Source organism: Nicotiana attenuata, chromosome 1 (genome assembly GCF_001879085.1).
Source record: "Nicotiana attenuata strain UT chromosome 1, NIATTr2, whole genome shotgun sequence".
Classification (NCBI taxonomy): domain Eukaryota; kingdom Viridiplantae; phylum Streptophyta; class Magnoliopsida; order Solanales; family Solanaceae; genus Nicotiana; species Nicotiana attenuata.
Genome location: NC_031989.1, coordinates 11,364,966 through 11,437,054, shown reverse-complemented (window position 1 = coordinate 11,437,054; position 72,089 = coordinate 11,364,966). Strand labels below are relative to the sequence as shown.

General features: G+C 39.2%; 2 protein-coding genes across 3 annotated transcripts; one reads left to right on the top strand and one right to left on the bottom strand.

The window, feature by feature from the left end:
- LOC109239489 (beta-amylase 2, chloroplastic-like) lies at positions 1,744 to 6,624 on the bottom strand. 2 transcript variants are annotated; one of them, XM_019406093.1, is made up of 9 exons: positions 6,179 to 6,624; positions 5,739 to 5,816; positions 5,285 to 5,488; positions 4,951 to 5,145; positions 4,442 to 4,606; positions 3,341 to 3,601; positions 3,022 to 3,231; positions 2,208 to 2,430; positions 1,744 to 2,068 (listed from the first exon to the last, which is right to left on the bottom strand). In XM_019406093.1, the coding sequence occupies exons 1-9, from the start codon at positions 6,416 to 6,418 to the stop codon at positions 2,043 to 2,045; spliced, it is 1,602 nt and encodes a 533-aa protein (XP_019261638.1). In that variant the 5' UTR covers positions 6,419 to 6,624; the 3' UTR covers positions 1,744 to 2,042. The 2 variants fall into 2 exon arrangements, with proteins under 2 accessions (XP_019261638.1, XP_019261698.1); XM_019406153.1 differs by having other exon boundaries at positions 5,774 to 5,816; positions 6,179 to 6,307.
- LOC109239404 (beta-amylase 2, chloroplastic-like) lies at positions 59,530 to 64,755 on the top strand. Its single transcript, XM_019406002.1, has 9 exons — positions 59,530 to 60,035; positions 60,365 to 60,442; positions 60,692 to 60,895; positions 61,034 to 61,228; positions 61,566 to 61,730; positions 62,731 to 62,991; positions 63,101 to 63,319; positions 64,123 to 64,345; positions 64,486 to 64,755. Exons 1-9 carry the CDS (start codon positions 59,796 to 59,798, stop codon positions 64,533 to 64,535), a joined length of 1,635 nt encoding a protein of 544 aa, XP_019261547.1. The 5' UTR covers positions 59,530 to 59,795; the 3' UTR covers positions 64,536 to 64,755.

The following is a 72,089-nucleotide window of genomic DNA, read 5'->3' as shown; positions in this document are numbered from 1 at the left end:
GCGACTCTAAATGATGTTTTCAAGGCCTCGGAGACACTGAAATCAACTAAAAACAAGTGATGACCCTTTGGGTCGTCACAATTTTTTTTTTTTAAACATAATAGCATACCAAATAAGAATTCAAGTCGTAGTAAAAGAGGCACGTCGTAAACAAAGAATCGTTCATATTGCGCCAACCTTTGTGCTTTTCCAGAGCTCATAAATACGAGCTATTATTTCGACACTATTTTTAGGTTCCAATGACACCAATAAGAATGGTGCAAAAATAAAATTATCACTACGAGATTTGAAAAAATGTTTGCCCTTTTTCATGTAGTGTTTCATAAACAATATCTAACGATTATCTATAATTACCTAGAAGGTTTAAATTTTAAGGTTATTTACATATAATTCAAATAACTCACATATTTAACATGGTTAATGTCAAATATCAAAATGGAGTCATACTAAAAGAAAATCACTGGCTAAAGAATTTTTTAAATTTTAGATAGCCGACTAAAATGAGTTTTGAATTAAGGATAATATTTTCACTTACATTGTTATAAAAATAATTATTATTGAAAAATAAAGTTTTAGAAATTGAAAATTTAAAATAGAAATAATTTCAGAATATATCAACACACCAAATAAGAGTTCAAGCAGTAGTAAAAGAGTCAAGTCGTATCCAAAGAGTCCTTCATAGTCTCAACATTTGATTGTTTTGCCACAAATATGAGTTATTATTTTGCTTCCCGACTATTTTTTTCATCCAAATGACGCTGGCGAGAATGGTATTAGAAAAGAAAAAATTAGAATTATAACTAGAAGATTTGAGAAATTTTCAATCATTTTCATGTAGTGTTTCTTAATTAATATCCAATGATTATCTATATTTATCGAGAAGGTTTAAATTTTAAGAATTTTTTACGTATAATCCAAATAACTCAAATATTTAACATGGTTAGTGTCCGCGCATTTGCGGGTACTAATACTGATAATATAGTATAGCTAGGTAAAAATCTCAGGGACGTACCCATGGACTGATTGTGACTCAATTTTACCTTTACAAAAATGCATTTGTGAAGAAATAGGATTTTTGTTTTATGATTGCGGTGAGTATTTAAGGCAAAGAAGCGATAATTTAAAAACAAAGGTAGCACAAGTCATCCGTTAAAATTGTGAAGCAATAGTATTCAGTTTAAATAGAATTAATAATATATTTAACTTATGTTCGATGTGAAGCTAAGACTAAAACATTGATTAATTACAATAAAAGCAAGAATAGAAGTAATGGTGATTTTGGTGATCTCATCGAAAAAGTAGCGGATGATTATTTTTTTTTAATCGTGATAAAAACAAGTAAACTTTTCATTAAAATGTTTTTTCTTTAGAAATTCATGTATTGTTTCTTACCTCTTTCTCCATTTCAAAGTTTTAATTGGGTCAAGTGCACATTAACATAGTATGAGGTCTTTTGATGAAACTAAATCAATTTCGAGTCGAAAGGCCTATGGTCTAAACAAAGAGTGCATATTTCTTGCCTTGGGAGGTGCCTAGAGAAGTCGACTGCAGAAGCTTCAATTCTAACCTTGACTGATTCCATACCCCAATTTTCTTACTGGGAGTAAAGGATGCAGGAGCAGTTAATAATAGGTGTAGTAGCTAGCTATGGATGGCTATTGCTTGATTTGTAACTCATTAATTACTTGATGATTAATATAATGTTTTAATTACCAAAAAAAACAACGAGACAAATGCAGCAAATCAACGAACTGAAAAAGATATTATCCTCCTTTAGACTGAAGGACAAAATTCCTGTAATTCACAGTAAAACAAGAAAGAAAAGGAAGTATCATGTCAAGAACGACCCACTTGAAAACGTCTACCAAATACCATTCTAATACTAATATTATCCAAGACCCGGGCTAAAACTTAAGACTGCATGAATAGCAACTCTAGCATCTCTAGATATAAAGCAAAGTAATTATACAAGACAGCGTCTCCACAAAACAAATCGGTTTAATTTTTAATATCTTCTTCTACCGCATTCCATAGAAATGACTTCAGTTCAGATTGTGACGTTGTACACCTACAAACAAGAATGAGTCATTTGTCAATCATGGATAAAAGCTCACTACTGCATAGACAAGTACATTTCGGTGGATAGTTGCACATTAAAATTTTAGTAAATCCTCAATGCTTCTAATTGATAGGGGGAATGAATCTACCATGCATCTTTTGCACAAATCGTTCAAACTCCATGAAGTTGTGTTTCTCCAGTAGAGCTAGGCTCAGTCTGAGGTAGGTAAATGCAGATAAGTAGTGTATGCCAAATGGATCATTCATAGGCTTGGCATTTTCCAAGATCTTGTTGTAACCTTCTCTACGGTAACATGGCCGTGCATTCTCACCGGCAACAGATATGTTCGCTTCCCATGCAGCATTTAGCACCTGCAATTTTGGGAAATATTATATCCAGTAATGCAGAGAAATGGATATTACACTGCACGATCAATTATATCTTTGATGTAGATGTACATAAGTTTATGAGCTATTTGTGAATAATTTGTACGACAAAACAACGCCCCCCCCCCCCCCCCAAAAAAAAAAAAAAATCCCCCACCTCCTTCCCACCCCCAAAAAAAAAGGAAAAATATTACTTGCTGAAAAATAGAAACAATATCGACAAAACAACATTTACATGTGCAAGGAAGAAAAATGTAAGAGAACTTGATTCTTCGAAATGTTTAAATGGCTCACAGCTAGTTGCTTGACAACATGATTCTCTCCTATAGGCCAAAATCATTAAGCTTTATATATTTCATTTACATCAGACAATAATATATTTGCAACCTCAAGCCTTTAGACAAACAAATGTTACCTTTCAATTTTTCATAGTTAAACATCAACGTATTTTAACACTTTACTTTTCAAGTACGTGTTGCGTACGACAATCTATTACTTGCACATTCACACCAAGATTCCTCGAAAAAATTAAATATCACAACATATCCTCTGCATGTTAGATTCTCACATGTTTACCTGCCAAACTAGTCCTTCCGGGTCAGCTAGGAAGTGCTTTTTCTGATCAACGGTGTGCAATTCAAGACATGTGAAATTCAGAGCTGCCTCATGCTTCTTTAACATTGATGCTATTGGAGAATAGCCATCACGACAGTCAACACTGTAAAAGCCAGCTGTTAATTCAGCTGCACCACTCTCTGTGTTGCGCCACCAATAGATTCCTGGTAGCTGCTCATCAATCAGAGTGCATCAGGAACCGAAATCAATCCAAAAAAAGCAATTTATGATGCCACGAATATATCTAGCTTTTAAAGGAATATGTTTTACACTTTACAACCTTTGCTGCTATAGGAGTGCCTTTAAAACACAAATTTGCCAAGCCAAGTACTTGATCACCATGATCAATTAAAACTTGAGTGTACCATTTCAAGAAAAATCTGCCATAAAAGCGATTATAATCTCCACCATCACGAAAAAACTCAGCCTCTTGTGGTTTAGAATTGTAAGAACCTGCATTCCAAGGTCCTTTACCAGAGGATGAGCATCCGGATGCCTCTGCTGCCTTTTGCAAGCTATTAAACAAGTACTTATCATAGCACTGCAAAGGATGTAAGCACACATGATTAATAAATATGTCACGCTAGATATCAAGGGCCGATAGCTAATCTATTACTATTATAAAAGTAGGAAGACCCAAAGTGAACATGATATCAAGGGCAAGAAAGTTTGCACAACGGGAGAAACCTTGGCTAAGATTCTTTAATTGTTATTGTTGTGCATCTTTAACAAAGAATGTGCTTTGGGAAGATACATAAGCCTATTTTTCATTTTTTTTGATTATTTATTATCCTTTTGAATTTTCGTTATCCAGATTACACTGGATATGTTGTTGTTGTTGAATTATCGTTATAACCAGAGATATGAAAAGCAGGTTGTTTGGAATTACGAGCTTTCAAGGGAAGCAAGAAGCCAAGGAAGCGCACAAGCATTTTGGCAAGCCTATATGGATAATAGTCAAAGTACTAGTGAGGTGTTTCTATTTCTTGTGAGATGTTTTTATTTCTACTCTCCCATATTTCTAAATTAGCAAATATTGAAAACATTGGTGTTTATTCTTTCTTATCGAAATCGACAAGAAGAAAAGCTATCCAAAGGCATGATAAATTGAATAAGTCTTTGACCTTATTGTGATACTTGAGAGTCTTTAAACTGTCACTCATGACTATTATTTTCTCCTTGTTTTTCTTTCTTTTTTGGTTGTGCAGACACTCAGTGGAATAGTCGAGGAGTATGGAGAGGCCAGACACCACCATCATAAAAAAAGAAGTTATAACACATTTAATATTGGAGTGTGACTACAAGTATTCACATTGTTGATCGGGTAAAATATCATTTACGATAGAAAATTGTCAATTACCATTTGAGAGGTTAAACTCACCTGAAATTCACCAATACCAGGATATTTCCACCCAAGTTTTGCAGAATGAGAAGGGTATCGTAATTCTCCACATGGACCAAGTCCAATTTCAATCTCAGAGATGACTCTATTTTCAAAGAACTCGTTGAACTCCACGCGGAAACTTCTCATTAAACCAAAGTAAACCTGTACTAGCAAATTAGTCACTGAAATAATACACCTTAAAAAATCATTTGATTTTGGGATGGGAAAATTCTTCAAGAAGTCATAGACTCATAGTATTACCGATTTAGCGTGAATGGTGTACGAGTATTTGAATAACCAAAAAAAAAAGATTAGCAAGTTTTTGACATAATTAGCACTGCTGTTGTGAGTAATTTAACAATTTTGTTACAAAGGTAAATACCTTAAGCTACTTATTCTCCTTCACTTTGTTATCAAAAGGAATCAATAAAAAAAGAAGTACAAAACAGTATGTCGGCCTACTTAACTATATGACGCACAAACAAAAGAACAAAAAAAAAGATTACCTCAAGAGCAGTTCGTCCTCTTAAAACACGCTCCTTGTCAATTCCCCAGGTGAGACATTCATGGGTTCTTCTAAGATCTCTGTCTGCAAAAAATATGTCAGGATTTCTATAGCCGATTTCCGTAACCCATCGTGGAAGGGGAATATGAACATCATCACTAACGTTTCCTCCGCATTGATGGAATGACATTACCACCTGGATATTTTCATCAAAAGTAAGGACACTGAGAAAGTTAAATCACTTCAATGGAATATTTTAGAAAGGAAGAAGTCAAAGAAAACACCAGATCACGTTAAAGATGCAATTCCATACAACTAAAAACTAAAACCTTTACCCGTAATTTTAAGTTAATATCTCGAACAATTTCGAAAAGCCTCTTGTAACCACTCCATTTATATCTTTGTGGAGCATGTGCCTCCACTATACCCCACCAGCACTCCACGACAACCCCATCCACCTTAGCTGACTTCAAAATCTTTAGTTGGTTAACCAGATTATTAGCGTCCACAATTTCACATTCCATGTTGATGATGCCCATCTGTCATATTAAAGTCAAATTGGTTTACAGTTTCCAAACAATTTGACATGTTAAATGGTAAGATAAGTTTTGATGAGACAACTAGGCAAGTACCAATTTAGTCACACACTAAAAATGATTAACAATATGCTTGGCTCCAGCATTCAAAAAGCCACCAAACAGAGTGAATCATATGATGCTATATCGATGAATAAACTTCAGAGAGGAAACGAATAAGGTCCCACAAGAAAGAAAATCTGATTCAACTCACAGGTAGCATAACGTATATGGGAATGTAGGGGGTACCCGTGAAATCTCGCTCCAGCAACCCTGGAGTAACATCAACAACCTGTGAATAGAGCACAAAAAATTTACAGATAAAAATAGTGAAGATCCTTCTCCTAAAGACAGAAACATGTCTATAAAAGTTAACTGTCATGGCGTAGTTCAAATTTCTTAGACTTGATCTGAACCTAATTCGTAGTTACAGTAATCCCCTCAAGCAGTAAAACCTATCAACACGAAGTGACATATTCCTTTTCTCGACTCAATTTTAATCACTTATTCGGACTCAACAATATCATGAATCCGGCAACAAGAAGAGATAAGCGCGCTTAAAAAATTATACCACGTTGTGCAATGCGATTAATTCAAAATCTAACATGTAAAGCTGCAAAAATAGAGTTATCCATTAAGTAAATATTTGGTTACCTTTGGATGATCATAGGAAGGCCAATTAATTGAGTGGTCATCTCTAGCAGGATCAACGTTATCGTCTCCAACCATAGCCATGGTACAAGTTCGAGGGACAGAGCTTGAATTCACCAAAAGAAACCTTGAGTTTTGCAAGGGGAAATTCGCCGGTTTCCGGATTTGACTAAAACTGACTGTCGGAGAAGCTGAAAGTATGGCCCGTGGCTGTCCAACAAGTGAAGAAAACGCCGCAGCCATTTCAGTTCAATTCTCCTCCTATTCGGAATGGGCGATGAGACTTCTCTTTAAGTGGAAATTGAGGAGTTCCACTTCCGTGGGACACGGGGTTAAGTTAATTAAGGATATCAAAGTGACGGAACATAGAAAATTGCTAGATCTTATCACGTGCGAGAAACCGAATTTATACATGGACCCCTATGGTTGCAACGATGTACTTTGAGCCCCTAATTTTTGTAAGACGGCAGAACAGCGCCACGGTTTCATATAGCTGGGCGGTTTGGTATGTGGGAAAAGGTGTGTCAACAAAGTTTTTAATATTACGAAACTTAGCTCAAAGTAATAAAATAAGAAAATAGACAAGAATGTATGGAGTAATAGAGAAGAGATTCTTATTTCTTCCATGTATTCAAGTGTGTACAATGTGATGCCCAAACCCTCTATTTATAGGTTGATATAGGTAATACAAAGGGATGTCATGAACATAGTATTAACTATTGAGAACATGGGGAAGATCATGGAGGTGTGGGAATTACATCCATAATAGTAGGAAGTAGTGGGAGGTTAATTAATGGAGAAGAGTTGTGGGTGTTACTCCCTTAGGAGTTATGGACATCCACTGTCACGACCCCAAATCCCGGTCGTGATGGCGCCCAACACAAATGATAGGCAAGCCCGACCAATTAACACTCACAATCCAATCACACAACCCTTTACCGATTAACAGTATTAAATTGACAGTTTAACAAGTCTTCCAACCGGATAATTGAATAGAAACAACACGGAAACAGTAGCATATCATACATCTCCCAAAATCTGGAGTCACGAGTCTAGAGCCTCTAGATGTAACAGAGTAGTAAAGCTACAATAAGACAGAAGTCTACGATGCGGAAAGATAAAAGGGATAGGGGAGGAGTCGGGTCCTGCGGACGCCAGGCAGCTACCTCGACAACTCCTGAAAAATCTGGAAGCGGCAAACAGCTCAACTAAGCCTCCGGGATCCCTGTATCTGCACACATGGTGCAGGGAGTAAAGTGAGTACTTCCAACTCAGTGAGTAATAAGCATATATAATGACTGAAGATGAGAAAACACGAAATACCACAATGTAAAGCTACATCCAACGATTTAACACAATTAACGGCAAAAAATGGCAACAAAACAGTGACAGGCAAATATCAATGTATGAATACAATGCAATGCACATGACCGCTGCGGCGCGCAGCCCGATCCATTTGGGTACCCGCGCTCACTGTGGGGGTTCAGACTCTGGAGGGGCTCCTACAGCTCAAGCGCAATATCATCGTATCATTGCTGCGGCGTGCAGCCCGATCCACACTCAGTCCAGAATATGCATGTGAGCTACACGGGCAAAATCAAGTTATAAATTCTCAGTTCCAAACATTAGGAAATATAGTTTAAGTTTTAAAACCTTAGAAATATAGCTAAACATTTCGGAACAGTGTTTAACTCAGGACTGAAATCATATAACATGCAAAGTATCATGGAAGCAGTGATAATAATCCCTAAAGGATTCAATTAATCGGCACACAGCCCAAATATATCAATAAAATCCAAGTAGGATGTTTACCAACCAATATCTAGTCAAGAACACAGTATGAACATCACTCGGGGCGGACTAAGCCATAGTCCCCAATCACAAACGACCCCGCACTCGTCATAGAGTACGTGTCTCGCCTCAATATAGCGTCACAGTATGATATACCGGGGTTTCAAACCCTCAGGTCATCATCTACATCTATTACTCACCTCAAACCGGCCACAAGTTCAGCTTGCTATGCCTTTTCCTCTCGAATCAACCTCCTCGCACGCCGAATCTGATCAAAACCACAAGGAATACGTTACAATAGGCTAATGAAACATAACCCAATCGAAAGAACTCGAAAAATACCAAAAATTACGAAGTTAGCAAAACCCGAGCCCCGGGCCCACTTCTCAAAAAATTACGAAATTCACATCACCGGATTCCTCGTCTCGCCACGAGTCCCTACATATCAAATTTACCAAAATCGGAGTTCAAATGCCCTTTCAAATCCCAAATTTTTATTTCAAAAACCAAGCCCTAGTTCTTCAAATTTTCACCAATTTTCCAAGAATTAAAGGTAGATTCTTACTTAATATGACGTTTCTAGGTCACGAGGCTTACCTCCAATCAACTCCCGTTAAATCCTCTTCAATTTCTACCCAAGAAGCTCTTAAGGTGGTTAACAATGGAGGAAATATTGAATAGACTCGCGGATGAAATAATGATATAAAACCCTTCTGCCAACAGCGACTTTCGCTTCTGCGGTCCCGCTTCTGCTTATGCGGGACCGCTTTTGCGGCCAAAACTCCGCTTATGCGGTTTTCATTAAAGTTTGCAATTTCCGCTTTTGCGTCCCAAAATCCGCTTCTGCGGATCACCCAATACCGCTTCTGCGGTTGACAGTCCGCTCCTGCGGACTCGCTTTTGCGGACCATATTCCGCTTTTGCGGAATCTCCTCACCAGGTCACGAACCGCTTCTGCGCTCCTTCACCCGCTTCTGCGAAACCGCTTCTGCAGTCCATTTCTGCAGAAGCGAAAATACCAGATGATAGAAAAACTGAACCTGCAGCACACTTCAAAACTCTCGTTTAACCACCCAAATTTACCCCGAGGCCCCCGGGACCTCAACCAAAAACACCAACACATCCTAAAAATTTATTCAAACTTGTTCCAATCCTCAAAATACATCAACCAACACTAAAACCATCAATTCACTTCGGATTCAAGCCGAAGTTTCTTAAAAACTTCCGAATTACGCATTCGATCAAAAACCCGACCAAAACACTTCCGAATGACCTGAAACTTTACGCACATATCCAAAATCACCTGACGGAGCTACTGCAATTCTCGGAATTCCATTCCGACCCCCGGATCAAAATCTTACCTATCAACCGGAATTCGCCAAAATACTAACTTCGCCAATTCAAGCCTAATTCTACACCGAACCTTCAAAATCACTTCCGATCACACTGCTAAGTCACAAATCTTCCCCTGAAGTTAACCGGATCACCGGAATTCACATCTGAGCCCTCTAACTAAATAGTCAACTTCCGGTTGACTTTTCCAAAACAAGCTTTCCTTTAAGAGACTGAGTGTCTCATTTCCATCTAAAACCAATCCAATTCGACTCGATCACCTCAAATGCCGATAATGAATCATAGAGGAACACAATATGGGGGAAACGGGGTGGTAACTCCCGTGACGATGGGCCGGGTCGTCACATCCTCCCCAACTTAAACAAACGCTCGTCCTCGAGCGGGTCAATAAGCATACCTGAAGCCTCAAATAGGTGAGGATATCTGCTCCGCATCTCCTGCTCGGTCTCCCAGGTAGCCTCCTCCACGGGCCGACCTCTCCACTGCACCTTCACCGAAGCTATATCCTTTGATCTCAATCTCCTAACCTGACGACCCAAAATAGCCACTGGCTCCACATCATAAGTCAAATCATCATCCAACTGAACCGTGCTGAAGTCTAACACATGAGACGGGTCCCCAACATACTTCCGGAGCATAGAAACATGAAATACCGGATGAACTCCCAACAAGCTGGGTGGCAAAGCAAGCATATAGGCCACCTCCCCAATCCTCCTAAGTATCTCAAAAGGGCCAATGAACCGCGGACTCAACTTCCCTTTCTTTCCAAACCTCATAACGCCCTTCATAGGCGAAACTTTTAACAAGACCTTCTCGCCCACCATATACGATACATCCCGAACCTTCCGATCCGCATAACTCTTTTGACGCGACTGAATTGTACGAAGTCTCTCCTGGATCACTTTCACCTTATCTAAGGCATCCTGGACCAACTCTGTCCCCAATAACCTAGCCTCGCCTGGCTCAAACCAACCAACCGGAGATCTACACCGTCTCCCATATAAGGCCTCGTACGGTGCCATCTGAATGCTGGACTGATAACTGTTGTTGTAGGCAAACTCTGCAAGCGGTAAGAACTCAGCCCAAGAACCTCCCAAATCAATAACACAGGCACGCAACATGTCCTCCAATATATGAATGGTACGCTCGGACTGCCCGTCCGTCTGAGGATGAAATGTTGTGCTCAACTCTACCTGGGTGCCCAACTCTCGCTGAAAAGTCCTCCAAAACTAGGAAGTAAACTGAGTACCCCTATCTGAGATAATGGATATTGGGACCCCATGCAACCGTACAATCTCCCGGATGAAAATCTCTGCTAACCGCTCCAAATAATAGGTAGTGCACACCGGAATGAAGTGCACGGACTTGGTCAGCCGATCCACAATCACCCAAATCGAATCAAACTTCTTCGATGTCCGAGGGAGACCACTCACAAAATCCATAGTAATCCTCTCCCACTTCCACTCGGGAATATCCATGCGCTGAAGTACACCACCGGGCCTCTGATGCTCATATTTCACCTGCTGACAGTTGAGACGCCGAGCTACGTAACTCACAATGTCCTTCTTCATTCTCCTCCACCAGTAATGCTGTCTCAAATCCTGATACATCTTCGCGGCACCTGGATAGCCCTTCATGTCTAGTTTCCAGAAAGGTAAAGAAATCACAATTTGGACATCTGTAGAGAAAGTTAGGGCCAAAACACTAAAACATATCACTGCTGTACACAGAAAGGGCTGTGCGGCCACAATTGATTTTGTCCGGTCCGCACAGGCATCTGAGAGTAGTATATTTAGACGGGATTTTCAGTTATTTTTTTATTTTTCAAAATCCCAAAAACATAAGAGGCGATTTTTCAAACAACCTTTCTTCTCCAAAACATTGGTAAGTGATTTCTAACTCATTTTCTTCACTCCTTAACAACTTTTAACATGATTTCAACTCAAAATCAATTATTTTCATGGGGACAATTGGGTGTTTTGGGTAGAACCTAGGTTTTTCAAAAATTGGGGATTTGGACCTCAATTTGAGGTTCGATTTCAAAACAAATTATATATTTGAGTTCGTGGGGGAATGGGTAATCGGGTTTTGGTTCGAACCTCGGGTTTTGACAATGTGGGCTCGAGGGCGATTTTTGACTTTTTGGGTAAAACTTTAGAAAACTCGTTTTCATGCATTGGGGTTGATTTATTTAGCGTTTATTTATGTAATTAAGTAACTTATGACTAGATACGAGCGAATTGGTGGTGGAATCAAGGGGTAAAGCTATAGTTGAATCGTGAATTGTGTTTGCGACATCGAGATAAGTGTTTGGTCTAACCTTAGCATGAGGGATTAGTAGTTGTATCTTATTTGCTACATGTTAATTGTGGAGTACGACGTATAGGCATGGTGACAAGTATCTATACGTTGGTGTCAAGCATGCCCATGAGTCTTGTATTATAATTGTTATGACTTCGTTGTGGTTTATTGTGCCTCCCATGTTAGTATCGTCATTATTCCCTCGCCGGGATGTTTGCTTGATATTATTGTTTCCTTCTCGGGATATTATTGAGATATTATTGTCCCCTTGCCGGGATATTGTGGAGATATTATTTTTCCCTTATCGGGATATTATTGTTCTCTTGCCGGGATATTGTTAAGATATTATTGTTCCCTTGCTGGGATATTTTTGAGATATCATTGTTCCCTTGCCGTGATGTTTATTCGATATTATTGTTCCCTTGCCGGGATTCCTAATTATTGTTGGCTTGTAAATGGGAGCGGGTGGTACGCCTACCACAAGATATAATAAAATGGGAGTGGGTGGTAGGCCTACCACAAGATAGAGTGAAATGGGAGCGGGTGGTACTCCTACCACAAGATAAATAAAATGGGAGCGGGTAGTATGCCTACCACAAGATACAGTAAAATGGGAGCGGGTGATACGTCTACCGCAAGATATAGTGAAATGGGAGCGGGTGGTACGCCTACCGCAAGATAAATGAAATGGGAGCGGGTGGTACGCCTACCACAAGATAAATAAAATGGGAGCGGGTAGTACGCCTACCACAAGATAAATGAAATGGGCGCGGGTGGTACGCCTACCACAAGATAAATGAAATGGGAGCGGGTGGTACGCCTACCACAAGATACATAAAATGGGAGCGGGTGGCACGCCTGCCACGAGATACAGGAAATGGGATCGGGTTGCACGCCTGCAACAAGATGTGAAAAGAATGTGAAATCTGCCTTTGTTTCCTCATTCTTGTTAGTGGTTGGATTTGATTCCTTTATAGTTCTCTTGATATCCTATTTTTACCTGTTATTCCCTGAAGCATGTTTCCCCTTCCCATTTTTACTTGCTTATTTCTATATTTCTTTTCCGTTGTATATATATTTGAACTGCACAGGTTTATTTGGTAGTTTGGTCCTAGCCTCGCCACTACTTCGTCGAGGTTAGGCTAGGCACTACCAGCATATGGGGTCGGTTGTGCTGATACTACACTCTGCATTGTATGCAGACACCGAAGCAGCTCTTGGACAGTAGTTTGGAGGCTACCTTCAGTCCATACGGAGATCCAAGGTAGACCTGCATGCGTCCGCAGGACCTGGCGTCTCCTCTACTCCTATTTACTGTTTCATTTTCCTTTTGTTCAGAAACAGTGTATTGTTATTTCTTCAGACCTTGTATGTAGTAAATCTTTGTCCGTTTGTGACACTGTGACACTAGGTTTTGGGTAATTAAGGTTTAAACAGTTGTAATTGATACATATTTTAGCTATTTTATTGATATCTTCCACTTAAATTCTAATTTCCGCTGTTCAATTGTTATCGCTTTATATTTGTTAAAAAGGAGTAATTGGATAATGAAGTAAGTAGTCAAAGGATTGGCTTGCCTAGCTCATAATAGTGGGCGCCATCACGACCCCCGAGGGTTGGAAATCCGGGTCGTGACAAGTTGGTATCACAGCTTTAGGTTACATGGGTCTCACAGTTCACAGATAAGCTTAGTAGAGTCTGGGGGATCGGTACGGAGACGTTTGTATTTATCCCCAGAGGCTACAGAGTTAGGAAAAACTTCACATCTATTCTTTCCTGTCGTGCGATTTTGTTCTCTTAATGCTAAATTGAAACCTCTACTCTTGTCCTTTCGCGAATGGCGAGGTCACGTACCCCTTCTTCAGCCGAACAGCAGCATAGATCGATGATAGATCAGCTACATCTTCGAAGGTTTTGTGGAGGTTGGATAGGTTCACCAAGCTCTTCACTACTACTTTTAGTGGTGAATCTACTGAGGATCCCCAGGATTATCTAGACAGCTGCCATGAGGTTCTCAGGAACATGGGGATAGTTGAGACCAATAGGGTCAATTTTGCTACTTTTCGCTTGTCTGGATCCGCCAAGACTTGGTGGAGAGATTACTATTTGGCTAGACCAGCCGGATCGCCAACTTTGACTTGGGAGCAGTTCACACAGCTATTTCTGGAGAAGTTTCTCCCCATTACTCAGAGAGAGGCCTATCGGAGGCAATTTGAGCGCCTCCAGCAGGGTCTATGACTGTTACCCAATATGAGACCAGATTCATCGACCTAGCTCGGCATGCTCTTGTCATACATCCCACCAAGAGAGAGAGGTTGAGGAGGTTTATTAATGGTCTTATTCAGCCGATTCGTCTTCAGATGGCTAGGAAGACTGGGAGTGAGATATCTTTCTAGGAGGCGGCCAATGTGGCCCGGAGGGTTGAGATGGTTCTGTCATAGGGAGGTGATCATGGGTCGGACAAGAGGCCCCGTCATTCAGGCAGATTCAGTGGTACCTTGTCTGGAGGTAGGGATTCATATGGTAGAGGCCATCCTCCTAAGCCTTTTCAGTCGGCACTTTAGGTTTCTCACAGTGCTTCAAGTGGTTGTGGTTCTCAGATGCAGTATTCTGATCAGCAGTCCTACAGTGCACCACCAGCTCCTATCAGTGCACTGTCACTTTGGAGTTTCCAAGGTCGTCAGCCCCAGTAGCCATGGGCTTATTTTACTTGTGGTGACACGAGGCACATTGCCAGGTATTGCCCTCGAGCATCGAGCAGTTCTCCATATTAGGATTCTCGTGCCATGGTTCAGTCACCAGGTGTTCCACACCCCGCCCAGCCAGCTAGAGGTGGGGTAGAGGTGTTAGAGGTGGGGGTAGAGGTGCTAGAGGTGGAGGTAGAGGCATTATAGGTGGATCTCAGGCTAGCTAGTAGCAGGCCGTCCTAGAGATGTAGTTCAGGGTGGTGGGGACCAGCCTCGATGTTATGCTCTCCTAGCCAGGCCCGAGGTTAAGGCTTCTGATGCAGTTATTATAGGTACGGTTCCGGTTTGTGATAGAGATTCTTCAATGTTATTTGATCCCGGGTCTACGTACTCGTATGTGTCATCTTATTTTGCATCATATCTGGTTATGCCTAGTGATTCCTTGAGTGATTCTGTTTATGTGTCTACACCGGTGGGTGATTCTATTGTAGTAGATCGAGTCCATCGTTCATGTATAGTTGTGATTAGAGGTATTGAGACTCGTGTAGATTTGCTTCTTTTGGACATGGTCGATTTTGATGTCATATTAGGGATGGACTGGTTATCACCTTACCACACTATCTTGGACTGTCATGCCAAGACTGTGACCTTAGCCTTACCGGATTTACCTCGTTTAGAGTGGAGAAGGACTTCTGGTCATTCTACCCGTAGTTTTATCTTTTACGTGAAGGCTCGGCGTATGGTCGAGAAGGAGTGTTTGGCCTATTTGATATATGTTCGTGACTCTAGTGCTGAGGTTCCTTCTATTGATTCTGTACCTGTTGTTCGTGAGTTTCCTGAGGTATTCCCTTCAGATCTGCCGGGTATGCCACCCGATAGGGATATTGATTTTTGCATTGATTTGGCTCCGGGTACTCAGCCCATTTCTATCCCGCCGTATCGTATGACCCCGCCTGAGTTGAAAGAGTTGAAGGAGCAGTTACAAGACTTGCTTGAAAAGGGTTTTATTAGACCCAGTGTTTCGCCTTGGGATGCGCCGGTGTTGTTTATTAAGAAGAAGGACGGATCGATGAGAATGTGTATTGATTACTCGTAGTTGAACAAGGTTACAATCAAGAATAAGTATCCATTGTCGAGGATTGATGATTTGTTTGATCAACTTCAGGGTGCAAGGTATTTTCGAAGATTGACTTGAGATCTGGCTACCATCAGTTGAGGATTAGGGCATCCGATGTCCCTAAGATAGCTTTTCGCACTCGGTACGGGCATTATGAGTTCTTGGTGATGTCATTCTGGTTGACAAATGCCCCAGCAGCTTTTATGGATTTGATGAACTGAGTGTTCAGTCCTTACTTGGATTCATTCATGATAGTCTTCATTGATGATATCTTGATTTATTCCCGCAGCCGGGAAGAGCACGAGCAGCATCTTAGAGTGGTTCTTCAGACTTTGAGGGATAGTCAGTTGTATTCTAAGTTTTCGAAGTGTGAGTTCTGGTTGAGTTCAGTTGCATTCCTGGGTCATATTGTATCAGCAGAGGGTATTTAGGATCCGAAGAAGATTGAGGCAGTCAAGAACTGGCCTAGACCAGCATTAGCTACAAAGATTCGGAGTTTCTTGGGATTGGCAGGCTACTATCGTCGGTTTGTGGAGGGGTTTTCATCTATCGCAGCCCCGATGACCCGGTTGACCCATAAGGGTTCCTAGTTTAGATGATCGGATGAGTGTGAGGCGAGCTTTCAGAAGCTCAAGACAGCTCTGACTACAGCATTGGTGCTGGTTTTGCCTACAGGTTTAGGGCCTTATACAGTTTATTGTGATGCATCTCATATTGGACTTGGTGCAGTGTTGATGTCGGATAGCAAGGTCATTGGTTATGCTTCGTGGTAGTTGAAGATTCATGAGAAGAATTATCCGGTTCATGATTTGGAGTTAGCAGCCATTGTTCATACGTTGAAGATTTGGAGGCATTATCTGTATGGCGTGGCATGTAAGGTGTTCACGGATCACAAGAGTCTGCAGTACTTGTTCAAGCAGAAGGAGTTGAATTTGAGGCAGAGAAGGTGGTTGGAGCTGTTGAAGGACTATGATATCACCATCTTATATCATTTGGGAAAGGCCAATGTGGTGGCCGATGCTTTGAGTAGGAAGTCAGCCAGTATGAACAGTCTTGCTTATATTCCGATCGGTGAGAGGCCGCTTGCTTTGGATGTTCAGTCTTTGGCCAATATGTTCGTGAGATTAGATGTTTCTGAGCCCAGTTGGGTGTTAGCTTGCGTAGTCGCTCGTTCTTCTTTATTGGAACGTATCCGAGATCGGCAGTATGATGATCCCCATTTGTGTGTCCTTAGAGACACGATGCAGCGCGGAGGTGCCAAGCAGGTTACCTTAGGTGCTGATGGAGTTTTGAGGTTGCAGGTTCGCATTTGTGTACCTAAAGTGGAAGGGCTTCGAGAGTTGATTTTAGAGGATGCCCATAGTTCCCGGTACTCTATTCATCCGAGCGCCGCTAAGATGTATCAGGATTTGCTGCAGCATTATTGGTGGAGGAGAATGAAGAATGATATCGTTGCGTATGTGGCTCGGTGTTTGAATTATCAGCAGGTTAAGTACGATAATCAGAGGCCTGGTAGATTATTTCAGGGGATTGAGATTCTCGAGTGGATGTGGGAGCGGATCACTATGGATTTCGTTGTTGGACTCCCACAGACTCGGAAGAAGTTCGACGTAGTATGAGTCATTGTTGATAGGCTGACCAAGTCAGCACATTTCATTCATGTGGCAGTATCCTATTCTTCCGAGAGGTTAGCTGAGATCAATATTCGGGAGATTATTCGTCTTCATGGTGTGCTCGTGTCTATCATTTCGGACTGAGGTACGCAGTTCACGTTTCTGGAGAGCAGTTCAGCGCGAGTTGGGCATACAGATTGAGTTGAGCCCAGCATTTCATCCTCAATCGAACGGGCAGTTCGAGCGAACCATTCAGATTTTAGAGGATATGCTCCAAGCTTGTGTCTTTGACTTTGGAGGCTTGTGGGATCACTTTTTGCCTTTAGCAGAGTTTGCCTACAACAACAGCTACCAGTCGAGTATCCAGATGGCTCCTTATGAGGCTTTATATGGTAGGCGGTGTCAGTCTCCGATTGGATGGTTTGAGTCGGGAGAGGCTCGGTTGTTGGGCACAGATCTAGTTCAGGAGGCCTTGGACAAGGTCAGGATCATTCAGGATAGGCTTCGTACAGCTCAGTCCAGGCAAAAGTGTTATGCCGACCTCAAGGTTCGTGATTTGGCATTCATGGTCAGTGAGCGGGTATTGCTTTGAGTGTCGCTTATGAAGGGCATGATGAGATTTAGGAAGAAGGGCAAGCTTATACCTAGGTTCATTTGCCCGTTTGAGATTCTTGATTGGCTTGCGTTGCCGCCGAGCTTATCAGCCGTGCATCGAGTGTTTCATGTGTCCATGCTTCGGAAGTATCACGGCGTTCCATCCCACGTGTTAGATTTCAGCACTGTCCAGTTGGACAAGGAATTGTCATATGAGGAGGAGCCGGTAGCCATTCTAGACTGGCAAGTTCGTCAATTGAGGTCGAAGAATTTCCCTTCTGTTCATGTTCAGTGGAGAGGTCAGCCTGCTGAGGCATCGACCTGGGAGTCAGAGTTCGATATAAAGAGCCGTTATCCCCATCTTTTCCCCGACTCAGGTACTTCCTTCTTATGTCCGTTCGAGGACGAACGATTGTTTTAGAGGTGGAGAATGTGATGACCCAAAAGGTCATCACTTGTGTTGCAAGTAAATTCAGTGTTCCGAGGCCTAAAAACCTCCTTTTTACCTCACCTTGATTTACGTGCATGGTCCAGACCTATATTCGGAAAGCCTTCTATGTGAAAATATGAGAAATAGAAATTTTTAGAGTTAAAATTTGATTATGGTTGACTTTGGTCAACATTTTGAGCAAACAGACCTGGATCCGTGTTTCGACGATCCCGGGAGGTCTGCAGTAAAATATGGGACTTGGGCGTATGCCCGAAAATGAATTCCGAGGTCCCAAGCCTTAGAAATCAATTTTTGAAAGAAATTGTTTTACTGAATTATCTAAGAAATGAAGGAAAGAATTAATGTTTGAAACCATTGTTATCGGGCCCGTATTTTGGTTCTGGAGCCCGGTACAAACTTGTTATGGTATTTGAAAGATAACTGTGAAATTTGGTGAAAACGGAGTTTATTTGACGTGAGTTGGACTTCCTGTTGAAGAGCTATGAACTTTGAGAGCTCTTGATAAAATGTTGAGTTTTGAGGTTTAATTCATGATTTTTCATGTTGTTTTGATGATGTGATCGCACGAGTAGGTCCATATGATATTTTTGAGTTAGTATGCACATTTGGTTTGGAGTCCCGAGGGCTCGGGTGAGTTTCGGGTAGGTTCCGGGGTGTCTTAGCCTTAAAACATGGCTATTGGAGGTTCAGAGAAGTGCAAATCTCTAAACCTGCTAGTGCGGTCCGCACTGGTTTTTGTGTTGTCCGCACTGGTGGTTGTGCGGCCGCAGTCGATTTTGTGCGGTCCGCGCAGGTTCGCTGGTCCGACTTCGGAAGCCTATATTATTTGATTTGCAATAAATTTTGAGATGGTTCAAAAACGAAAAGTGTAGCCCTTCATGTCTAGTTTCCAGAAAGGTAAAGAAATCACAATTTGGACATCTGTAGAGAAAGTTATGGCTAAAACACTAAAATATATCACTGTTGTACACAGGAAGGGCTGTGCGGCCAAAGTTGATTTTATCCGGTCCGCACAAGGCATCTGAGAGTAGTATATGTAGACGGGATTTTCAGTTATTTTTTATTTTTCAAAACCCCAAAAACATAAGAGGCGATTTTTCAAACAACCTTTCTTCTCCAAAACGTTGGTAAGTGATTTCTAACTCATTTTCTTCACTCCTTAACATCTTTTAACATGATTTCAACTCTAAATCAATGATTTTCATGGGGGAAATTGGGTGTTTTGGGTAGAACCTAGTTTTTTCAAAAATTGGGGATTTGGACCTCGATTTGAGGTTTGATTTCAAAACAAATTATACATTTCAGTTCGTGGGTGAATGGGTAATCGGGTTTTGGTTCGAACCTCGGGTTTTGACCATGTGGGCCCGGGGGTGATTTTTGACTTTTTGGGTAAAACTTTAGAAAATTTATTTTCATGCATTGGGGTTGATTCATTTAGCATTTATTGATTTAATTAAGTAACTTGTGACTAGATACGAGTGAATTGGTGGTGCAATCAAGGGGTAAAGCTATAGTTGAATCGTGAATTGTGTTCGCGGTATCGAGGTAAGTGTTTGGTCTAACCTTAGCATGAGGGATTAGGAGTTATGACTTATTTGCTACATGTTAAATGTGGAGTACGACGTATAGGCATAGTGACGAGTATATATACGTTGGTGTCAAGCATGCCTGTGAGTCTTGTATTATAATTGTTATGACTCTGTTGTGGTTTATTGTGCATCCCATGTTAGTATCATCATTGTTCCCTTGTCGGGATGTTTGCTTGATATTATTGTTCCCTTGTCGGGATATTATTGAGATATTATTGTTCCTTGCCGGGATATTATTGAGATATTATTGTTCCCTTGCCGGGATATTGTTGAGATATTATTGTTCACTTGCTGGGATATTGTTGAGATATCATTATTCCCTTGCCGGGATATTTGTTTGATATTATTGTTCCCTTACCAGGATTCCTGATTATTGTTGGCTTGTAAATGGGAGCGGGTTATATGCCTACCACAAGATATGGTGAAATGAGAGCGGGTGGTACGCCTACCACAAGATATAGTGAAATGGGAGTGGGTGGTACGCCTACCATAAGATAAATGAAATGGGAGCGGGTGGTACGCCTACCACAAGATATAGTGAAATGGGAGCGGGTGGTATGCCTACAACAAGATATAGTAAAATGGGAGCGGGTGGTACGCCTACCACAAGATAAATGAAATGGGAACGGGTGGTACGCCTACCACAAGATAAATGAAATGGGAGCGGGTGGTAAGCCTACCACAAGATAAATGAAATAGAAGTGGGTGGTATGCCTACCACAAGATACATGAAACGGGAGCGGGTGGCACACCTGCCACGAGATACAGGAAATGGGATCGGGTTGCACGCCTGCCACGAGATACATGAAATGGGATCGAGTTGCACGCCTGCAACAAGATGTGAAAAGAAAGTGAAATCTGCCTTTGTTTCCTCATTCTTGTTAGTGGTTGGATTTGATTCCTTTATAGTTATCTTGATATCCTGTTTTTACTTGTTATTCCCCGAAGCATGTTTCCCCTTTCCCATCTTTACTTGCTTATTTTTGTATTTCTTTTCCGCTGTATATATATTTGAACTGCACAGGTTTATTTGGTAGTCTGGTCCTAGCCTCGTCACTACTTCGCCGAGATTAGGCTACGCACTTACCAGCACATGGGGTCGGTTGTATTGATACTACGCTCTGCACTGTGTGCAGATCCCGGAGCAGCTCTTGGACCGTAGTTTGTAGGCTACCTTCAGTTCATAAGGAGATCCAAGGTAGACTTGCAGGCGTCCGCAGGCCCTGGCGTCTCCTCTACTCCTATTTCCTATTTCATTTTCCTTTTGTTCAGAAACAATGTATTGTTATTTCTTCAGACCTTGTATGTAATAAATATTAGTCCGTCTGTGACACTGTGACACCAGGTTTTGGGTAATTAAGGTTTAAACAATTTTAATAGATACAGAGTTCAGCTATTTTATTGATATCTCCCACTTAATTCTAATTTCCGTTGTTCAATTGTTATAGCTTTATATTTGTTAAAAAGGAGTAATTGGATAATGAAGTAAGTAGTTAAAGGATTAGCTTTCCTAGCTCACATTAGTAGGCTCCATCACGACTCCCGAGGGTGGAAAATCCGGGTCGTGACAACCGCTCTTAAGAATAGGTAGTACACACAGGAATGAAGTGCACGACCAGGCACTCAGCCCATATTTATACCTCCTTATAGGATGGCTCCAGTAGAACTTAATGAGTTGAGAGAACAATTGAAAGACCTCCTTGACAAAGGCTTCATCAGGTCGAGTGTTTCACCGTGGGGTACCCCGGTCCTGTTTGTCAAGAAGAAAGATGGGTCTCTCAGAATGTGCGTCGACTATCGGCAGTTGAATAAAGTTACCATTAAGAACAAGTACCCACTGCCAAGAATTTATGATTTATTTGATCAACTTCACGGTGCAAAGTACTTTTCAAAAATAGACTTGAGGTCGGGGTACCATCAGTTGAGAATCAGAGAAGAGGATATATCTAAAATAACCTTTAGAACTCGCTATGGGCACTATGAATTTCTAGTGATGTCTTTCGGGTTGACAAATGCTCCAGCTGCATTCATGGACCTCATGAACAGAGTTTTCAAGCCATTCCTGATACCTTTATATAGTGTTTGTAGACGATATTTTGGTGTACTCTAAGAGAAAGGAAGATCATGCAGAACACCTCAGAATAGCCTTGCAGACCTTGAAGGAGAATGAGCTTTATGCCAAGTTTTCAAAATGTGAGTTATGGTTGCAGTCACTGGCATTCTTAGGCCACGTGGTATCTAGTGAAGGAATAAAAGTAGACCCTCAGAAGACAAAAGCAGTCAAGAACTGGACTAGGCCGACAACGCCAACCGAAATCAGGAGTTTCTTGGGGTTAGCTGGCTACTATAGAAGGTTTATAGAGGGGTTTTCTTCACTTGCAGCTCCATTAACTAAGTTGATCGAGAAAGCAGTTAAGTTCCAATGGTCAGACACTTGTGAGCAGAGTTTTCAAGAGTTAAAAAAGAGGTTGACCACTGCACCTATATCAACCTTGCCGACAGGTTCGAGTGGGTTCACAATGTATTGTGATGCCTCCAGAGTTGGTCTCGGTTGTGTTCTTATGCAAAATGGAAAATTTATTGCTTATGCTTCCAGGCAGTTAAAGAATCATGAAAAGAACTATCCCACACATGACTTGGAACTTGCAGCAGTGGTGTTTGCATTAAATATATGGCGACACTACCTTTATGGCAAGCATTCTGAAGTGTTTACAGATCACAAAAGCCTCCAGTACATTTTCAAGCAAAAAGAATTAAATTTGAGACAGAGATGGTGGCTCAAGCTATTGAAAGATTATGACATCAATATCCTTTATCACCCGGGCTAAGCTAATGTGGTAGCAGATGCACTTAGTAGGAAGTCAATGGGTGTTGGTCAGCCGATCCACAATCACCCAAATAGCATTGAACTTCTTCAAAGACCGAGGGAGTCCAACTACAAAGTCCATGGTGATCCGCTCCCACTTCCACTCTGAAATATCTATCTGCTGAAGCAAGCTACCTAGTCTCTGATGCTCATATTTCACCTGCTAACAATTGAGACATCGAGCTACAAATCCCACAATATCCTTCTTCATTCTTCTCTACCAATAGAGCTGTGTCAAATCCTTATACATCTTCGCGGCACTCGGATGGATGGAATACCGTGAGCTATGGGCCTCCTCCAGAATCAAATCCTGAATCCCATCTACATTGGGCACACATATCCGACCCTGCATCCTCAATAACCCATCATCACCAATAGTCACATCTCTGGCATCGTCGTGCTGAACTCTGTCCTTAAGGACAAGCAAATCTGCAATTTTTCCCAAAAAAAAACTTTCAACAGGTAAATGTTTCATTTTTAGATAACATGAGGAAAGTTCATCTCTATGCCTACATGTCAAGATACAGGTAAAATCATGAATGTGATCAAAACCGGTAGCAGAAGAGAATGCATCTCTATGCATGTATCTCAAGTACGTACGTCAAATGCAATGCCTCTCAGTGATAATCCCATGTACTCACACTCTCACAGTAATCAATCTCATTGTCTCGCATTCTCTCCCACCATGCTCAATACTTAGCACACTCAATCACCCAGCACTGTACAATACTTACTGTGGCGTGCAACGCGATCCACATATAAGGCCCGTTGCGGCGTGTAGCCCGATCCACATATATATAGCCATAAGGCTTGTTGCGGCGTGCAACCCGATCCACACATATATAGCCATAAGGCTCGTTAAAGTTTGCAACCCGATCCCCTCCCCCCCCCCACACACACACGTACACACACACACACGCACACACACGCACACACACACACACACACGCACACACACACACACACACGCACACACACACACACACACACACACACACATATATATATATATATATATATATATATATATATATATATATATATATACACACACACACACACNTATATATATATATAACTGCGCTCACTGGGGGTATGCAGACTCTGGATGGGCTCCTTCAGCCCAAGCGCTACCATAATCAATAAAAGCCGTTGCAGCGTGCAGCCCGATCCCATAAATGTCACTCATAATCAGGCCCTCGGCCTCACTCAGTCATCAATCTCTCTAGTCTCTCTCTCACGGGCTCACAATGTCATGAAACTAGCCTGAAAATGATGATATGATGTATCAATAAATAACAACAGAGACTGAGAGATGATATGTAATGAATGAATATGACTGAGTACGAAATTTCAATAAAATCAATAAGTCAACAGCAAGAAACGACCACTATGGGTCCCAACAGTACCAGCATATAGCCAAAACACAATCTCTAGCATTATTGATAGCTCAATTACTTTAGTACGAAGAGATTTCATGGTTACAGATAAGATCAGGTAACTACACCGTACTACGAAAATAATAGAGTCACAATTTACACGGTACGCCCACACGCCCGTCACCTAGCATGTGTGTCACCTTAATACCAAACACATAGCACGTAATTCGGGATTTCATACCCTCAACACCAAGTTTAGAAGTGCTACTTACCTCGAACAAGCCTATTCCAATACCGAGCAAGTCAAGCGATGCTCCAAAAATACCATCTAGTGTGTACCGGCCTCTGAACGGTTCAAAACTAGCCAAAAGCAACTCAAATACATCAAATAATGCCAAAGAAAACAAACCCATCGATAAATGTTGAATCTTTAATTAAAAGCCAAAAATCATCCAAAAAGTCCAACCCGGGCCCGCACCTCAGAACCCAACAAAACTTACAAAATCTGACAACCCATTAAATTATGAGTCCAAGCATACTAGTTCCACTTAAATCCGACTCTGAATCGTTGTTCAAAACTCAAAAATTCACTTTATGAAACTTTAGGCTATAACCCCCAATTTTTCTCTTTTGGAACCCTCAATCAAATGCGGAAAACAAAGATAGATTCATGATATAAAATCAAAAATGAGTAGAGAACACTTACCCCAGTCCACACGGTAAAAATTTCTTCAAGAATTGCCTCAATCCGAGCTCCATAGCTCAAAAAATGTAAAAATGATCGAAACCCTCGAAATAGAGTACTTTATACTTCTGCCCAGACATCCTCTTACACAAACCGGTGAAAAACTTGTGTTAGCGAAGCACAAACCCACACTGCCTCACCTTACCCTACACGTTCGCGGTCAAATCCTCGCGAACGCAATGAAGAACGCTGCCAGCCCTCTGCTTCACACAACGCGAACGCATAGCAATGGACGCGAACGCGAAGAATACAACTTCAACCCATCGCGAATACGACCAAGGAAGTGCGAATGCGAAGAACAAACCGTTGCACTTACTAAAATACCAATCGCGAACACGTTTCTCCATCGGCGATCGCGAAGCACAACTGAAACACCAGAAAACTAGCCCCTCGGGACCCCATAAAAGGGTCCGAAGCTAATCCGAAGCATGCCTAAGCCCCTCGGGACCCCGTCCGAACATGCCAACATGTCCCTAACACAACGCGGACCTACTCGAGGCCTCAAATCACACATAACAACAACAAAACGACAAATCGCACCCCAAATCAAACTTGATGAACTTTGAACTTTTCAACTTCCATAACTCGTGCCGAAACATAGCAAACCAATCCGGAATGAACCCAAATTTTGTACACAAGTCCCAAATGGCATAACAAAGCTATTCAAATTCCCGAAACCACAATCCGAATCAGATATCAAAAAGTCCACTCCTGATCAAACTTTTCAAAAATCCAACTTTCGTCATTTCAAGCCAAATTCAACTACGGACCTCAAAATCATAATCCGGACACGCTCCTAAGTCCAAAATCACCCAATGGAGGTAACGAAAACCATCAAAACTCCAATCCGAGATCAAATACTAAAAAGTCAAACTTGGTCAACTCTTCCAATTTAAAGCTTCCTAATTGAGAATCATTCTGCCAAATCAATTCTGAATAACCTGAAAACCAAGATGGACATTCACATAAGTCATATTTCATCATACGAAGCTTCTCATGCCCATAAACTATCTAGGGGAGTGCAATATCTGAAAACGACCGGCCGGGTTGTTGCAAAAATACGCTCCCATAAATAGCCCTTGATATTGCTGAGGATTTGTTCTTAGCATTTGCTGCTTCAACCTTTTCCTGCACAGCTACAATTACCACTAATATTATTTTTATCGTAGATCCAAAATACTCCCATACCTTTAGTAATTATAGTGTGTGTGTTTTTTTTTATGCGTCTGTTGCCGGAAAATGCAATACCATTTGCTTTTGAATTACGAATATTCAAACCCATATTAGAGGGAACAGAAAATGACCTTTTAATTATTAATTATTATGACATGTCAGTTTGACGTTCTTGTTTAATTTGCTTTCGTTCTTCGCATTTATTTTTGCTAATTTAATTTATTTTTTCACAACAAATTTAATTATTTAAGCGGGTTGAACACTTTGTAAAAACCATGTCTGAAAGCAAAAAAATAAAATGAAAACTGTTCTTATATCAGTTTAAGAGTTTTAAAAGGCACGAAAATTGGTCTTATTTACCAAATTCAACGGGCAATCAAATGTACTATGTGTGTTGATGATATTCATTTAACTGGGAATGAAAGTTCATTATGGGCCCTTATTTAACGTAAATCTTCTATACATATATATATATATATATATATATATATATATATATATATATATATAAAAGGAGAGGCAAAAGCACATTATTAAAGTAAGTGCATAACCACAAAAAGTCAAGTGGCATTATTAAGACAAAATAAACTAACTTTTTAACTAAAAATACCTTCTTAAATTTTAAAATAAAAAAATATAGAAATAAATAATTATATGATGCCAAGTGGTATAACAATACGACGTCAAGTATAGATTTTTAGGACAAAGCTCCAACAAAGTTAGTGTTTTAAAATTATTTTAAATAAAAAACAAGACTAAAAAAATAAAAAAATTGCCAATTCAAATTTGGGAGTAGTTTCAAGTTGGAGTTTTAAGACAAAATGAGCAACCTTTCTAACTAAAAAATATTTTGGATTTTAAAATATGAATTAATTGGTTACTCTTTGAATTAATGAGTATAGATATCTTCTAATTAGCTATAAAAAACGGGAAAAAAATTACCCATTCAAATTAGGGAGTAGTTTCAAGTTGGAGTTTTAAAATTATTTTAAAATAAAAAACAAAAATAAATAAATAAAATAACTTTCAATTTAAATGAAAAATACAAGAAGTCAAGTGGCATTGTTAAGATAAAATATTTATCAAGCGGCATTCAAATTGGAGAGTAGTTTCAAGTTGGAGTTTTAAAATTATTTTAAAATTAAAAAAATAAAAAAAGAAGAAAAAATTAAATTAGCTACAGTAAAAAATAAAAATATTAAAAAATAAAATTAAAACCACTACCTACTTTTCACGACCCGAATTTTCCACCATCGGGAGTCGTGATGGCGCCTACTAATGAGAGCTAGGCAAGACAATTAATTTAATACTTCTCTTAACAACATTAACAATACAAAGAAAGACGAGACAATTAATATAAAAACGGAAGTCTTAAAACATAAATAACTGAAAGCCACCGCGGAAGTTCAAATACAACTCTACGCAGATCTGGTGTCACTAACTCACGAACATCTAGAGAGTGCTAAAAACAAAGTCTGAATAAAAGTACAACGTTGTTTGTTCCGGTACAAATATAACAAACGAAGATGAAGTGGAAGAGACTCCGAGCCATGCAGACTCCAGCAAGGCTACCTCGGAAATCTGTGGCCCAAAGTCAGCTCCCAATGCTCCTACTGTGGTCCACAAGCTGCCCCGGCTCCGTAATCTGTGCAAAAAGACGCACAGAGTGTAGCATCAGCACAACCGACCCCATGTGCTGGTAAGTGCTTGGCCTAACCCCGACGAAGTAGTGACGAGGCTAGACAGGACGACCAATCAAACCTGTGCAGATATATATATACAAGTACAACAAAAAAAATAACAGCGGAAAATAATAATTAAGACTGGGGGGGGGGGGGGGACATGCTTTTGGGGGTAACAGATAAAATAGAATGGCAGGAATAAATAAGGAAAACTACAACTGATTCCTTCTAACACAGAATACGTGGTCGGCGCGCCACACGATCCCATTTCATGATATATAAGTGGTCGGCATGCCACACGATCCCATTTCATGATATATAAGTGGTCGGCGTGCCACACGATCCCATTTCATAATATATAAGTGGTCGGCGTGCCACACGATCCCATTTCATAATATATAAGTGGTCGGCGTGCCACACGATCCCATTTCATAATATTTAATGGTTTTCCGGCAAGGGAACAAGTATCAATTCAACTATCCCGGCAAGGGAGAATACAAATAAACAGTTAATTCCCGGCAAGGGAGCAACAACAATAACTTACACGTCCCGGCAAGGGAATAATTACATCTCTTTCTCTTTCGTTCATTTCTTACTTCCTAATCATGTCATAATTCGAGGAGCTACCTGCTCCGGAGTACGTCTAGTGAGAGTCTGAACTCCTCCCCCAGCCTGAGAGGTGGCTGGTGCTACCGGAAGCAAACCCGCTCTAGTGACACTCTCTATAAGGCCTACCAATCTGACCAAAGCATCCTGAAGAACAAGGGTGGCTATGAACCCCTCTAGGACCTGAGCTGGGCCCACCGGAGCTGCTGGGGCTGGAACCTCCTCATCATAATCAACATGAGGCTCCACCTCTGGGACTGCTGCTCGGGGCTGAGCTCTGCCCCTGCCTCGGCCTCTGGCACGGCCTCGCCCTCGCCCTCTACCCCTCGTAGGATCTGCTGCTGGGGGCTCGGGCTATTGGGCAGTAGAAAAGGAAGCACGTGTTCTCGCCATCTGTGAAAGAACAGAGTAGAAAGACAATCAGTATTTGAGAAACAGAATCGCACGACAAGAGTGAACAAAGCGAAATTTTTCCTAACTCTGCAGCCTCTGGGGGATAAATACAGACGTCTCCGTACCAATTCCTCAGACTCTACTAAGTTTGTCCATGAGTGTGAGACCTATGTAACCTAGTGCTCTGATACCAACTTGTCACGACCTGGAATTCCCACCATCGGGAGTCGTGATGGCGCCTACTAATGAGAGCTAGGCAAGCCAATTAATTTAATACTTCTCTTAACAACATTAACAATACAAAGAAAGACGAGACAATTAATATAAAAACGGAAGTCTTAAAACATAAATAACTGAAAGCCAGTGCGGAAGTTCAAATACAACTCTACGCAGATCTGGTGTCACTAACTCACGAACATCTAGAGAGTGCTAAAAACAAAGTCTGAATAAAAGTACAACGTTGTTTGTTCCGGTACAAATATAACAAACGAAGATGAAGTGGAAGAGACTCCGAGCCATGCGGACGCCAGCAAGGCTACCTCGGAAATCTCTGGACCGAAGTCAGCTCCCAATGCTCCTACTGTGGTCCACAAGCTGCCCCGGCTCCGTAATCTGTGCAAAAAGATGCACAGAGTGTAGCATCAGCACAACCGACCCCATGTGCTGGTAAGTGCTTGGCCTAACCCCGACGAAGTAGTGACGAGGCTAGATAGGACTACCAATCAAACCTGTGCAGATATATATATATATATACAAGTACAACAAAAAAAATAACAGCGGAAAATAATAATTAAGACTGGGGGGGAACATGCTTTTGGGGGTAACAGATCAAATAGAATGGCAGGAATAAATAAGGAAAACTACAACTGATTCCTTCTAACACAGAATACGTGGTCGGCGCGCCACACGATCCCATTTCATGATATATAAGTGATCGGCGTGCCACACGATCCCATTTCATAATATATAAGTGGTCGGCATGCCACACGATCCCATTTCATAATATATAAGTGGTCGGCGTGCCACACGATCCCATTTCATAATATATAAGTGGTCGGCGTGCCACACGATCCCATTTCATAATATTTAATGGTTTTCCGGCAAGGGAACAAGTATCAATTCAACTATCCCGGCAAGGGAGAATACAAATAAACAGTTAATTCCCGGCAAGGGAGCAACAACAATAACTTACACGTCCCGGCAAGGGAATAATTACATCTCTTTCTCTTTCGTTCATTTCTTACTTCCTAATCATGTCATAATTCGAGCCAACGCTCCAAGGATTCTACAAATCATATTTCTTTTCCATACTCTTCACATTATGTAGAAACCATCCAATAAACAAGGAAGAGTCACAACAGAATCCCAAATAAGCACAAATAAGGACTCACGGTCATGCTAGACACTGGTGTATAGATACTCGTCACCATGCCTATACACCGTACTCAACATTTAGCAATTAGCAAACAATACACTAATCCTATTCCCTCAAGCCAAAGTTAGATCAAACACTTACCTCGAATGCTCCAAACTCAACTCAAGCCTCTAGTATAGCTTTACCCCTCGAATTTGGCTCCAACTCAGTCAAATCTATGAAATAATGACTTTACAATATTAATAATAGCTAAACAAACTAAACCCAATGCCTAAATATGGATTTCTAAGCTTTCTTCCAAAAATTCCAAAAATCGACCCCCGGCCCGCTTGGTCAAAACACGAGGTTCGAACCAATTCCATGTTACCCATTCCCCCACGGGCCTAGATATACAATTTGTTTTCAAATTCGACCCCAAAATGAGGTCTAAATCAAAGAAAATCGAAAAGCCCTAACTCTACCCTTTTCCCCTAATTTCAACCATAAATTACATGATTTAGGTCTAGGAATTTGATAAATGATGATAGAAAATGAAGAAAACGAGTTAGACAATACATACCCAAGAAGGTTTGGTGAAGAATCGCTCTAAAAGTCGCCTAGGGGCTGTGGAGAAGAAGAGCTCGTGTGAAAATGGAGTAAATCCCGTCACTGGTTCTGCTTTGAACATTTTAAATCACTGGGCAAAATTGCCCTATGCGATCGCGGAAGGGGGATTGCGATCGCATAGGGTAAGGCATGCTGGGCACTGCGATCGCGGGCAGATGAATGCGATCGCATAGAGGGCCAAGGTGGAGCTGGGCTTTTGTACATTGCGATCGCAGAAGGAAGGGTGTGATCTCATACAATGAATTTGCTGAAGTACGCGATCGCAGACATACCTATGCGATCGCATAGAAGGAATAGCTGGGCACTGAATGTAGAAATTCTGCAACACTTCCTAAGGCCAAAAACACCCCGAACCACCTCCGAATCACTCCCGAGCCCTCGGGGCTCCTAACCAAACACACACACTAACTCAACAACATCCTACGAACTTAACCGAGCAATAAAATCGCCAAAATAACATCATAAACGAGGAATCAAACCTCAAAATCAACATTTCTCATTCAAACTTCTTAAACTTCCAATTTTAGATATTTAGGTCCGAAACACGTCGAATGACATCCGTTTTCGACCAAATTCCACAGAAACATCTTAAACCATATATAAGACCTGTACCGGGTGCCGGAACCAAAATACGGGCCCGATACCAATACTTTCTAATCCATTTCCATTTCAAATTTTCATCTTCATTTCAGAAAAACAATTTCTTTCAAAAATTTATTTCTCGGGCTCGGGACCTCGGATTTCGATTTCGGGTATACGCCCGAGTCCCATATTTTTCTATGGACCCTCCGGGACCGTCGAATCACGGGTCCGGATCCGTTTACCCAAAATATTGACCGAAGTCAACTTTAATCATTTTAAAGCCACATTTTAGCAAATTTCACATAATTTAACATATAAGTTTTCCGACTACGCGCCCGGATTGCGCACGCAAATCGAGGCGACTAAAAGTGAGGTTTTTCAAGGCCTCGAAAGCACGGGAAAAGGGAGAAAATAAGTGATGACCCTTTGGGTCGTCACACTACTCAAGTTGGAGGGTAGTTTTGGTTACTCCCTTTCTAACTAAAAGATCTTTGAATTTTAAATTTTTAATTAATTGGTTACTCTATTTAAATTATAAATACATATACTTTATAATAACTATAATAAATAAAAAAACTACCCATTCAAATTGGCGGATAGTTTCAAGTTAGAGTGCTAAAAGTATTTTTTTTTAAAAACAAAAAAATTAACTATAATAAAAAAAATGAAAATATACATGAAGAAAGGAAAAAAAAAACTACCAATTCAAATTAGGGAGTAGTTTCAAGTTGGAGTTTTAAAATTATTTTGAGTTAAAAAAATAAAAAAAATAAAGAAACTTTCAATTCAAATGAAAAATACAAAAATATAAAGATACTATTAGGATTTTATACATAAGATAAGAGCGCACACACACACACACACACACACACACACACACACACACACACACATATATATATATATATATATATATATATATATATATATATATATTTATAATATATATATATTATATATAACGATCCGGAATTCCCACCCTCGGGATGGCGCCTACTTGTGGAAGCTAGGCAAGCCAAGAACCTTTGCAATTATTAACCCATATCGTTTTTATATATGATTAAACAATTAAATTATTAATGAATAAGCAATTAAAAGGCAGCGGAAAATAAAATTTAGCGGAAGTCTTAACTACATATAGAAACAACGTGTAGAAAACCATTACAAATCTCTACCCAGCACCTAGTGTCACAACATACACGGACTGTCTAGGATTACTATAAATAAGAGTTTGAAATAAAGAACATAGGCTGTCTCGAATACAAATGTCAACAGAACATGAAAACTGATAGAAGAGACGATGGACCTGCGAACGCCAACAAGGCTACCTCGGAGTCTCATGGACTGAAGGATGGCTCCCTGACTACTGCTGCGCTCCGAAAGCTGCTCCGGTATCAGCACATAAGTGCAGAGTGTAGCATTAGCACAACCGACCCTATATGCTGGTAAGTGTCTGGCCTAACCCCAGCGAGGTAGTGACGAGGCTAGAACCAGACTCCAGATAAACCTGTGCAAATATATATATGCAGATACAACGGAAAGATAGCAGGAATAAACAATTAAAGCTGGGAGGGGAAACATGCTTCGGGGGTAGCAGATAAAAGCAGAATATCAGGAATAATAAGGGGAAAACTACAATTTAACTTCTAACACGGAATAAAGAAATGAAGACAACTTTCCTTTTCAGTTTCATCTTGTTGCAGACGTGCAACCCGATCCCATTTCTCATATCTCGTGGCAGGCGTACCACCCGCTCCTATTTTATTAACTCTTGTGGTAGGCGTACCACCCGCTCCCATTTTATCATATCTTGTGGTAGGCATACTACCCGCTCCCATTTTATCATATCTTGTGGTAGGCGTACCACCCGCTCCCATTTCATCAATAACTTGTGGTAGGTGTACCACCCACTCCCATTTCAATCCAACACAATATAACAATACAATCCCGGCAAGGGAATAAAATAATATAATAACTTTCCGACAAGGGAACAAGGCAATATAAACTTTCCGGGAAGGGAACAAAATATCAAATCAAATGTCCCGGCAAAGGAGAGTCAGCTATAACAAATCTTATTCAACTTCTACTTGACACAATTAATACCAATACTCAGTCATAACTAAAGTCCACGAAAATAAACTAAATCCTTGCTCAATATCGAGAATCATCAATCAAAGCTTTCATAGGATCAATTAAGAATTCAACAATTAGCAATTTAGGACCCACGGTCTTGCTCGACACCAACGTATAGATACTCGTCACCATGCCTATACGTCGTACTCAACAGAAAACAAGTAGCAAATATGACTCAACTCCTAATCCCTCAAGCTAAGGTTAGACCAAACACTCACCTCAAACTTCTACGGCCAACTCAATCCTCAATTATCGCTTTTCCATTCGAATATGGATCCAACCCAATCGAATCTATACATAATTGACTCAATTATCAATAAGATCTAAACAAACCAATTCCTATGTCCAATTACAACTTTCCAATCATTTTTTCCAAAATTCCAAAAATCGACCCCAGGCCCGCTTGGTCCAAACATGAGGTTCGGACCAAAACCAAATCACCCATTCACCCACGAGCCCGAATATACAATTTGTTTTCAAATTCGACCCCAAAACGAGATCTAAATCAAGAAAAAACAAAAAGCCCTAACTCTACCCAAATACCCAATTTTCTACCTTAAATCACATGTTTTAGGCCTAGAATTTCAATAGATGCTGAAGGAAATGAAAGAAAAAGAGCTAAGAATTACTAACCCAAGAGGTTTTGATGAAGAATCGCTTCAATGGTCGCCTAAGAGCTTGGAGAAGAAGAGGTTTTGTGAAATTTCTAATGAATCCCATAGCTACTATTTCTAAAGTTTAAAAATTTAACTGGGCGAAAATAGTCTATGCGATCGCGAAGAAAGAAATGCGATCGCATAGAGGAAGGGGAAAATGGTCACTGCGATCGCAAATAGAGCACTGCGATCGCATAGAAGAAGCAGGCAGGGCATTGCGATCGCAAACAGGACTATGCGATCGCATAGATAAAAATATAGGGCTTCTCAGGCTAACACTATGCGATCGCGTAGAACAAACTGGACCGCTGAAAATTACATTATGTGATCGCGGACATAGCTATGCGATCGCATAGAACAAAGAACTGGATAACAGCAGACAACAGATTTTCTGCAATTTCTTAAGTTCAAAAACACTCCGACACCTATACGAAACACACCCGAGCCCTCGGGGCTCCTAACCAAACACATGAACTAACTCAACAACATCATATGAACTTACCCCGAGCGATCAGATCGCCATAGTAACATCAAAAATGATGAATCAAGCCTCAAAATCAAGAGTTTTTCCTCAAACTTCATTAAGTTTCAAATAGAACTTTAAGTCTGAAACACGTCAAACGACGTCCGATTTTAACCAAACTTTATAGAAACATCTTAAATCATATTTAAGACCTGTACCGGGCTCCGGAGCCAAAATACGGGCCCGATGCCAACACGTTCTAATCAAATTTCATTTCAATTTTCCTTAACAATTTCAGAAAAATAATTTCCTTTAAAAATTTATTTCTCGGGCTCGGGACCTCGGAATTCGATTCCGGGCATATGCCCGAGTCCCATATTTTCCTAGAACCCTCCGGGACCGTAAATCACGGGTCCGTGTCCGTTTACCCAAAAATATTGACCAAAATCAAATTTATTCATTTTAACATCAAAATTTAGCATTTTTCACAAAATTTCATATTTAAGCTTTCCGGCTACGCGCGCGGACTGCGCACGCAAATTGAGGCAACTATAAATAAGGTTTTCAAGGCCTCGAAAGCATAGAATGAATAAGAAAATAGGTGATGACCCTTTGGGTCGTCACAATATATATGCTTATCTCTTTATACATTTGATGAATTCTAATAATTTAGTAACAAATATTACTTCATTTAAATTTTTTATGAACTACAAAATTTGAAAACTAATCAAATAAGTATTACAGTAGAAAGGAATATACGAAGATAGGGGATAGAGATAATTTTATGAGATTAATATTTTAAATTAATTAAAAATAAAAGATAAATAAATAACACTCAAGAAAATATCAATAGTACTAAGTACTTGCTAATTCAATAATAAAAAATAAAAAGGATCAAATAATTTATTTGATTACTATATGATGTGTATCTTTTAGTTTGTATAGATTGTGTTATATTTTTGCACAATATATTAAATAGTAAAATACAACTAATATTTATTAAGTTAATATGATAAATTAGATCATAATTTATAAGATTAATATTTTGTCAAATTATCCGCGTATCGTGTGGGTTCTTATACTAGTGATATTTTAAAATGATTGTACATGAAGCGAATATAAAAATAATAACAGAAACAAAAAAAAGAGCCCGTGAAGTCTGATTAAAGCGGGGCCTATTGTTTCCAGATAATTGATGGTGCACACGGTAGATTGAGCGCGTGTAACATAAATTTAGGTGGAGGGCTCAGTTTCTCAACAAGCTTGTCCACGTGTAAACACAAAAGCAACGAAAAAGACCTAATTGCCCTTGCGTAAGCGCATGAGTTTTTTCGTAAAGTTACTTTGACCAGAAGCTCCTCTCCTTCCCCATTATTAATAGCAGCAAAAAATAAAGTATTAGTACTAGTAATGTGTTCCATCAACTTCTAATACTTAAATGTTATGAAATACTTAATTATGATGGATGTCCGTAACTTTTAAGGGAGTAGTAACACCCATTATTCTTCTTCATTAACCTTTCACTACTTCCTACTATTATGGATGTAACTCTCACACCTACATGATCTTACCCATGTTCTCAATAGTTAATACCATATTCATGGCATCCTTTTGTATTACCTATATCATCCTATAAATAGAGAGTTTGAGCATCACATTGTACACACTTGAATACATGGAAGAAATAAGAATCTCTTCTCTATTGCTCCCTACATTTTTGTCTATTTTCTTATTTTATTACTTTGAGCTACGTTTCGTAATACGTTATCAGCACGATACATTCTCCATGTTATGATGCATGATGAAGTGTGATAAGGCACTTGAAAGGAGGGCATCTCTCATAATGTTTCATAAAAGGTTTAGTTCCAGCAAGAAGACAGTATCCAAGGTGAGTATTAAGATTATGAATGACGAAAGCAGATGGCACCTAGTTCCGTTGCAGTAATTAAATTTTCCTTATCTAACTATTTTTTCCGTATAATATATATGAGGTAAGTTTCCTTCACTTAATTTTTAACGCATAACTAGTACATGCTAATGGTCCAAGAATATTTAGACCGATTTAGAACAGTTATTATTATTCAATTATAATATTCTTTGTTGCACTACTGTGATGATACAAAATGTCATCTTTAAAATTAAATACTCATCTCGGTATTTTAAGACCTTGAAAAGCGGTATCAACAATTTCTCGACTTGCATACGCAGTCCGTATAATTTTCCGGAAGGTTTTTATGTGAAAAATAGATTAAACTGTGAACTAGAGCTTTAAAACTCAACTGAGTTGACTTCGGTCAATATTTTGAGCAAACGAACCCGGATCCAAATTTTGATGATTCCAATAGCTTTGTATGGTGATTTCGGGCATAGGCATATGTTCGAATTTGGATTTGGAAGTCTGTAGGATAATTCGGCGCATTTTGACGAAAGTTGGAAAATAGAAGATTTTTGGAAAGTTTGACCGAGGGTTGACTTTTTGATATCAGGGTCAGAATCCAGTTCTGAAAATTTTCATAGCTTCGTTATATCATTTATGACTTGTATGCAAAATTTGAAGTCATTCGGACTTGATTTGATAGGTTTTTGCATCGAATATAGAAGTTGAACGTTCCTAGTTTCATTAGGCTTGAATTGTGGTGTGATTCGCGGTTTTAAGGTCATTTGATGTGAATTGAGGTTTCGACAAAGTTCGTATGATATTTTAGGACTGATTGATGCATTTTGTCGAGGTCCCGAGGGCCTCGGGTGGATTTCGAAAGGTTAACGAATATAAAAAGGCCGCTGAAATTTTTCTCTTTGCACAATTGCTGATTTTTCTACAGCATGTGAACAGTATACGTGAACCGTGTCTGTAAACAGTGCCGGTGAACAGTACCCCTGTGAATAGTATAGTGAAACAGTATCCGTGAAACAGTACCGCGAATAGTAAACGCGTGATTACCGGAAATTTTCTGGACAAATTTAATTCCAGCAATCCGGGTTTTGGGTCATTTTTTTGACTTCAAAGCACGGATTTTGGCAATTTTGAGCGAGAAGTTACGGGAATTCTTGGGGTAAGTGTTCTTGACTATCTTGTGATTATATTCCATGAATAAATCTCATTTTTGGCTTTAGATTATTGATATTTGAAAAGAAATAGAGGAATTTTTTAAAATTCCACAAAGGTGAATTTTTAAGATTTGAAAGCCAATACAATGTTGGATTTTGGTAAAATTTATATGGTGGGACTCGTGGTTGGATGGGGGTTCATATTCCATAATTTTTGTCGGGATCCGAGACGTGGGCCCCACGGGCGAATTTTAGTGCAAATTTCGGATTTTTAATGGAAAAATGTAGAATTTCATATGGAATTAATTCCTATAATTTTTATTGACCGAATCGAGTTAATTGTGACTAGATTAGGGATGTTTGGAGGCCGATTTGAGCGGCAAAGGCATTGCGGAGTAGGATTTTGCTCGGATTGAGGTAAGTAATGTTTGTAAATGCTTTCCTGAGGGTTTGAAACTCGGATTGCACATCGTTGTGTTATTTTGAGGTGACGCACACGCTAGATGACGAGCGTGGAGTTGTGCACCGTTGGGGATTGTGACTTAGTCCATCCCATACGATTGTTAAGTCGCGTATTTGATTTGAAACCTTATGATATTCCATGTTCTAGAGATTGATATTATATTTTGGGCTATATGCCATGTTTGAGGCCTTGTGCCGACCTGTCGAGACCCTTATGGGCATTTTTACTATCTTTCCTCACTCTATTAGTTTGAAAGCATATCCTTAGTCATATTTTACGTGTTTACTGCTCAAATCTGGCTTCATTACTATATTCTTGAAAATGTGGAAACTGTTTTGGGCTGAGTTCCCTGTTTTATTGATATAGACCGAGGGTCTGATTGTGAGATTGATAACTGAGATAGACTGAGAGTCTGATGGTGAGGTTAATGACTGAGAGAGGCCGAGGGCCTAGTTGTGAGGATTATATATCTATAGATCAAGATGCACGCCGCAGCAATGTATATATATATATGTATATGGATTGGGCTGCACGCCGCAGCGATACTTATATGGATCGGGATGTACGCCGCAATGATATAGCGCTGGGGCTGTAGGAGCCCCTTCGGAGTCTACACACCCCCAGTGAGCGCCGTCGACGAGATATATGGATCGGGCTGCACGCCGCAGCGTTATATTGATCGGGCTGCACGCTGCAGCGATTACTATATGCTACCTATAGAGCGTGAGTGCTGAGTGCGAGTACTGATTGGTAAGAGTTGAGTAACTAGTGACAGAGAGGCTAGCCCGAGGGGTTTTAGATACATACATGTACATGAGTGATGTTTGCTTGAGGGGCCTGATTATGAACTTATTGATTTTTACTTCTCCTTAGAGTGAGTTTCCATTGAATATGTTAATTTAATGACTGTTTTCACTCATCCTTATACTGAGCCTCTGTCGAAAATGTTAGATAAATATTTTTAAAACGACTTTCATTCAAACTGGGGTTTATGATATGTTCAAAATTTAATCACGGATTTGGCATTGGTTATTTACAAGATTTTCAAGTTATGAAGTGTTTATGATTGCTGTTTTCCCCGAGGGGCTGTTTTACAAACTATGTTTTCCCGAGGGGCCGACTATGGCTTTAATCTTCTTCTATTAATTTAAATGGTGTTGAACCCCTATTGAAACTGCTAGAAGGTATTTCAAAATGATTTTTACCAAAAGCTGGATTTTAAATGGGAAGGTTGACTCGTATTATAATTTGAAAGCCCGTTGTGCTTATTGAGCCTAATGTAAATGTGGATTCATTGTTTCCTACTGCTCACTCTTTATTTACTCTTATTACTTACTGGGTTGGAGTACTCACATTACTCACTGCACCTCGCGTGCAGATTCAGGTATTTTGGAACCCGGTAGCGGGTGCTGGTTGCTCAGACGCGGAGTCATCAGAGTTAGCAAGGTGGCTACACGACGTTCGCAACACTGCTTCTTCCTTCTCACTTTCATTTTGGTACTTAGTACATTTTTTTTACTGTTGTTGTATTCAGACCTTAGTAGATGTTCATGGCTAGTGACACCCCGATATTGGGCTTGTATATTAGTTTCGCACTGTTCCTTTGGATTTGTATTATGAATTTTTTTTAATTAAAGGTTTAAAAATGACTCTTAATGATTAAAGGGTTAATGTGAGTGTTGTGTCGTCTGGCCTTGTCTTCATGAGAGGCGCCATCACGACCGGGCCGGTTTGGGGTCGTGACAAGTTGGTATCAGAGCACTAGATTCCATAGGTCTCACAACTCATGAGCAGGTTTAATAGAGTCTTGCGGATCGGTACGTAGACGTCTGTACTTATCTTCGAGAGGCTGCAGAACCCTTTAAGAAATTCCACATTTGAATTCTTATCGTGCGACATTGATTAAACTTGAAGCATAATTCCTTGAATTCCTTCCACGCATTCGTTTGCACACATGAGCGCTCGGTATCTACTGTGCTTCGACAGCTTGTGATTCCCTGGATGAGGTGCGAGATGTGATTTCTGTGTGTGATGTTGGGCCAGTCCGGAGGACTTGAGGCCGGGTTTTGTCTGTGGCTTGAGTACTGAGATTTCGATTGTGTGAGTACTTGAATTTGGGACTTATATGTTCGTTTGTGTCCTTATTGGTGGGATTTGTGTCTGGATAACTATGGGGCGAGTATGATTTGATTGCGATATGTATTCAGATTGTTCGAATGTGACAAGAAGAGTTTGCTGGAGATGTAAAAAGGACTATTAGGTATTTGACTTCCGTCTTGAGTTGACGTATGACCTTGAGCTATGGGTGTGTTGAAGGACCTCTCGTGTAGTTTAGTTGTGGAGTGGAGTAGATCTTCATGTTGTGTTATGAGTTCAGACTGAGGGGGTGATTAAGTGATTGTGTAATAGTATGATTATGGAAGAATGTAGAGATATACTAGTTTGAGGCTAAGCAGGTAGGTTACCTCATGCGGGGTGTGTCGAGGTTTGTGTGAACCCTATGTTGTTTTGTAGCGAGTCCTCTTTTACTAGTGAAATATACGTGTTGCAGTTTGAATTTGGATCGCGTATGAGAGTTAGATTGATTGTTACGAGGGTGAATGCGAGATTTGTAAATGATTTGAGGAATTAGATGGGTTGTGTTGCATGAGCTTATGAAGGATTTAGCTTAATCCCGTCTAGTTGGGGCAGCTCAACTAGTTATTATGGTACTGGCCGATGAGAGGCATGCCTTGTCTTTTGAGGCTTTGCTGAGATTGGACAAGTTTACCAAGCTATTTCCAGTCCATTTCAGTGGTACATCTTCTGAAGACCCACATGATTTTCTCAACCGCTGCTATGAAGTATCGTAGAACATGAGAATAGTTGAATGCAATGGGGGTTGATTTTACTGTGTTTCAGATGATGGGTTTCGCCAAGAGGTGATGGAAAGATTATGTATTTACTAGACCCATTATGGTTCTGTCTAAAGATGCGGACGCATTGAGAAGATCACCCAGTGAATCATGTAGGGGTGCAACGAACCTTGGCGTCTGGATGATTTATATGAGTTACAAAGGTCAACATTGTGCATTATTGGACATTGTGACCCATGACTTCGCGCCAAATAGGGATGTCTACTATCAATGAATGGATAGAATGGTCATATGTTATATCAGTCTTGACCTGAAATGTATATATATGTGGTACTGAAAGGCTCCCTAATAATTTACATATATTTAAGGCCTGAGACATGTAGGCGATAAGGTTAGGACTTGCGGTATGTCTGCCTCCTTAATAATCCAATACTTCAGTTTCAAATGAGTTAGAAAAAAACAACTTTACATTTACAGAAGGTTTGCTGAGTGTGGAAGTCAAGGTTGCAGATTTTAGGGCGCTTCAGAAGAAGTACAGTGGTTGACAATCTTCTGCACTATGTAGTTTGTGCCAGGATTATCTTGATGGAGCTATACTTTTGTGATTATTGTGCATAATTAGGGGAAAGAGAGACCCCAAAGAAGAATCTAATAGTATATGAATAAATAGTTAGCTTAACAATGTTGAGTCAACATAGAAAAAGAAGAAATTAGCCGCCGGTGTTTGTGGCAAGCCTTTGAAGAAGGTAGACTAGCCAATGCAACACCACCTACTCGGCTCAATCCCCAGAAATGTTTTTGATGGAGTTTGTCTCCCGGATTCTCTGTAATATGTGGTGTATGTGGTCTGAACGATTATGTCAGGTCACCATGACAGTGTCAGAATATGTCATCAAGTTTAATAAGTTAGCCGTCATACTCCTACTTTGGTTCCTAAGCTAGAGAGCGAGTCCACAGACTCATTAAAGGACTCAATTATGATTTTGAAAATTTGTACAACTCGGGAAGCTAAAAGTTGATGCTTCATTTCGGCTAGTGGTAGAAATTGCCCAAAATGTTAGAATATGTTCTGGATGAGGAAAAGAGGAAGCTAATAAGACCAAGAGGTCTCAAGGTTTTAAAGGATTCAGCGGATTCTACTCTACAACTACAAATCATTATGGCAGGGGCTCGCGCAGCCAGCCAGCCCAATCAATATATCTGATTACTCGGGGTACTCCAGTAAGTTCTTTTAATGCACTGCTGTCACGAGGTTCATATAATGGTTATTCCAGTTATCTAGCATAGACTCAATATGGGCAGCTGAACCCTCAAAGGGATTGTTATGAATGTGGTAGTACTATGCACATCATGGGAAAATTGTCCTAGACTTGGGAGAAGCATAATTTTTTAAAAAAGCACTCAGGCTACGTGCCCCATTGCAATTACTACTCCACTTAAATGACCAGCCAGAGGTAGGGGTGAGGATGTTAGAGGTGGAAGTGAGACTCCTAGAGGTGGAGACCCAACACGTTGATATATTTTCTATGGTATGGCTGAGGTTACAACACCAGATGGTGTCATTACACGTACGGTCTTGAATTATTATAAAGCAACTATTTCTTAACTTGATTGAGTTCTGAGTATCGAGGCAAGTCCTCCTATTGTGCTCCACTTATGAGTGAACTTCGTAATTCTGAAATCTACTTATGTGAATACTCCTATTGGGAGATTCGATGGAGATAGCTATGTCTATCATTATGTGTTGTGATTTTGTTAAGCAGAAAATTATTCGAAGGAAGAAAATGGAATGTTCCAATTTGGCACGATGTGCATATTACTTGTGGTACAGAGTTGAGGATGAGTTCCTTGTGTTTTATATAATGTGAAATGCTTAAATCGGGCTAAAAGTTGTGGTAGATGTTATATAAGGACGAGGTCCTTGTGGTGAAAAAAAATATGTGTTTAAATGCTCCCTTTGTGAAATTAAAATTTGTACTATAGTACTTATAGGGAACCATGCCTATTAGACTTATCTGGAAAAAAATATCTTGTATGAATATCTTTATGCATAATTTGCCAAATTTGTATTGTAATTATTGAGTTTTAGACTACGAGGTAAGTGCCCGGGGGATGTAAATTGTTACTCATTAATTCGGATAATAAATCATGAGATCTTCATGCCTTGTTGTTAGTAAGCTGGAGGTTTGAAACGAGATTTTATTAACATGAGGTTAATTGGTGATGTTGTAATCTATTATGAACAACTATTCAGACCAGAGACATGGTTATGGTCATACATATGATGCGTTTTATGTCAAGACATCATTGTGATAATGTCGTGCTTGTAATGCGGAGATTAGTGTTATTGATATATACTTTGTGGTGCTTTATTGGGTTGTGGATATGTTGTTAGGAGTTATTTTTGTGTTACTCTAACAGGTGGATAGGCCTAATTACAAGGGAGACTCTGCTGAAATTTTTGAAAAAATTTGGGAGTTAGAAAAATTTGGGATATTGATATGTGAAAAGAAAGAGATAAGTTACATTATGTGTTTGAAGACGGACTCTACTTCTCATTTAAGGACGAATGACCTACGTGGGGGAGAATATAACACCCCGTATTTGATAGGTGCGTAGGCACGAGTTGCTATAGCCAGTCGAGCCTAATATCGTGTGTTGACGTGAAAATCAGACCTTTCTGGAAATGATTGGAGTGTAAGAAATTTGGTCTTAATGTTTACAAATATGGATAAAGGAAATAATCTCAATTGAAATGGTATTGTCAGACTTATGTTGAATGCGGTAATGTTGGATCAACCGCGAATATTTGTGTAAAAGAAAAATCATCAATTTGGTAACATGAGAATAATTCTTAGTACATTCGAGGACGAACGTTTGTTTTATAGGTGGAGAATGTGATGATCCAAAATGTCATCTTTAAAATTAAATAGTCATCTCGGTATTTTAAGACCTTGAAAAGCGGTATCAATAATTTCACGACTTGCATGCGCAGTCCGTATAATTTTCCGGAAGGTTTTTATGTGCAAAATATATTAAACTGTGAACTAGAGCTTTAAAACTCAACTGAGTTGACTTCAGTCAATATTTTGAGCAAACGAACCCGGATTCAAATTTTGATGATTCCAATAACTTCGTATGGTGATTTTGGATATAGGCGTATGTTCGAATTTGGATTTGGAAGTCTGTAGGATAATTCGGCGCATTTTGACGAAAGTTGGAAAATAGAAGATTTTTGGAAAGTTTGATCGAGGGTTGACTTTTTGATATCAGGGTCAGAATCCAGTTCTGAAAATTTTCATAGCTTTGTTATGTCATTTATGACTTGTATGCAAAATTTGAAGTCATTCGGACTTGATTTGATAGGTTTTTGCATCGAATATAGAAGTTGAACGTTCCTAGTTTCATTAGGCTTGAATTGGGGTGTGATTCGCGGTTTTAAGATCATTTGATGTGATTTGAGGTTTCAATTAAGTTCGTATGCTGTTTTAGGACTGGTAGATGCATTTTGTCGAGGTCCCGAGGGCCTCGGGTGGATTTCGAAAGGTCAACGGATATAAAAAGGCTGCTGAAATTTGTCTCTTTGGACAGTTGCTGATTTTTCTACAGCATGTGAACAAACACGTGAACAGTGTCTGTAAACAGTACCCCATGAATAGTATAGTGAACAGTATCCGTGAAACATTACCGCAAATGGTAAACGCGTGAACAGTACCCCAAATTTTCTGGACAGATTTAATTCCAGCAGTCCGGGTTTTGGGTCATTTTTTTGACTTCAAAGCTCGGATTTTGGCAATTTTGAGCGAGAAGTTACGAGAATTCTTGGGGAAAGTGTTCTTGACTCTCTTATGATTATATTCCATGAATAAATCTTCATTTTTGGATTTAGATTATTGATATTTGAAGAGAAATGGAGGAATTTTCTAAAATTCCATAAAGGTGAATTTTTAAGATTTGAAAGCCAATCCGATGTCGGATTTTTGTAAAATTTATATGGTTGGACTCGTGGTTGGATGGGGGTTAATATTCCATAATTTTTTCCGGGTTCCGAGACGTGGTCCCCACGGGCAAATTTTAGTGCAAATTTCGGATTTTTAATGGAAAAATGTAGAATTTCATATGGAATTAAGTCCTATAATTTTTATTGACTGAATCGAGTTAATTGTGACTAGATTCGAGACGTTTGGAGGCCGATTTGAGCGGCAAAGGCATTGCGGAGTAGGATTTTGCTCGGATTGAGGTAAGTAATGATTGTAAATGCTGTCCTGAGGGTTTGAAACCCCGGATTACACATTGTTGTGTTATTTTGAGGTGACGCACACGCTAGATGACGAGCGTGGAGTTGTGCACCGTTGGGGATTGTAACTTGGTCCTTCCCATATGATTGTTAAGTCGCGTATTTGATTTGAAACCTTATGATATTCCATGTTCTAGAGATTGATATTATATTTTGGGTTGTATGCCATGTTTAAGGCCTTGTGCCGACCTGTTGAGACCCTTATGGACATTTTTACTATCTTTCCTCACTCTATTTGTTTGAAAGCATATTCTCAGTCATGTTTTACCTGTTTACTACTCAAATCTGGCTTCATCACTATATTCTTGAAAATATGGAAATCGTTTTGGGCTGAGTTCCCTGTTTTACTGATATAGACCGAGGGTCTAATTGTAAGATTGATGACTGAGATAGACTGAGAGTCTGATGGTGAGGTTAATGACTGAGAGAGGCCGAGGGCCTAGTTGTGAGGATTATATATCTATAGATCAGGCTGCACGCCGCAGCAATGTATATATATATGTATATGGATCGGGCTGCACGCCGCAGCGATACTTATATGGATTAGGCTGCACACCCCCAGTTAGCGCCGTCAACAAGATATATGGATCGGGCTGCACGTCGCAGCATTATATGGATCGGGCTGCACGCTGCAGCGGTTATTATATGCTACCTACAGAGCGTGAGTGCTGGGTGCGAGTACTGATTGGTAAGAGTTGAGTCACGAGTGACAGAGAGGCTAGCCCGAGGGGCGATAGATACATACATGTACATGAGTGATATTTGCCTGAGGGGCATGATTATGAACTTATTGATTTTTACTTCTCCTTAGAGTGAGTTTCCATTGAATATGTTAATTTAATGACTGTTTTCACTCATCCTTATACTGAGCCTCTGTCGAAAATGTTAGATAAATATTTTTAAAACGACTTTCATTCAAACTGGGGTTTATGATATGTTCAAAATTTAATCACGGATTTGGTATTGGTTATTTCCGCGGAGATTTTCAAGTTATGAAGTGTTTATGATTACTGTTTTCCCCGAGGGGCTATTTTACGAACTATATTTTGCCCGAGGGGACGACTATGGCTTTAATCTTCTTCTATTAATTTAAATGGTGTTGAACCCCTACTGAAACTGCTGAAAGGTATTTCAAAATGATTTTTACTAAAAGCTGCATTTTAAATGGGAAGGTTGACTCGTATTATGATTTGAAAGCCTGTTGTGCTTATTGAGACTAACGTAAATGTGGATTCATTGTTTCCTACTGCTCAATCTTTATTTACTCTTATTACTTACTGGGTTGAAGTACTCACATTACTCCGTGCACCTCGCGTGCAGATTCAGGTATTTCAGAACCCGGTAGCGGGTGCTGGTTGCTCAGACGCGGAGTCATAAGAGTTAGCAAGGTGGATGCACGACGTTCGCAGCACTGCTTCTTCCTTCTCACTTCCATTTTCGTACTTAATACATTTTTTTACTGTTGTTGTATTCACACCTTAGTAGATGCTCATGGCTAGTGACACCCCGATATCGGGCTTGTATATTAATTCTGCACTGTTCCTTCGGATTTATATTATGAAATTTTTGTTTTAATTAAAGGTTTAAAAATGACTCTTAATGATTAAAGGGTTAATGTGAGTGTTGTGTCAGCTGGCCTTGTCTTCACAAGAGGCGTCATCACGACCGGACCGGTTTGGGGTCGTGACAACTACAAATTAAAGATGATGGTTTGCAATAAAAGGGTTAGTAATTGATTTTTAATAATTGCGATAATTTCTTCCTCTAACTTCTTTAATTTATATATTTCTGTAATTCTTCCACCTCTAAATGCATGCACAACTTCGAATACAGTTAATTGTTAGTTTATATAAACTAATATTTATATTTCATAGTTGTGGACTATTATAATATTTTTGTTATGTTAAATTTGGCAAAATTTGAATATGTGATACTTGATTTGTTTTTCACCATCTCAATGAGGCTTGAATAAAAATTTATAAAACAATATGTAATCACAAAGTGGTATATTTTAAATGCTCGAGGGTGAATACCAGAACTTTTAACTGAGGGTAAGATGATGGGTTCAAGTCCCAACGCACCACGAGAGTAAGACATCGGGTTTAAGTCCTGGTGCAACATGGTGATAAGAGTTGGGTTCGAGTTCCAACACATTATAGCCTTACATACCTTTATATGGGTAAGGCATTGGGTTTGAGTCCCAATGCACCATATTAACAATCTAATGATGACTAATAAAAATAATTTTTCATGACTGTATGAATGTACGAGGGCATGGCAAGTGACGAAATAATAATTGTCATCATTATAGTAACTATAAAAGGAGAACAATAAGGGTTCTCGAAGTAATCCTTCAAAAGGTGAAGGAAATATTTATCATCAAATTGGTATGAAGAATTTCTAAAGCACGTCGCGATAATTATACTCTATTCTTTGAAGAGAATGTGACTTGTGATAAGCATTGAGAATGCAGATTCATTCCTGAAGGTGAATGTAACAATATGTAATAAAAGTAATGAACAAAGACATGCAATGCATGATTGGATACACACCATAACTCACCTTTAAGGGAGGTTTGAGAGAAAGAACGATAATGTATATTATTGTGTGGTTACATGAATATATCATTGGTCGCGTACATGTGGTACGCCAAAAATATTTTGACATGCCTTATAAAAGTTATTAAAGGCAAAAGTAAAGTAAGAAATGATTTCGCTTATGATGATTTTGACCATGACAATTATCATGATATGATTTTCTCCGTGAATGAGACATTCACCATATGGATGGTGTGATAAAATATCTTGTAGTACAAAACTAATTAAGAGCTTCGAAAGAACTAATTTGTTACTATCCTGATGAATGAAATTGTTCTTGACATTGATATTGTAGTAAGTCTCAAAAGAAACTTTTGAGTTTCAAATGTATTAGCCAAAGTGATTGGCATATTAAGACTATAAATGAAAGGACGATTGATTATCTTCATATTGCTACAACATGCCGGGTAAATATAAAAGGTTATCCGACTTTTCTTCTATTTGTACTACACAAGTATAAGCATGGTGATAGAATCACATGCCATAGTAAATTAGATATTTACTGAAATAAATATCAGTTGGCATGACCGGTCAGCCATTCCGGTTCAATTAAGATGCGAAAAATGATTGAGAATTCACAATGGCATATATTGAAGAATTAGGAGATTCTTCGAGAATTCTCATGTACGACTTGTTCTCATGATAAATTGATTACTATACCAGTTTTGGTTGGGATTATATTCCCTGATTTTTGGAACGTATAAAAGGTGATATATATACATATGGGCCTAGTCACCAGCCATGTGGACCGTTTACTATTATAGGATTTCAATAGTTGCATCTATTGTATTTTCACATGTGCGTTTGTTATCAGCTTGCAATTTGGATTTTGCAAGGTTGATTGCTCAAATTACTAGAGTACAATTCCAGAATATAAATTATGATGATTTATCTTGATAATATTGGTTGAAATTAAAGTTGGTTTAGCAGAAGTTGTATGCCTCCAATTATAGCTAAACCATTGGTTATGAGAACAACAACAACAACAACAACAACAACCCAGTATAATCCCACTTAGTGGGGTCTGGGGAGGGTAGTGTGTACGCAGACCTTACCTCTAACCTGAGGTAGAGAGGCTGTTTCCAAATAGACCCTCGGCATCCATTGGTTATGAGAACAAAACTCCCGAATAGAAATTTGGTATGGAGTGTATTATTTAATATACAATAGCGCTTATATGCATCTAGCCAACAAGTTATGATAAATTCTCCCTATCATAATTGGTTTAGGGTCAGGAACCAAATAATTTTCATCTAGAAATATGATTGTGCTATATGATTTTATTATGCTACCACAATGCACAAAGATGGTTTCCAAAGAAGGTTGGAAAATGTGTTGGTGATTCCAACATTAGGGGTAGAAAATGGGTAGCTGAAAAAGTAATACTTGGAATGAATTATTATGAATATATCTAGATCCTCGTACAAGAAAATGTGAACTTGAAGTTCAAGTGATAATTCATTTCCAAAAATATTGCCAGGTGCATTTGCTGACCCAAAGCTAAATGTCAAATTTCAGTTGTTAATGTTCCAAATAAAATAAAGTCCATGATGGACATAGTCTATGGAACGCATGAAGCGAAATTGACTAATCGGTTCTAAAGATAAAACTCCTTGAAGAAAGAGAGGAGCAAATGATAAAGATGGTCATACTAAGGAGGCAAGTGCTCTGTAAGAGCACCATGACATAACGCTTTATAAGACCTCATGGAAGTGGATCAGGTACCTTAAAATAATGAGATCTCGATAAGTTATATCTTTATTGTGTGATGATGGAACCGATGTAAAATGATCATCGATGATATTGTTGATATAATGTAGCGCTCAATATTTTAAATATTGACGAGGATCTTGAGCTCAAATCTATCATGAAATTGGACAGATAAATGATTGGTCAATGAAAAATATGCAAATAAGATTGACTTCACTTGAAAAATGTGAAGTTTTGGACTGATAGTTCCAACACCTGAAAGTATAAAGTCAGTGGGGTGACACAAGATTTTATGTAAATGTCCTAGCATTGATTATATGGAAACATGTTCCTTTGTGGTGGGTACAATTGCTTTCAGATTTTAGTCTGGCAATACCTGATAAATTTGATATGCGTGTATAAAAGTCATTGAAGGATTTAAACTGTTCTAAAGCGTATTAAGGTTCCTAAGAAATTCATTAAATAAAGTTTCAGCAAATCCTTATGTGGATTAGAGCAAGCATGGCGTGCATGATTTATTTTTGTGTCTGTTGCAATTGGTGCACTATGTATCTTGCTAGAACCATAAGTATAACAATATGCTAGCGAGATCTAGTTTTATTCCTATATGAAGATATTGGAATACTATTAGTACTATACTGCAAAAAGAATCCTTAATATAGATTTGTTGATTCTAACAAATATTGTCAAGGTTTTGTTGGTTATGCAATTGCAGGCATTTTTTGATGTCCGTTCTTCAAACAATCTATTTGTATGTAAGGAAATTGCCATATTATCATTTCACAAGGTTGTCAATTGTTGATAATTATTCAAGTCATGTCAATATACTAGCAACTGATGAAGCAAGTGACTCAACACACTACAGATGTGTGACTTTTCATTGAAGAGAAGATTCCACTAATAGTGAAGATGCTGATGTATACTTATCTCAATTGAAAGAAGGATATATTGAAGGAGACAGAATAAATCCTATATTTCATCAAAGTTCTTTGTCAGACACAAGCTCCAACAGAATGATGAAATAGATGTTCAACAAATTTATTCAAGTGATAATTTAGCGGAATAATTCACCAAGGCATTGTTGATCTCAAGATCAGAGAAGTTGTTATACAAGATTGGAACTTGTCGTCTCCGAGAGATAAAGTGATGTTTTCATCAGGGGGAGGCATATACGCGCTGTATTCTTTTTTTCTTAGCTAAGGTTTTATCCCATTGGGTTTTCCTGGCAAGGTTTTTAATGAGGCAGCAAGTAATGCGTATTACAAGATATGTATACTCTTTTTCCTTCACTAAGATTTTTTCCACAAGATTTATTTCTTAGTAAGGTTTTAACGAGGGACATTATCTTTGGACATCCAGGGGGGAGTATTATGAAATACTTGATTATGGTGGATGTGACGACCCGGCCCGTCGTCACGGGAGTTACAGCCCCGTTTTCCCCATATTGTGTTCCTCTATGATTCATTATCGGCATTTGAGTTGATCAAGTCGAATTGGATTGGTTTTAGATGGAAATGAGACACTCAGTCTCTTAAAGGAAAGCTTGTTTTGGAAAAGTCAACCGGAAGTTGGCTATTTAGTTAGAGGGCTCGGATGTGAATTCTGGTGATTCGGTTAGCTTCGGGGGATGATTTGTGACTTAGGAGTGTGATCGGAAGTGATTTTGAAGGTCCGATGTAGAATGAGGCTTGAATTGGCGAAGTTAGTATTTTGGCGAATTCTGGTTGATAGGTAAGATTTTGATCCGGGGGTCGGAATGGAATTCCGAGAATTGCAATAGCTCCGTCAGGTGATTTTGGATATGTGCGTAAAGTTTCAGGTCATTCGAAAGTGTTTTGGTCGGGTTTTTGATCGAATGCGTAATTCGGAAGTTTTTAAGAAACTTCGGCTTGAATCCGAAGTGATTTGATGGTTTTAGTGTTGGTTGATGTGTTTTGAGGATTGGAAAAAGTTTGAATGAAGTTTTAGGATATGTTGGTATTTTTGGTTGAGGTCCCGGGGGCCTCGGGGTGAATTTGGGTGGTTAAACGAGAGTTTTGAAGTGTGTTGCAGGTTCAGTTTTTCTGTCATCTGGTATTTTCGCTTCTGCGGAAATGGACCGCAGAAGAGGTGAAGGAGCGCAAAAGCGGTTCGTGACCTGGTGAGGAGATTCCGCAAAAGCGGAATATGGTCCGCAAAAGCGAGTCCGCAGGAGCGGACTGTCAACCGCAGAAGCGGTATTGGGTGATCCGCAGAAGCGGATTTTGGGACGCAAAAGCGGAAATTGCAAACTTTAATGAAAACCGCATAAGCGGAGTTTTGGCCGCAGAAGCGTTCCCGCATAAGCGGAAGCGGGACCGCAGAAGCGAAAGTCGCTGTTGACAGAAGGGTTTTATATCATTATTTCATCCGCGAGTCTATTCAATATTTCCTCCATTGTTAACCACCTTAAGAGCTTCTTGGGTAGAAATTGAAGAGGATTTGACGGGAATTGATTGGAGGTAAGCCTCGTGACCTAGAAACGTCATATTAAGTAAGAATCTACCTTTAATTCATGGAAAATTGGGTGAAAATTTGAAGAACTAGGGCTTGGTTTTTGAAATGAAAATTTGGGATTTGAAAGGGCATTTGAACTCCGATTTTAGTAAATTTGATATGTACGGACTCGTGGCAAGACGAGGAATCCGGTGATGTAAATTTCGTAATTTTTCGAGAAGTGGGCCCGGGGCTCGGGTTTTGCCAACTTCGTGATTTTTGGTGTTTTTCGAGTTCTTTCGATTGGGTTATGTTCCATTAGCCTATTGTAATGTATTCCTTGTGGTTTTGATCAGATTCGACGCACGAGGAAGTTGATTCGAGAGGAAAAGGCATAGCGAGCTGAACTTGTGGCTGGTTGAGGTGAGTAATAGATGTAGATGATGACCTGAGGGTTTGAAACCCCGGTATATCATACTGTGACGCTATATTGAGGTGAGACACGTACTCTATGACGAGTGCGGGGTCGTTTGTGATTGGGGACTGTGGCTTAGTCCACCCCGAGTGATGTTCATACTGTGTTCTTGACTAGAGATTGGTTGGTAAACATCCTACTTGGATTTTATTGATATATTTGGGCTGCGTGCCGATTAATTGAATCCTTTAGGGATTATTATCACCGCTTCCATGATACTTTGCATGTTATATGATTTCAGTCTTGAGTTAAACACTTTTTCGAAATGTTTAGCCATATTTCTAAGGTTTTAAAACTTAAACTATATTTCCTAATGTTTGGAACTGAGAATTTATAACTTGATTTTGCCCGTGGGGCTCACATGCATATTTTGGACTGAGTGTGGATCGGGCTGCACGCCGCAGCAATGATACGATGATATTGCGCTTGGTTTGTAGGAGCCCCTCCGGAGTCTGAACCCCCACAGTGAGCGCGGGTACCCAAATGGATCGGGCAGCGCGCCGCAATCGTCATGTGCATTGCATTGCATTCATACATTGATATTTGCCTGTCACTGTTTTGTTGCAATTTTTTGCCGTTAATTGTGTTAAATCATTGGCTGTAGCTTTACATTGTGGTATTTCGTGTTTTCTCATCTTCAGTCATTATATATGCTTATTACTCACTGAGTTGGAAATACTCACTTTACTCCCTGCACCATGTGTGCAGATACAGGGATCCCGGAGGCTTAGTTGAGTTGTTTGCCGCTTCCAGATTTTTCAGGAGTTGTCGAGGTAGCTGCCTGACGTCCACAGGACCCGACTCCTCCCCTATCCCTTTTATCTTTCCGCATCGTAGACTTCTGTCTTATTGTAGCTTTACTACTCTGTTACATCTAGAGGCTCTAGACTCGTGACTCCAGATTTTGGGAGATGTTTGATATGCTACTGTTTCCGTGCTGTTTCTATTCAATTATCCGGTTGGAAGACTTGTTAAACTGTCAATTTAATACTGTTAATCGGTAAAGGGTTTTGTGATTGGATTGTGAGTGTTAATTGGTCGGGCTTGCCTAGCATTTGTGTTGGCCACCATCACGACCGGGATTTGGGGTCGTGACAAGTTGGTATCAGAGCCTAGGTTACTAGGCCTCACGAGTTATGAGCCGGTTAGTAGAGTCTCATGGATCGGTACGGAGACGTCTGTATTTATCCTCGAGAGGCTGCAGAACCTTTAGGAAACACTTCATATTCTTGAAATTCTTGCCGTGCGACTTTGTTGATCCGAGAACTAAACTTCTGTATTCTATTCTCTCACAGATGGCGAGAACTCGTGCTACCGGACGTGATGGACGACCACCATTACCACCCGCTAGAGGCCGTGGGCGCGGTCGTGGTCATGGTCGAGGTAGACCAGCGAGGGCAGCACCTGTAGATCCACCAGCTGCCTCGGTTCAGGACCAGCCTCCAGCTGTAGATGATCCAGCAGCACCGGTTCAGGCACCGGCAGTGCCCATTGTGATTCCTGGTCTCCAGGAGGCTTTAGCTTAGATCTTATCTGTCTGCACTGGCCTGGCTCAGGCTGTCTCAACCACTACTGCAACAGCTACCTCACAGACCGGGGGCGGTCATCAGACCCCCGCTGCTCGCACACTCGAGCAGGTTGTTCAGGGATTGCAGACACCGGGAGCAGCCCCAGCTCAGCCAGTTGCACCGGTTGCCCCAGTTGTGCCAGTCGCACCAGCTCCAGATTATGTGGTTCTAGCTATGCCAGACGACGAGCAGCGTCGACTAGAGAGGTTCGGTAGGCTCCAGCCTCCAACGTTCAGTGGTACTGAGGGAGAGGATGCCCAGGGATTTCTAGACAAGTGTCAGCGTATGCTTCGCACTGCAGGGATTTTGGAGTCGAGTGGAGTGGCTTTTACTACCTTCCAGTTCTCAGGGCTTGCATTTACATGGTGGGAGGAGTTTGAGAGGCGTAGGCCTGTTGGAGCAGCGCCCTTTACTTGGCAGCAGTTCTCCACTCTCTTTTGGAGAAGTGTGTACCGCAGTCTCGCAGGGAGGAGCTGCGTCGTCAGTTTGAATGGTTGATTCAGGGGGACATGACTGTGACCCAGTACGAGTTAAGGTTTACGTAGTTAGCTCGACATGCTACTTGGATGATCCCGACTGATCGGGAGAGGATTAGGAGGTTCGTGGATGGCCTCAACTATCCACCCCGCATTTTGATGACTAGAGAGAGGGTTGTGGCCGCCTCGTTTGAGGAGGTAGTTGACATGGCTCGACAGATTGAGACAGATCACCGTCGGGAGCGTGGGGAGAGGGAGACCAAGAGGCCTCGAGGTTCAGGTAGCTTCAGTGGTGCTCCGTCTAGGGGCCAGTTCCAGCGTGGCAGAGGTCGTTCCTTCAGGCCTCCTCAGTCAAGTCGCCCAGAGTACAGCGGGGCTTCTTCAGGCCGTGGTCATCAGGGATTTCAGCAGGGCCAGTCTTCACTTAGCGCCCTTCCAGCTCAGAGCTCTACTCCTGCCTCTTCAGCCCAGGGTTCATCTGCAGTGAGGGGTTCCCTTCAGTCCCCTTCTCCAGCACCGGGTAGTTGCTACGAGTGCGGTGAGTTTGGTCACATGAGGAGACAGTGTCCTCGGCTTCGTGGTGGTCGGTCTCAGTAGAGGGATCAGCCCTCCTCTTCTACTCCATCTACTTCAGCACCCTCCCAGTCAGGTAGGGGTGGGGGCCAGACAGCTAGGGGCCGCCCTAGGGGTGGAGATCGATCTGGTGGTGGTCAGGCTCGGTTCTATGCTCTTCCAGACAGGAGGGACGCCATTGCATCGGATGCTGTTATCACAGGTATTATCTCAGTCTGCCACAGGGATGCTTCTGTTTTATTTGATCCCGGATCTACATACTCTTATGTGTCTTCATATTTTGCCCATCATCTGGGTACTGCTCGTGGTTGCCTTGCCCGTGCACGTATCTACCCCGGTGGGTGATACTATTATTGTGGATCACGTATATCGATCTTGTCTGGTGACTATTGGGGGTCTGGAGACCCGAGTTGACTTGTTGTTGTTGGGCATGGTAGATTTTGATGTGATTCTGGGTATGGATTGGATATCTCCGTACCATGCTATTCTGGACTGTCATGCCAAGATAGTTACGTTGGCTATTCCGGGTGTTCCGAGGATTGAGTGGCGCAGTATGACCGACTATGTTCCTAGCAGGGTGATTTCCTTCCTAAAGGCCCAGCGGATGGTTGGGAAAGGGTGTCTATCGTACTTGGCTTTTGTGAGAGATGTTGGAGCTGAGACTCCTAGTCTTGATTCTATGCCCGTTGTGAGGGATTTTCCAGATGTGTTTCCAGCAGACCTGCCGGGTATGCTGCCGGACAGGGACATTGACTTTGGTATTGATCTGGTGCCGGGCACTCAGCCCATCTCCATTCCTCCGTATCGTATGGCACCAGCAGAGTTAAAGGAACTAAAGGATCAGCTTCAGGAACTCCTAGATAAGGGGTTTATACGTCCTAGTGTGTCACCGTGGGGTGCACCAGTCCTATTTGTGAAGAAGAAGGATGGCACAATGAGGATGTGCATTGACTACAGGCAGTTGAACAAGGTGACAGTGAAGAATAAGTATCCACTACCGCGCATTGATGATTTGTTTGACCAGCTCCAGGGAGCAAGGGTATTCTCTAAGATTGACCTCCATTCAGGCTACCATCAGCTGAAGATCAGGGATTCTGATATTATGAAGACGGCTTTCAGGACGAGATATGGGCATTATGAGTTTCTAGTTATGTCTTTTGGGCTGACTAATGCCCCAGCCGCATTCATGCATCTAATGAACATCGTATTTCGGCCGTATCTGGATTCATTTGTGATCGTTTTTATTGATGATATCCTGGTGTACTCGCGTAGCTAGGGCATGCTCAGCATTTGAGAGTGGTATTACAGAGATTGAGGGAGGAGAAGCTTTATGCAAAGTTCTCCAAGTGTGAGTTCTGGCTGGGTCTGTGGCTTTCCTGGGACACGTAGTGTCCAGTGATGGTATTCAGGTTGATCCAAAGAAGATAGAGGCGGTGTAGAGTTGGCCTAGACCGTCCTCATCCACGGAGATTCTGAGTTTCCTCGGTTTGGCAGGTTATTATCGCCGGTTCGTCCAGGGTTTTTCATCTATTGCTTCGCCCTTGACCAAGTTGACACAGAATGGTGCACCATTTGTATGGTCGGACGAGTGCGAGGAGAGCTTTCAGAAGCTCAAGACAGCTTTGACCACATATTTGGCTATAAAATATCAAAAGATAAATATGGAATACTCCCTTTGTTCCAGTTTATGTGAACCTATTTCCTTTTTGGTCCGTTCCAAAAAGAATGAACACTTTTTAAATTTGGTAACAATTTAGCTTAAACTTACAACTCTACCCTTAATGAGAAGCTTTTATAACCACATAAATACTCTGGGTTTCATTTGGTCTTGTTTAGGACCACAAATTCCAAAAGTCTTCATTTTTCCTTAAACTCCGTGACCAGTCAAACATTTTCACATAAATTGGAACGGAGGGAGTATAACTTTTTAAAAGAATATTTATTTAAAATAAATAAGGTAGTTGTAACTATGATTGTACGTGAAGCGCATATATAAAAAAAAAAAAAGAGCCCGTGAAGTCTGATTAAAGCGGGGCCTATTGTTTCCAGATAATTGATGGTGCACACGGTAGATTGAGCGCGTGTAACATAAATTTAGGGAAAATCTCACTTTATACCCATTAAATTCAAACTATTTACCCTTAAATACTCATACCTAAACTATTTACTTTTCCTACCTATGCAATCAATACTATTTACCACTCACATACTTTTAAATTTGATATTATAAAGGAAAATGTGGGTTCTTGACAGTAGACGTAAAAACCCAATCTTGGTCATTCATTCACTCTTTTCACCAATCTAAAATAAGTTTTGATATTTAGACGTCTGTAAATTATCTTAATAAATGTAGAAAAATGTCAATTCTTTTGGGATAAAACTAAAAAGGAATAGAATTAAATTAGGATGAAGGGAGTAGAATTAAAGAATGTTCTAGCCTAAACACCCCCCCCCCCCCCCCCCAAAAAAAAAAAAATTTCAACTAGCCAGTAAGGATTTTCAACGGGTATTTTGCCTATTTTGAACTAACTTCTTTTTCAAATGATTAGTTAAAAGATTCAAGTCACATTATCAAATCGATCCAGCACTGTAAGAATCGAATGGGGGTTTGAACACGCAATGGGTATTACTACTCTTTTGCAGCATTAACACGCAAAGGGCATTACTACTCCATTGGTCTCCAATTAAATGTAGCTAATGTTGTTCTTTGATATGTAGATTGTACCTTTGATGCTGGTTTTTGGAGATTTATTGTACAAAAATTTAAATCCACCATTGACGGACCTTGAAGCTTGAAACTCATAACTTGGTTTGTTTGAGTTTTTAATTGTTTTGATTCGATCCTGTATGGGTTAGTTTGGAAAGTTGATTGGAGGTTGTAGCAAAAGTTTTAGTCAATTTGGTGGAGATTTTGTATTAAATTTTAGAAATTTGGGTTGAAATATAGTTGAACCAGAGAAGAAGACGAATTTGTATTGTATACCCAAATAGTATACAAATATACCATTTTAGTATACAATTCATTCAAACTATATACCCTATTAGTATAGCTATATACTATATTGGTATCATATGCTAGTTGAATTATTTTTTGGTTGTATTAGCTGCATTTAATTGGTACAATATTTGATTTTCTTTTAATAATAGTAATATAGTATAATATCTTGAAATACCTTATTATATTAATATGTGATACACTATTTTTTTATTTTTCTCTTTATGCATGTGTGTTATGTAACACTAGTATAGTCATATAGTTGCTGAAAATTAACTAGTAAACTGTATACCATGTTGGTATAGTTATATGCCATATTGGTATCATATGTTAGTTTGAACATTATTTTGGTTGTTTGAGCTGCATTTTAAGTGATTCTATTATGAAATTATTTATATCAACATGAGTTGCAATAATGCTGGAATTTTTGTATGCCGATGGACATAAATTATGTGTATTAATAGTTTTTATAGTTATAGGCAATTGCTGGAGCGACCACATACAACTATATACCCTCTTAGTATACGAAATGAGCAAGTTGTTTTGCGGATATTTAGCTTGCAATACGAGCATGTAATTTTCTCATACTTTTATTGCGTCATTTAATGTTTTGGTAGAGTAGTATAGTCGCAGATAGTTGTAGCAATATTCTAATGAAATCATATGCTCTGTTGGTATACATATATACCATATTGGTATCACATGGTACTAGAAGTCTTTTTCGCTACTTATACTTTTGTTGTATTTTTTAAAATTTTATTATCATTTTTATTCTAACTAGTATATATGGAGATTCGGTTGCCGTAGATTATGTTTTCTTGCTCTATAACTGGTTGTATTACTGTTAATGGTAGAGTGTGTATGGATATTTATAGGGAAGGAGATCAAGGTTTGCATGGCAATCACGTGTTGATTCTTAGAATTTGATTATGTAATTTATGGTGCTCAACAACAGTCAATATGATATTCAGTGTATTAGATCAAGTGACAACTGATATTATTTCAGTTTAATAATTGAATTTAAAAAATGAGAAAGAAAAACAAAACAAAAGGTATATTGTACTAGTTATATTAAAAAAAGATGAACAAATATTTACTATACCAATTATTTTTCTTATTGTATAAAAAAAGAATAATAAAATGAAAACGGTAAATGAAATTAGATTGTGAAGAGAAAAAGAATATAAAAAAAAGAAGTTAAATAAAATTAGAAAAGGAAAAAAGAAAAAAATAAGAAGAAAACGAGAGAAAAAAAAAGCAGAAAAGAAAAAAAAGAAAAAAAAGAAGAAAAGAAGCATAGAAATAAAAAAGAATTGAAGAATAAAGAAAAAATTCCCTACAAAAACTACTATGGGTAGGAAATATAATTAGTTTATGGATAAAAAAATAAATGAGTAGACAAGGATAAATAGTTTTGTTTTTGTGGGTATCTGTGTCAAAACCCCAAAAATTTAGGTGGAGGGCTCATTTTCTCAGCAAGCTTGTCCACGTGTAAACACAAAAGCAACGAAAAAGACCTAATTGCCATTGCGTAAGCGCATGAGTTTTTCCGTAAAGTTACTTTGACGAGAAGCTCCCCTCCTTCCCCATTATTATTAATAGCAGTAAAAAATAAAGTATTAGTTCTGGTAATGTGTTCCATCAAACTTCTAATACTTAAAAACTTTGTTGACACACCTTTTCCCACATACCAAACCGCCCAACCTATATGAAACCGTGGCGTTGTTCCGCCGTCTTACAAAAATTAGGGGCTCAAAGTACATCGTTGCAACCATAGGGGTCCATGTATAAATTCGGTTTCTCGCACGTGATAAGATCTAGCAATTTTCTATGTTCCGTCACTTTGATATCCTTAATTAACTTAACCCCGTGTCCCACGGAAGTGGAACTCCTCAATTTCCACTTAAAGAGAAGTCTCATCGCCCATTCCGAATAGGAGGAGAATTGAACTGAAATGGCTGCGGCGTTTTCTTCACTTGTTGGACAGCCACGGGCCATACTTTCAGCTTCTCCGACAGTCAGTTTTAGTCAAATCCGGAAACCGGCGAATTTCCCCTTGCAAAACTCAAGGTTTCTTTTGGTGAATTCAAGCTCTGTCCCTCGAACTTGTACCATGGCTATGGTTGGAGACGATAAAGTTGATCCTGCTAGAGATGACCACTCAATTAATTGGCCTTCCTATGATCATCCAAAGGTAACCAAATATTTACTTAATGGATAACTCTATTTTTGCAGCTTTACATGTTAGATTTTGAATTAATCGCATTGCACAACGTGGTATAATTTTTGAAGTCATAATAACTTCAAAAATTGAGTCGAGAAAAGTAATATGTCACTTCGTGTTGATAGGTTTTACAGCTTGAGGGGATTACTATATGGTATTCTCTTCCTTTTTCATAGGAAGGGGGACAAAGAGGAATTTTGAACTACGCCATGACAGTTAACTTTTGTAGACATGTTTCTGTCTTTAGGTGAAGGATCTTCACTATTTTTATCTGTCAATTTTTTGTGCTCTATTCGCAGGTTGTTGATGCTACTCCAGGGTTTCAGGAGCGAGATTTCACGGCCACCCCGTACATTCCCGTATATGTTATGCTACCTGTGAGTTGAATCAGATTTTCTTTCTTGTGGGACCTTATTCGTTTCCTCTCGAAGTTTAGTCATCGATATAGCATCATATGATTCACTCTGTTTGGTGGCTTTTTGAATGCTGGAGCCAAGCATATTGTTAATCATTTTTAGTGTGTGCCTAAATTGTTACTTGCCTAGTTGTCTCATCAAAGCTTGTCTTACCACTTAACCCGTCAAATTATTTGGAAACTGTAAACCATTTTGACTTTCATATGACAGATGGGCATCATCAATATGGAATGTGAAATTGTGGACGCTAATAATCTGGTTAACCAACTAAAGATCTTGAAGTCAGCTAAGGTGGATGGGGTTGTCGTGGAGTGCTGGTGGGGTATAGTGGAGGCACAAACCCCACAAAGATATAATTGGAGTGGTTACAAGAGGCTTTTTGAAATTGTTCGAGATCTTAACTTAAAACTGCGGGTTAGTTCTCGCCTCTCGGTTGTATGGAATTGCATCTTTAATCTGATCTGGTGTCTTCTTTGACTTCTTCCCTTCTAAAGTATTCTATTGAAGGAATTGAACTTTCTAAGTCATCTTACTTTTGAAGAAAACATCCAGGTGGTAATGTCATTCCATGAATGCGGAGGAAATGTCGGTGATGATGTTCATATTCCTCTTCCACAATGGGTTACAGAAATTGGTTATAGAAATCCTGACATATTTTTTACCGACAAAGATCTAAGAAGAACCCATGAATGTCTCACCTGGGGAGTTGACAATGAGCGTGTTTTAGGAGGACGAATTGCTCTTGAGGTAATCTTTTTTTTCTCTTCTTTTGTTTGTGCATCATGTAGTTCAGTAGGCCGACATACTGTTTTCTACTTCTTTTTTTCTTGATTCTGTTTTATATCAAAGTATGGGAGAATAAGTAGCTTAAGGTAAATACCTTTGTACCATTACTGTTAAATTACTCAAAACAATAGTGCTACTTATGTCAAAAACTTGCTAATCTTTTGTTTTTTGGTTATTCAAATAATGGTACACCATTCACGCAAAATCGGTAATACTATGACTTCTGGAAGAATTTTCCCATCCCAAAACATATAATGTTTTAAGGTGTATTATTTTAATGACTAATTTGCTCGTACAGGTTTACTTTGATTTCATGAGAAGCTTCCGCGTGAAGTTCGATGAGTTCTTTGAAAATGGAGTCATCTCTGAGATTGAAATTGGACTTGGTCCATGTGGAGAATTGCGATACCCTTCTCATCCTGTAAAACTTGGTTGGAAATATCCTGGTATTGGTGAATTTCAGGTGAATTTAACCTCTCAAATGGTTATTGATAATTTTCTATCGTAAATGATACTTCACTCGATCAACATTTTGAATACTTGTAGTCACAGTCCAATATTAAATGTGTTATGACTTTTTTTTATAATGGTGATGTCCGGCTAACTTGCACCATGTAACTTTATCCACCAAGGCTTAGGTAGGCGGAAAGTAATCACCTAATATTTTTTGTCTCCACTAGAATTTGAACCCGAGATCTAATGGTTGTTCCAACGTCAATTCCAATAGTTGTTTCTAGTTTGATAGCCCTCTGTCTTGCAATGGAAAGCGCAGAAAGACAACCAATAAAGAAAGAAAAACAAGGAGAAAAATAATAGTCACGAGTGACAGTTTAGAGACTCTCAAGTATCATAATAAGGTCAAAGACTTGTTCAATTTATCATGTCTTTGGATAGCTTTTCTTCTTTTCGATTTCGATAAGAAAGAATAAACACACCATTGTTTCCAATATCTGCTCATTTAGAAATATGGGAGAAAATAGAAATAGAAACATCTCACAAGAAATAGAAACACCTCACTAGTAATTTGACTACTATCCATATAGACTTGCCAAAGTACTTGAGCGCTTCCTTGGCTTCTTGCTCCCCTTGAAAGCCTGTAATGTCAAACAACCTGCTTTTCATATCCCTGATTATAATGATAATTCAGCAACAACATACCCAGTGTAACCCAACAAGTGGGGTCTGGATAACGAAAATTTAGAAGGATAATAAATAATCAAAAAATGAAACACACAGGCTTATGTATCTTCTGAAGCATTTGTTAAAAATGCACCATATATCCGAAGCAATAACGATTTAAGAATCTTAGCCAAGGTTTCTCCCGTTGTGCAAACTTTCTTGCCCTTAATATAATGCTCACTTTGGGTCTTCCCACATTTATAATAATAGTAATAGATTAGCTATCGACCCTTGATATCTAATGTGACATATTTATTAATCATGTGTGCTTACATCCTTTGCAGTGCTATGATAAGTACTTGTTAAATAGCTTGAAAAAGACAGCGGAGGCATCCGGAGGCTCATCCTGTGGTAAAGTACCTTGGAATGCAGGTTCTTACAATTCGAAACCACAAAACACCGAGTTTTTTCGTGATGGTGGAGAATATAATAGCATTTATGGTAGATTTTTCTTGAAATGGTACACTCAAGTTTTAATTGATCATGGTGATCAAGTACTTGGCTTGGCAAATTTGTGTTTTAAAGGCACTCCTATAGCAGCAAAGGTGGTAAAATTGTAAAACATATTCCTTTAAATGCTAGACATATTCATGGCATCATAAATTGCTTTTTTAGATTGATTTCGGTTCTTGATGCACTCTGATTGATGAGCAGCTACCAGGAATCTATTGGTGGCGCAACGATAAGAATGGTGCAGCTGAATTAACAGCTGGCTTTTACAGCGTTAAGTGTCGTGATGGCTATTCTCCAATTGCGTTAATGTTAAAGAAGCATGGGGCAGCTCTGAATTTCACATGTCTTGAATTGCACACAGTTTATCGGGATATTGACTTTCCAGAAGCATTAGCTGACCCGGAAGGACTAGTTTGGCAGGTAAACATGTGTATCTAACATGCCAGAGGATATGTTGTGATATTTAATTTTTTCAAGGAATCCTGGTGTGAATGTGCAAGTAATAGATTGTCGTATGCAACACGTACTTGAAAAGTAAAGTGTTAAATACGTTGATGTTTAACCATGAAAAATTGAAAGGTAACATTTGTTTGTCTAAAGGCTCGAGGTTGCAAATATGTATTATTGTCTGATGTAAATAAAATATGCATAGCATAATGATTTTGGCCTATAGGAGAGAATCATGTTGTCAAGCAACTAGGTTTTGAGCCATTTAAACATTTCAAAGAATAAACTTCTCTTACATTTTTCGTCCTCGCTCATGTAAATGTTGTTTTGTCAATATTGTTTATATTTTTTAGCAAGTGGGTGTTTTTCCTTTTTTTTTTTCTCTGGGATGGCGGTGGGGATTGTTTTTGTTGTACAAATTAATCACAAATACTCCCTCCATTTCAATTTATGTGAATCTATTTCCTTTTTGGTCCGTGCCAAAAAGAATGACCCCTTTCCTTATTTGGAAACAATTTACCTTTATGCAATGATTTCTAGCCACACAAAATATATGTGCCTCATTTTACATTACAAGTTCAAGAGTCTTCTCTCTTTTCTTAAACTCCGTATCCAATCAAATGAGTTCACATAAATTGAAACAGAGGGAGTATCTAAGAAACTTGATGTCCATCTACATCAAAGAGATAATTGATCGTGCAATGTAATATCTATGTATTGTCTCTGCATCACCGGATATACTTGGTCTTTGTTTAACGGATTTCCCAAAATTGCAGGTGCTAAATGTTGCATGGGAAGCCTACATACCGGTTGCTGGTGAGAATACAGGTCCATGCTACCATAGAGAAGGCTACAACAAGATCTTGGAAAATGCGAAGCCTAGGAATGATCCATTTGGTAGACACTACATATCTGGGTTTACCTACCTCAGGCTGAGCCCAACTCTACTGGAGAAACACAATTTCATGGAGTTTGAACGATTTGTGCAGAAGATGCATGGTAAAGTCCTTCTCCCTATCAATTAAAAGCATTGATTTACCGAAATTCTAATATGCAACTATGCAATTACCCATTAAATGTACTTCTCTATGAAGTAGCGAGTTATCTATGATTGACAGTGGTCTCATTCTTGTTTGTAGGTGTACAATGTAACTATCTGAGTTGGAGTCATTTCTGGAATCTGGAATAAATTCCTGTGGCAGCCCCAGGAATTTAAGGGTCATTCCATATTTCGAAGTTATGACAACGTCTGAGTTCTTTATTGTTAGAGATTGATAATGTCCTGACTGTCATATTTGTTCAAAATGCGACCTCAAAATCACTTCCTTTTTAGGATTTGTTTTTTTTCCTTTGAAAGATAGGTATCTTATATTGCACCAGTGATTTAACAAATTCATTTTGCAGTGTCATTTTAATGTCTATTTAGTTTATTTAACAAAATAAAAATTTAATTAAACTATGTGAAATTTAAAAATTCAATAAATTTTAGATGTTTTGGATTATGTATATTTTTTTTTATTTGCACCGGGTATCCGAGTGTCTAAGAGCCCCAACTAATCTCGGGGGTGCACAGGTCCTTGGCAAGGAGTTTCCCGCAAATGCACCAAGGTTAATTCAGGTTTTACCCAGTCCGATGGCCCTCAGAAATTATTTTTTTGGATTATGTATATTTTGTTTTCAATTATGAGTATATTATATTACTTTTGTTAATTAATAAAAGAGGAGTACATGTTTTACGGTAGAATGATGAAGTATAAGATTATCTACACTCTTGTAAGTGAGCCTGTAGATCTAAAAGGATTCCAACCTTAGGCTTGATCGGATATCCTTTGTCCACGAAGACAAACAAAAAAGTAATACTCTCTCTATTTTAATTTATGTGAATCTATTTCCTTTGTATTTTTTGCCATAAAGAATGACCTCTTTCCTTATTTGAAAACAATTTACCTTTATGCAATGATTAATAGTCGCATAAAATTTATGCGCACTGGGGGAATCTTTTACATCATAAGCTCATTTCTTAAAAGAAGTTATTAATCTAATTCATTTAAGTTTAAAAAAACAGGGGGGATTTTTTCTAAAATTAGGGCTCTAATTACCCTATTTAATTGTGGAACTAGTATTTCTAAAATTAGGGCAATTCAAGAAGGAAAATTCGAGCAATTGCGACAGAAGTTCATAGGAAGTAGGCGGGAACATCTTTTTTACTTTTGTGATTGCAGCAAAAACTGATGGTCCAAACTAGGGCTGTTCATTCGGATCGGATATCCGAAATCCGAATCTATCTATTCAATTTTGAATTTCAGATTGGATCGGATTTCGGATTGTGTTTATTAAAATTTCGGATTTCGGATAGGATTCGGATTGGTATATTTTAGTCCGATCCAAAATTTGAAATTATTAGGGAATATATAAATACTACACTTTAATTTCGGATAGTCAGTATTTTCTTTACATCAACCTCCAAGTTATTACCTTTACAATTGCTAGATTTAGCTATATTGGCACCATAGTACTCTCATAATTGCATGAACATGAATTTTTCTTAATGTATTGCCTCTTTTACAAAGAAAATATACATATTAGTTTAACTTTGAGGCAGAATAATACGATCCGAAATCCGATTCGATCCAAACTTTAAAATCCGATCCAATCCGATATAATTCGGATCGCATTTTTTAGAATCCGAAATTCAAAATTCGAATCCGAAATATGCTAAATCCGATCCGATCCGATCCGATCCGCGCACTGCCCTAGTCCAAACGAATAGAATTGATATGAAAAGAAAGAAAAAAAAAGGAAAATTGGAATGGATATTGTAGGCAAAAACGATCAGAGCAGGGTAAGAATATGGAAATATGAAAATAAAAAAAATTGGAGCCTAAAATCAAGAAACCCCTAAACCTGTAAGTTGTCTTAAGTAATTAGGTGTAAGTATTTGTAATAATGGTAATTAGGCTCCCATAATCGCGTAGCTACGTACAACAACAACAACAACCCAGTGTATTCCCACAAATGGGGTCTGGGGAGGGTAATATGTACGCAGACCTTACCCCTACCCCGAGGGGCAGAGAGACTGTTTCCAGGAGACCCTCGGCTCAAGAAGGACACAAGTGACAGAAACAAGTGACGATATATTAGTACTAGCAATAGACTAATAATAAATAACATAAAATACACAACATAACATAAAATAACATAAATAATAAATAACAACAATATAAGGAATATAGGAAATACGAGAAAGAGGAAAGTATACTAATATCTAGAATATAAAGCCCTGCATCAGTAGCTGATCCGTAGCATCCTAAGCCTAACTACTAACTGTCTAGTCTCACTCTAGCGCGCCGTAAAAAATTGCGTAGCTACGTAAAATTCTGAATATTACTAACAAAACTTATAGGATGAGGATTGCTTACCATCTTTTGCAATTTTTTCATGGATTATTTACTCGGAACTTTCAAAATTTTGTTCCTTAACTTTAGTTTTGTATGCGTATAAGTAATGACTAAGCTCGCTAACCAATTTACACTTGCATTCTTGAATTGCTAATTCAAATGGTGAATAATCATTCTAAATTAATATTTGCGCGGTGACTGTTTAAAACAATAAAAGTGTATTTAAGCACAACCGGAGTATTCAATTTTTAGAGTTCATGAGATTTTAAAATGCACTGGAATTAACTCCAAGTGTAGTCACTAGTATCTCTTCACGCGATGCATGCATATTCGTATTACTTTCTTAATGAATATATATCAAAAAATAAATTAGAAATAAATATATATCTCATGAGATTACAACTGTGGGATATATCGTGGTATTATCTATCCACCTTCTATATGAAATAGCTAACACAATCATTTTAGTATAAAAATTAAACTAAGACCCTTCGTGAACAAAGTTAAGAAGCGTACTATATATCCAACGTTATATGCATTCTTTAATTAGCTGACTTCTAATTTACTTAATTGTAGTTCATAGATTTCAAATGTTGAGAGTTGAGACCTCGAAGTTTCGATTCAATTAAAATAATTATTCAATTATTAAGCGACTTTATTAAACGTTTTATCCTTGATATGAAGTAGATTCTGAAAAGGAAAAATGGCTTATTAGACAAGTTTACCATTTGACTGAATGGGATTAATGTTCATCCAATTTTATGAACTTTAAGATATGTAATTTGTGGGTTTTGGTTATTGGTGTTATTTTACCTTATCTAATTCTACTGCATGATAAAATATATGACACAGACATTTTGATTGCTGTACCAACCAATTTAATGGTGATTTTTGTTAAGCAAAATCCAAAAAGGTGAAATTAAACACACACACACATGGATATAACATCAGTGCTCCTTTAATCATTAGCAACACGCGAAGTCTAAGTAGGGGCGTACATGGACCAAGCTGATTCGATTTTTATCAAAATCAAATTAATTATATCGGTTTGGATTGGTCTGATTTTACTGGATTTTTCAGGTTTTTTTTTGTTACATGAATTTTATTTCAATATGATTTTGTTAAAGTTATAAATAAAGTTTTGACGAGTATGTTTAGTAAAACTTGAAGAAACTGACAAACATATGATCTATTAAAATATTCGTATGTAAAATTATTATTTAGTGATACATGATAGTTATTTTCTTAGTCGTCTAACAATAATTCTTATTTCGAATTCGAAAACGAAATAAGACTTTAATAGATTTTGACATATAAGTATGGAAGAACAAAGAGATTGACGTATTTCTATAATATCTGATTAGAAAGTGATGATACAATTTATTATCTAAAGTAAATAAAAATGAATGCACTTTATAGTGCTATGAAATATTACATTACAAGATAGAATTCCAAATATTTCTAGATATTTTTAAGGCAGAATAGCCTAGGAGACACTTGTACTTGTTCTGGTTTGTCGTCCCGGTCCCTACACGCCATAAAGTTTCATCAAGACACTTCAACTTAATCAAAACAAGACTTTTAAACACCTCTGGAATCGGGTGATGCTCACTTGCTTGACGTGGATGACAAATCAGCATCCACATCAAATTCTATACCAAAATAATATTATTTAACAAAATTTTAATTTCATAAGCAAAAAATAAAATAAAATAAGCAAAAAATTAAATTAAAATTAAAGAAAATCCCTCCTTCCTTCTTCAAACCCACCCACCCAACCTTCTTAAAATAATAACCCACGTGCCATGGTTCCTCCACCATGAGTACCACTACTTCCTTCACTTCCCTTTTAAAGAAAGTTATCTAGCCATGAAAAATATGGTAATTTCAACATAAACGGCGATATCATGTACATATTATGAGTTCTTTTAGTGAGTAATTTCTTTGTAAATAGTTTTAAAATTAAATAAACCAGGACCATCAATGCTTTAAGGTCCTGTGTTTCTTTATAGCGATAACAACCCGAGTTAATCACCAATTTACCCTTATTTGTTAGCATAAAATTGCACTAAATCCTTATGACTCGGCTTTTGAAAATTAGAATGCTATTAAGTTGGTGCTTATAAGAACAGTAGCAACAACAAGAGCGATTGAATGAACTGAGCAGAATTATATNGTACGGGGGGGACGGGGGGGGGGGGGGAACGGAGGACTGAAGAAGAAGAGGGGGAGGGGGGGGGAGCGAAGGGCTGAAGGGGGGCAGTGCGAAGGGCTGAAGGGGGGCGGAGCGAAGGGCTGGAAGGGGGGGGGGGGCATGCAGGAGGGGAGGGGGCAGAACAAAAGGGAATCGCTGCTAGTATTTTATTTATTTATATATTAGTTTTTATTTTTTTAATAAAGAAAAATCATCAGCTCACGCACCTAATCTGCGTGTAAATCATCCATTTTGTCCACCTCAGCCATATCAATGCCACATAAGCTTGGTCAACGGTCAGAAGGGTTTAAAAGTCTTGTTTTGATAAAGTTGGAGTGTCTGGGTGATACTTTATGGAGTGTAGGAACCGGGATGACAAACCGAAACAAGTACAAGTGTCTCCCAGGCTATTATGCCTATTTTTAAAGCAAAATCTATATAAAATCTTAAAATATATAAAATGATAGATTTATATGTCGGTTTGATAGAGTTATACACAAAGGCAAGATTTTTATTCATACTAGGTATAACAACAACAACAACAATGACCAAGTAAAATTCCTCAAGTAGGGTCTGGGAGGGTAGTGCGTACGCTGACCTTACCCCTACCCCAAAGAGCAGAGAGGCTGTTTTCGAAAGACCTTCGGCTCAAGAAGACGAAAAAGACGAGAAGAGAGGGAAGGGACAACATATTAGTACCATCATACAGAAACCAAAGAAATAATAACATCATAAGAATAAGAAAACAGTTGAAATGCAATAACAAAACCAGAAAATAAGCGCCGATTGTGATGACCCGATAGGTCATCTCATATTTTGAAACCTAATTATGTGATTCGAAGCCCTAAAATTCATGTTCAGGCCTTCCTTGACTTGCGTGCACAGTCCGGGCGTCCTTTCGAAAAGCTTTTATGTTAAAAACTATAAAAAATGAGAAAATTTGCCTAAAACTTCATTTGGGTTGACTTCGGTCAACTTTTTTAGTAAACAGGCCCGGATTCATGTTTCGATGGTCCCGCTGGGTCCATATCGTGATTTGGGACTTGAGCGTATGCCCAGAGTCGAAATCGGAAGTCCCTAGCCCGAGATATTGGACTTTGTCGAAATTTGATAGTTAAAGGCTAAATGCATTTGAGATGTTTGACTTCTTGGATAACAGGTTTGTATTTTGGTTCCGGAACCCGGTATAAGTCCAATACCACATTTCTAACTTGTCTGTGAAATTTGGTGAGAAACAGAGTTGGTTTGACGTAATTCGGACGTCCGGTTGTGAAAATAGAAGTTTCAAAGTTTTCTTGAAAATCTCAATTTATTTGGTGCTAAATTCGTAGTTCTAGGTGTTATTTTGGTGATTTGACTGTGCGAGTAAGTTCGTATGATATTTTTAGACTAGTGTGCACTTTTGGTTTAGAGCTCCGAGGGCTCGGGTCAGTTTCGGATAGGCTACAGAGAGAAATTAGACTTGGAGAAGTTGGTGGTGCATCAGATTTGTTGCATGCCTCAGATCTTGCAAACCACTATTGGGTTTGCATTTGCGATCCACTAATCGCATTTGCGAAGAGTGACTGGGAAGGCCAGGGTTCGCATTTGCGAAGTGGGTGCTGGGTACGCAATGATCGCAAATGCGATCACTAGGTCGCATTTGCGGAGGCTTCAGAGTTTGCATTTGCGGACTAATCTTCGCATTTGCGAAGAAAGCAGAGGTGTGGAGGGCATTGCATTTGTGATGGCTCCTTCGCATTTGCGGGCTTCACATTTGCGAAGCCTAGGTCCCATTTGCGACATCTGCAGCTGGGTAAAAAAGACTTGGATCGGATTTTTCTCCCATTTTTCAAATTTTCAAACCTAGAAACATAGGAGGCGATTTTCCAAAGACTCCTTCTTCCCTAAATCATGTGTAAGTGATTCTAACATATCTCCTTTCAATCTTTCTCTATATTTCACAAGATTTCAACCTAAAATCTAAGGTTTTCTTGGTGGAATTGGGGATTTTTGGGTAGAAACTAAGAATTTCGAAAAATTTAGGATTTAGACCTCAAATTGAGGTCGGATTCCAAAACCGATTATATATCCGGGCTCGGGGTGAATGGGTAATTGGGTTTCAGTCCAAATTTTGGGTTTGGACCAAGTGGGCCCGGATGTTGACTTTTTCAATAATGGCCTAAATTGAATTCTTTGCAATCGTGGGTAGTTATTAAGGCTTAATTTGAATCATTTGGTTGGTAAATTTCTAGATTCTATTGGTTCGGAGGCTTGTGTGGAAAGCAAAACGGTGGTTGAGCTTTGAGTTTGGCCATTTGAGCGAGGTAAGTGTCGTGGTTAACCTTGGCTTGAGGGATTAGGTCTTATTTGCCTATTTTCTACATGTTTGAATGTTGGGTACAACGTATAGGTGATGTGACGAGTACATATGCGTTGTTGTTGAGTCATAGCATGCGAGTGGGTCTTATTCTTGCAATTGTTGCTTTGCGCGATCATATTATCCATGCTTAGACTAGTTAATCATCACATTGATCATTTTTATCATGTTTATGGACTTTGGTAATAACTGAGTATTGATTCAAAGTGAGGTCGGCATTCTGAAACCAAATGTTGAAGTAAGACTTGTTTTTAGTTATTTCTATCTCCCTGTTGTCATTGTTCATTGCTTTATCGTGATGGAGAGTTTTAATGCACGAAAGGTGATGCCGTGACATATCGTGAGTGTTAATGCACGCAGGGTGATGTTGTGCCATGTTATGAGAGTGTTAATGCACGACGGGTGATGCCGTATCGTTTCTATTGATTCATATGGTGAGATTGAGAGTAAAAGCATGAAGGGTGATGCCGTGCATTTTCCTTTACCGTGTTTACTTGTTCTATCTGTTTAAGGTATATTGGTTGATCAAGTTCTGATTACTGTTGTGATCCTATATCCTTGTCTAACTTTTATTTGCCGTTATCTTCGTACATATACTGTTTAACGGCACAGATTTATTTATAGGTGTCTCATCTTAGCCTCGTCACTACTTTATCGAGGTTAGACTCGACACATACCAGTACATGGGTCGGTCATACTAATATTGCACTCTGCACTTCCTGTGCAGATTTTGGTACTGGCCCGAGATGATCGTGAGGCTAGCTGCTGGATCCGTCCTATAGGAGACCCATG

What these genes read in the sequence shown, in the direction of transcription:
- LOC109239489 (XM_019406093.1), bottom strand. Translation starts at nt 6,418, where the DNA reads ATGGCTGCGGCGTTTTCTTCACTTGTTGGACAGCCACGGGCCATACTT. An exon ending in CTGGTATTGGTGAATTTCAG is followed by an intron (nt 3,602 to 4,441) that starts GTGAGTTTAACC and finishes CATCCTTTGCAG; the next exon opens with TGCTATGATAAGTACTTGTT. An exon ending in ATTTGTGCAAAAGATGCATG is followed by an intron (nt 2,069 to 2,207) that starts GTAGATTCATTC and finishes TCTTGTTTGTAG; the next exon opens with GTGTACAACGTCACAATCTG.
- LOC109239404 (XM_019406002.1), top strand. Translation starts at nt 59,796, where the DNA reads ATGGCTGCGGCGTTTTCTTCACTTGTTGGACAGCCACGGGCCATACTT. An exon ending in CGGAAGGACTAGTTTGGCAG is followed by an intron (nt 63,320 to 64,122) that starts GTAAACATGTGT and finishes CCAAAATTGCAG; the next exon opens with GTGCTAAATGTTGCATGGGA. An exon ending in ATTTGTGCAGAAGATGCATG is followed by an intron (nt 64,346 to 64,485) that starts GTAAAGTCCTTC and finishes TCTTGTTTGTAG; the next exon opens with GTGTACAATGTAACTATCTG.